This window comes from Mesocricetus auratus, unplaced genomic scaffold (genome assembly GCF_017639785.1).
Source record: "Mesocricetus auratus isolate SY011 unplaced genomic scaffold, BCM_Maur_2.0 Super-Scaffold_100041, whole genome shotgun sequence".
NCBI lineage: Eukaryota > Metazoa > Chordata > Mammalia > Rodentia > Cricetidae > Mesocricetus > Mesocricetus auratus.
In genome coordinates, this window is record NW_024429218.1 from 2,452,482 (window position 1) to 2,524,570 (window position 72,089).

Here is a 72,089-nt window from a genome sequence, read left to right on the forward strand (position 1 = left end):
ATAAAAATATGCAAAAATCTCCCATGCTCATGGATCAGAGGATTAACATAGTAAAAATGGCCTTTTACTAAAAGCAGTCTACATGTTCAGTGCTGTCCCTATCAAGATTCTAATACAATTCTTTATAGACCTAAAAAGAACAATACTAAACTTTGTATGGAAAAACAAAAAACCCAGGATAGTCAAAATAATCCTGTACAATAAAGGAATTTATAGAGGTATCACCATCCCTGACTTCAAGCTCTACGATAGTGCTATAGTGATAAAAACAGTTTGATATTGACATAGAAACAGAGAAGTGGATCAATGGAATTGAATTGAAGACCCAGACATAAATCCTAACACTTATGAAAACCTGATTTTTGACAAAGAAGCCAAAATTACACAATGGAAAAAAAAGCATCTTCAACAAATAGTGCTGGCATAACTGAATTTTGGCATGTAGAAGAATGCAAGTAGTTCCATAGTTACTACCCTGCACAGAATTCAAGTCCAAGTGGATCAAGGATCTCAATATAAACCCAACAACACTGAACCTGATAGAAGATAAAGTGGGAAATAGCCTTGACTGAATTGGCATAGGTGACAACTTCCTGAACAGATAATTAATAAATGGGACCTCATGACACTGAAAAGTTTGTGTAAGGCAAAGAACAGTGTCAATAGGACAAAACGACAACATACAGATTTTTCTTTATTATTTATGTTGTGTACACAAGTGTGCATGTGGGTGCTATCGTACTGTGAGGAGGCCAGAAGACAAATACAGCAATCAGTTCTCTCTTCCCACCAGGTAAATCTCATAGATTGATCTTAGTCTTCAGGTTTGATGGAATGTTCCTTTACCTAATAAGCCATCTTACTGGACTTAAATCTAAGTCATCACTGGATTTTTAGAAAAGCCTTGTAATTTACCTTTTCAAAGTTTGTACTTGGATCATGATATTTCAGACCAATGAGGAACTCAGGAAATGATATTCTGTTTTGATAACATCCCAGGGTAAGTCCAATCATCTCAAAGTTAGTAAAATAAAACTTAAGCTAAAATAAATTTTTGCCTTGAGAGTGTCAAAGATCTATTAAAACCCATGGATCTTTGTGTTGTCAGAAGAATATTTAACTAAACAGTAGCAGAAAATACATTCTAATCTAGTGCACAGGGAGTCTTCTCTAAGATTGAGCATATGTCAGATGAGAAGTCAATTCTCAAATACTTTCAAAAGAGTTAAATTATGCAGAACTTATTCTATGATCACAGCTAAATTAAATGATCAATAAAATAAGAAGTATGTCGGTATCCAGAAGAAAACAACGTACTGTAGAAGATGCCAATCTGTCTAGGAGTCACTCACAAAAACCATGAGCAAATAAAACTGAATGCTAAGGAGAATTTACTACCAAAATCTACAGAATGTAGCCAAAACAGGGCTCAGAGGTCCATTTCCTTTTTTAAATTTATTTTTATTTTTTTGAGACAGGGTTTCTCTATGCAGCCTGGGGTATCCCGGAACTCACTCTGTACACCAGATTGGCCTCAACTCAGAGATCCACCTGCCTCTGCTTCCCATGTGCTGCCATGGCTAGAGCCCATTTACATTTTAAATGGTTATAATAGAAGAGTTCCTTTAAACTTGAGGTTAGGAGTGTAATACATCACCATGATGTGAGTTTATACTAAAAATGTTAATTCTTTCTACACCCAATGGAAGCAAATGAGACATTACAAAACCTGCCAGAGGCAAGTTTATTAGCTTTAAATTGCCTATTGTAAAATATGTATGTGTTTTTGTTAAACATTAGTCTTCATAACATAATTCTTGAAGTTTACTCCTACAAGAAGTTTGATTTATATACATGATGAATTTTCTCTCGTTTGTTTTTTAAAAACCTTCTCATTAGCACTGATATGAAACTCAATTTGAAAAGCAGTTTCATAACATAAGAAAATAGAGTAATGGAAAGAAGTTATTATTTGCTTTTGTGGTCTAGAATAACTTTTCTGGCTAAAGTCACTCTCAGAACCAGTACACGTCTTTTGAAAATCCAAAATATAATTATCTGTTCATAGCATAATATGTAAGTAACGCAAACAAGCAAAAATATGAAATATCGTAATCTAAAATCTCCTGCACATAGAGTGGTAATAAAGCTCTTGATTGACGTTTTGTGCTCTGTAATTTAATAGGAGCTGTGCCAGAGCGAGAGTTCCAGGGCGCTTGTGAGTTAGGCTCTGAGCACCATGATCTCAGCATGCTGACCACGAGAGTGTGACTCCCGACTCCCACTTTCTGTCTGTAGAGAACGTGGGAGCAGGATTAGATCTTCACATGGTTCCTCCAGCTGAGGTTTCTATGACTCCAAGGCAGATAGATCTCTTGATGTCGGATGGTGTGGAGATGAAGTTAAGTCCACTCTGAGCAGAAGGTGGCAGTGTTGCTGAAGAAAATGCCTGGCTTTTAATCCTATTAGAGGCAGGTGGATTGTTATAGATGGTGTTTGTACCTTGATATAATGGTCCTTTATCTTTCCCCGACTCATTAAAAAGCTCCCTTTTTTGGTTTTGCTTTCCTTTGGGTAGTTTGTACCCTTTTAAAAAATACTTCCAGTGGAACATTGGTTCCATCTTTCCATCATACTACCAACTATAAGCTCCTTGTGGAACCCTACATATTTTCTCATGCCTCTTTCTGTTTCCTGTATCATGCTTTTATATATATGTATACATATATATGCACACACAGTAGGAAAACATATACATTAGTTAAAACTTTTAAAATGTTTCTCTTTGTGGATGTTGTTAATGGGTTGTTCTTAGTAATTAAAAAATAATTATTTTTCTCTCATACAATACATGCAGACCATGGCTTTGCCTTCCTCTACTCCTCCTGGTGTCTTTGTCTGTGTCCCCTGTGTTGTGTTCCCCGATTACCCCCAGAAAAGAGGTCATTAAATGAACATGATGCAGCAAGATACTAGAAGGCCTCACCTTCTCATAAAATCTTCAACTCAGGAATTTTAGGGAGGCACAAACATTTAGATCAGCAAACTAGTTTTATGGGGATATACTCTTCTCTTAGAAGTTCTGGGAGTATATGATAACACACACTACATATGATAACACACACACACACACACACACACACACACACACACACGGCATCTAAAATTCCCTTCAGCTGGAGGAGTGAACGTCCCTCTAGTTGACTCCTTTGGATTACTGTGACAGCTATGGCTATTAGCATATAGATATTGACAGCTAGTAACATGTAATGATGTCTGGGTGAGTGGGTGGAACGCACTAAAGGATCAGACTATTATTAGTTAACATATTCTCTACTCAATTAGTTCCTTAGGAAAGAGCTAGAGCTTAGTATCACAGCATACTCCAGGAGGATGTGCAGTCATTAAAAAGTAAACAATACAGAAAAAAGAGGAAGGCTAGATGGGCTTTGAAGGGAGAAAACAAGGAACAGATTTGGAAAGCTGGGTCAGTGACTGCTCAGTACACAGGTGCTTCTGGGCTGATGGATATGAAGCTGGGGGCTGGAGAAAAGATAGGGAGGAGTCATGCTGGGCAGATAGAACCAAGGGGCATTCACGATACTGAATGAAAGGGTAGTTTAGTTCACAGTGCCATCTGTCCTCATCATTTACAGTGGGAAGTCCTCAAGGCTTGGAGTCCAAGCGACCTAGCCGCCCCCTCACTGCCACCGGAGACAGTCATGTAACCCCAGTGCCTCTGTGAGCCAGGCCAGCATGGTGGACAGTTGCTGCAGACACAGAAAATCTGGGTTAAATCTTGGCACTTTTTTTAAAGGAAGCTGTGTACCCTTAGAGAATTTACTTACATTTCCTGAATATTAGTTTCCAAACTGAAGATATCATTATCTCGCACAGATTTAAAGTAGTCAGAAAATACTAATATCTCCATTCATATCCATCCTCCCTTGTATATTACAAATCTGTGAACCGATACAGCTAGCCTAGGTTCATTGGACATCTACCCTATATGCTTCTTTTAAGAACTGATTCTATGAATTCTTGAACTCCTTCCTCCCAATTTCCTGCCACAAAGTTCCCAAGAATCATAAATCAAGACAGCCAGGAAAAATGAGTCAAGCGATTTCCTTCTTTTCCCCAACTTAACATGTATGCGGTTCCCTTTATCATCCCTTTCCTTTCCCTGCACTTTAGTTTAGATGTTGTAAAAAAATCAGTGATACTGATTAAATCACAGTAAGGTAGACTTTATTCAGGACCTCTGGGGGCAGGGACAGGGCCTACATCAGTGGGGTTTTGCAGTAGAGAGATTGGGGTCAACACTGAGCAAACATTATGGAAGTGGGAATTTATAGCCAAGGAGCAGGAAGGGAATTAGTGACTAGAAGGCTACCAGGGGGAAACATCAGGGCTTAAGCAGGGTTTAATAGGACCCTTGTGGAAGATATCTTGGGATGGTAAGGCCAAAGTTGGGGATGCGAGAGCTGGCAGAAGATGAGAAATCCTTGTTTGCACTTCAAGGTTTCTTTCTAAACCAAACTGGCAGGGTATTTTTGTTCAAACTGGATTTCAGGAAAGGTTCAGGAGCCTGACAGATGTTTGGTCAAGCAAGGGATCTTTGTCAATATGCTAAAGGCATACTGCAATTGTGCCTTTCACAATGGATTAAATGACCAGCGACTGACCACGAGTGAAAATAAGATTCCATCACAGAGGATAGCAAGAGAAAAAAAAGCAAATCACATTTCCTTTGGGGATGATAATTCAGAATTCATGTCCTGGGGTGTGTGTATGGGAACTCTTGGTGTCTCTTGAGGAAGAAGTGACTCTTGTGGAAATCTGCACAAATGCAGATGTCAGAGACCTGCTGACCACAGTCATGGGGACACCTGCCAAGAAGAGGTGCTCAGAGATTGCTTGGTACAGTGAGGAAGAAGTTTTCTGCAAAGTTTCTGAGGCCACAACTGACTCTCTTCTCATGCCCAGTTTTGACTCTTGGATCCAGGATATTGAGACAAAGAATGCCCTGGGACCCACAACTGACTCTGATCTTAGGCTTGTTGTGCCTACAAACCTGGGGTTTTGTTATCTTTAGTTTTTGTCTGTATGAATTTGTCTGTATTCTGTCTTTGATGAGTTTCTGCATCTGGGGCTTATTATTATCTTGAGTTTTTCTTGTCCGTAGTCCTTGTCTTCCCTGTTCTTACTTGAATAGAATTATGAGTGTACTAACATACAACTTTGGTCTGTCTCAGAGAAGGCTCTGATAGGAGCACCCTCTCTTGGTAGGAATGGCTCTTCCTTGCTCTTTGCTCTAAGGGTTGGCCATTGGAAGCATTTGGGATCTCCCCTAAAACTCCAGATTGTCCTAATGTGTTTTGGGTGATGTTCATTGGAGATGATAACAAGCTGTGACAAATGAAGTAAGTCAGCCCCCTTTCTTTCCATGTTAATTTGCTGTTTTACTCAGGGAACAGTGCCTTCCAGTTCGTACTAGAGAATCAAAAAGTGAAAGTATCTTTTTACTACAATTTAACAATTCTCTATTTCAGTCAGCCAATAAGAAACTCATCTGAGAAGGCTGACAAATGGGATTTGATGTGATAATTGTATACAGAATGCCTGTAAGGGGAACCACAGACTATACTTCAACACTTCCACAGTCTTGATTTTGGGACCAAGGTTTTAATTGATCAAGAAAAAGTTTTTCTTTACAGAGTGTTCTCCTGTGTAAAGTAGTAAAAAAAAACAACTAACTCTTACAGAAGTTTCAGAAGATAGTCTGTCATTCCTTATTACTAATTTCTTTTTGATTATAATGGCACCTATTGCTATTATGAGATATTTTCATAAATTAGATTATTTCTGAATGCAGAACTGGTATATGTGAATGACCCCAGGGAACAGAAGTGAAGAAGTCATATACTGAGATGGGTTTTATAGAATGAATTAGAAGATCATTAAGGTGAGAGAAGACAGACTGAAGGATTGGTGTAGGTCACTAGTTTGAAATGGAGCTGATAAGTCAGAAATACATGGGGAAGAGGTGTTATGCAGTGACCATAGATTATAATAGGGTAAAGAATTTAACACGCTGTGCTTAAATTAGTCAGCATGCTGACACACAGAGGCTTCAACCATTCAGAGAAGGGATTATGACCTCAGAGAGGATAAATGAGAAGTCCTATGTGATACCAAAACCTTGAGTGTTGAATGATGAAGTATACAGAGCTGACTCTGAAGGTTTTGTATGCCTGTTAGGGGGCTTGAACTTCATCAGAGGACAGCAGAGACAGAATAATACAGGCTTTCATATAGGCAGGGTCAGCCATTGCTTTTGGGATCATGTTTGTAAATCCTTGCGATAAAGTGACAAACTGCTGGCCAGAAGAACAGTAAGAGGTTATTTCATCAATCCATTTGACAGATAAGGAGTGTCTTGGCTCAGGTTGAAGTGATGTTTATGAGGGCGAGACTGGTCCACAACATTTTTGTGATAGAACCCATGAGCTTTGCTGATTCACTGTGGTACGGGTGAGAGAAAGTGAGGACATGAAATATTTTTGGAATTTTATAGTATCAGAGAGAGAGAGAGAGAGAGAGAGAGAGAGAGAGAGAGAGAGAGAGAGAGAGAGAGAGAGAGAGAGAGGCAATGCCGATAGCTAGGTGGTTCTGTGCTTCTGGAAAGAGTGGGGCAGGAGGTGGGTATTTGAAGCTTTTCTGATTAAATAGGTTAGATCACGAAGAGAGAGGAGGTATTGCTATTAGATAAGACGTGCTGTGAAAACATGGGAGCTGGAAGAAGTGGGCATGATAAGTAGACGGAACAGAAAGTGATCAGAGAGATTCAAACAAAATAAACAAGAGGCAGAGTGGGTCTCTGGAAAGCAATGGACATATATATGTACATATATATATATATATATATATATGTATGTATATATGCTTGAGAATTTGCAACAGTAGAAGAAATAAGATTGAAAGGAAATAAGATTGGAAAAATAAGAATAGAAGAGTAAAGAAAGAAAAAAAAGAATGTAGAAAGATAAAGAATGTAGGAAAATTAAGAAGAAAAAGATGTAGAATAATTGCAACAAAAACTAATTGGAACAGAGATTTGTAATTGGAATTACAATTGAGACAGAGAATTGGAGCTAAGACATTATAGACAACTAGGGCAAAAATTAGAATTAAAGCAAAACAATAAAGAGACATGATGGGTACTACAAGCATGTGAGTCTTTCCCCTCAGATGAGAGCTGTCCTAAAATCCCTGTGCTATGCTGAGGCAGCTGACCTGGACCTTGGCAGGAAGTCAGTAGACATGGACGCTGCTGACTCAGGAAAACACACCATAGTTGAAGTCCAGGAAGGGTGAAGAATGAGGAAAGACTGTTCCAGTCAGTTTTAGCTGTCAACTTGCTGCAGCCTAGAGCTCTTTGTGAAAGGAGTCTTCTCGAGGGATTACTTTGATTGATTGTGCATGTCTGGAGGAGATGGCATCGACTGTTAACTGATCTACACAGGCTCAGCTGCATACTCCATGGTTCTTGCTGTGACTCTGGGTTGAGAAGTAAGCTCTGTTTGTTAGAGGCAATGCTATGTGGGAGAGCACGCTGAGTTGCCTTAAGTTCTGACCTCGATTTCCTCAATGACAGGCCATGATTAGAAGTGTAGGCCAAATATATCCTTTCCTCCTCATGTTGCTTTTGGTTATGGTTTTTGTCATAGTAACAGAAAGGATGCTAGAACGGAGAAGTTGGATTTAGCTGTGAGAAGGTGACAAGTTATCTCAGTTACAGCCATTCTTGGAGATTGTTGAGATAATAAACTGAGGAATGTCTTTGTATTAAAGAATGTTAGTTACTTGCCTTATTTCTGGGTCAGAATACCTGGATGAAACAACATAAGGAAGGCAGGGTTATATTGACTCATGGTTCCAGGGTAAGGTCATATATGGCGGTGAAATCATGGAGGCCAGAGCTTGGGCTGCTGGTCACATTACATCGACAGTCAGGAGGGAGAGGCATGAGAGTGCTTGTGCTGACCTTGCTTTCTGTTTTCCAGTTGGTTCAACAGTTTGCTTCTTCCCACTTCAGTTAGACCCTTCACAGATACCCAGAGGGTTGGCCCCTTTGTGAGTCCAGATCCTGTCAAATTGAAACGAAATGCTAACTATTGCATGGAGGAATATTGCAGAGTGAAGATAGAATTTGCATTTGAAGATTTGGTGATAAAATAGGTGCAGATTAATAAAAAAAAAGGTCCTACACTGAAAGTCATTGCTGACTATAAGTGCCTTGGAGGCTGTAACTATGTGACAATCTGGTAAGCACAGTCACAGGGAACCCCTTCTAAGTCCATGTCTTCTTGGGTTTTGTGTAACTCTTCTGACTTAGCAGACACTCATTTGATCCAAATGCTTTTAAGAGGAAGCTATAGTATTATGCCGGTTAGTTTTATGTCAACTTGACACAGCGAAAGTCATCTGAAAGGAGGGAGCCTCGATTGAGACAATGTCTCCATGAGGTCCAGCTCTAAGGTATTTTCTGAATTAGTGGTTAATGGGGGAGGGCACAGCCCACGGTGGGAGGTGCCACCTGTGGGCTAGTGGTCCTGGATTCTATAAGAAAACAGTCTGAACGAGCCACGAGGAGCAAGGCAGTCAGCAGCACTCCTCCATGGCCTCTGCACCCCTCCTGCCTCCATGTTCCTTCCCGGTTTCAGTTCCTGCCTTGACTTCTTTCAGTGATGGACTGTCACCTGCAAGTGTGGGCTGAAAGAAACCCTTTCCTCCCAAATTGCTTTAGTCATGGCATTTCGTCACAGCAACACTAACCCTAGCTAATACAGGTATCTAACAACTCCACTAAACATTTTTGTTTGTTTTGTTTTATTGAGATAGGATCATACTATGTGACTCATGCTGGCCTGGAACTTGCTATGTGGACCAGGCTAGCCTCAAACTCCCAGAGATCCTACTGCCTCTGGTTTCAAAGTGCTGAATTTACAGGTAGGAATCATCATGCCTTTTGCTGGATGTTATTTTAAAGATAATTAAAATTATCCATTTCCCTCATCGACTCTGTGTGTTTGTGTGTGTGCATGTGTATGCGTGCAAACCATACACTCATGAACATGTGGTCATGTGTGTGGAGGCTACAGCTTGATGTTAGATGTCTTCCTTGTCATTTTCTACCTCATTTTTTGAGGTGGGTCTCTTACACTCATTGACTAGCCTGAATGGTTAGCAAGCTCTGGGGGGTCCTTCTTCCTCTGCCTTCCCAGCACTGGGTTGCAGACATGTCGTCACTGTACCTGTTTTTTTAGCAGGTTCTGGAGAATTACAACACAGACAGTGTTTTACCAACTGAGCCATCTCTCCTGCACCAAACCTTTTCTTTTTTAAGTGCAGAGTTGATCTATGATGACAACTCATGTCCTGCGTCAGGTGCAGGTTGTGACACTCCCTCTTCTAGTCAGCTGTTGCCAAGTCTTCTCTATTTGCTCGATACTTATGGTAGTTTGAATGTAATTGGTCCCAAAAATCTCATAGGGAGTGACACCATTGGGAAGTGTGGTTTTGTTGGAGGAACTGTGTTACTGTGGGGACAGGCTTTGAAGTTTACTATGCTCAGAGTACCAACCAGTGCCTCAGTTGACTTTCTGTTGCCTGCATGATGTAGGACTCTCAGCTTCCTCTCCAGTACCATGTCTGCCTTCATGCTGCCAAGCGCCTCACCATGACGATAATGGACTGAACCTCTGAAACTGTGAGAAAATCCTCCAATTAAGTGCTTCCTTTATAAGAGTTTCATGGTCATGGTGTCTCTTCACAGCAATAAAAACCCTAACTAAGACAATACTCAAGTCATGGGAGTGTGTAGTTCTATTTGTGAGAGTCAGATGTACTTAGTCCCTTTGATTGTTCATTGATTTGAGTAACAGACAGACCCACAGCCTTCTGTGGAATTACTTTCCTAATTTCTTCAATAAGTGATATGTTAACAATGAAGAATATTTTTAAGCTATTGTTTTAATAGACCTTTATGCTCAGGCTCAAATAAATCATGACTTCATCACACAGGTCAGAAGACAGATTTAGACTTAATGGGAGATCGCAACTAAATCAAGTGCAATACTTGGAAAATTTACCTCCCTTTAATGTCATATTTCTTTCTAAATGATGAGTGGCTTTTATAGAAGGCTTGTGGAAGCAGTAGAGTATTAAAAAAAGTTAAGATTTTATGACAGGTTTCAAAAATATCTGAAAGTAAGTATATATGTTCAAGCTTAATAGTTCCATATCATAATACCTACAATAGATTTCAAAACCCTTTCTTGGCAATTAAAAAATTAACTAATGCTAAAGAGAGATCAAAAGAACTTAAAAACCAAATGAAATGTGTCAAGATTATGAAGTAGACGTTGAAGATGAGAATGTGGGCTGAAGAATAAGGGCAGACTCTTTATTTAAAGCTATCTAGAATTTAGACAATGTGAAATTATTGAAGAGGCTGCTTCCCTCCTTCTGCAACCAGGTAAAATAGCTCTGCTTACAGTGGTTAGGGATCAGCCTCCTTCTACTGTGGCAAGGTGACCTCCAAAACCAGGGGAGGTGGGGGTAAAGCTGGATGAAGTATGGATCAAGGAAACTTGTTTTCAGTGCTTGCAGACCCTTCTTCCTGGCCCTCTCTCAAGTGTTCGCTTGCATTTCTTTACTGGCTATTTAACCTGCCCACTCCTCAGAAAATGATTGCATGTGGGCAATTCTCAGCTTACATGAATTATACGTCTTTTAAAAAGGGATTTATGTTTGGAACTTTGTTTCTAATTATTGTGTGATACTAAGGCTTTGTTTCATGTTAGATTCCCCAGCATTGATCAATGGAAAGACATTTGCGGGAAGATAGAGTTTCCAAACACCTATGATACATCATGTGGATAGCAGCTACCTTAGTACCAGCATGGTGGTGTTTCTTATTTCAGTCAGGGAGACTGAGGCCAGAGTCTTGAACAAGCCAGGCAAATCTCATTTTCCTACCTAAGACCGTTATTCATGAAACCTAGTGTGCTAGTCAGCTTTCTGTCACCAAAATGCCTGAGCTTTGGAGCCCTCAGCTCATAGTCAGTTGGTGCCATTTTATGAGGTCTCTGGCTATACAACACATCCTGATAGGCCGTGTGGTGGAGGAAATTCCTTACCCCATGGCAGTTCAATACAGAACGGCAGGAAGAGACATGATGTCCAAACACTCATAAAAGATCATACCCTCCCATGACCTTAGACCCTCTACTAGACCTCTCCTCTTAAAGGCTCTGTCACCTCCCACTAGCACTATATACTGGGGACCAAGCTTTAACACAGGCATTTTGGGAGATTTCCAGGCGCAAGCGATAATAAGGTTCTTCCTCACAACCCTCAAACTCACCCATGACTTGTTAGTTGTTAAGGTCAGCAATTAATTATTTTCCTTGCTTTCTCCTGTCCTTGTAGGACCATTTGGCAAACATGGCCCGGGCACTTCCTGACTTTGAGCCTCTCCTTAGGAGACGACGTTGTAGGCTCACTTGTCAGGCATCCTTCCTTCGGGTCTCCTCTTCTCAAAGTCATTTTCCATTGGACAAACTCATTCGTGTATGTGTGGGTTAGGTTTTTTATTTTTGTCAACTTCACACAAGGTAGGATCATCTGAGAGGAGAGAACCTTAATTCAGAAATGCCTACATTAGACTGGCCTATAGGCAAGGCTGTGGGATATTTTCTTGATCAATGATTTATATGGGAGGGTCCAGCCCACTGTGAGTGGTTCTGTCTATGGGTCGACGGTCCTGGGTTCTATAAAAAAAGCAAGCGGAGTGGGTCAGTACCAGCAGTTCTCCACAATCTGCTTCAGTTCATGTCCCCAGGTTCCTGCCTTGACTTGCCTTTCGTGAGGAACTGTAAATGGTGAGGTAAACAAACCCTGTCCTCTGTAAGCTGCTTTTGGTTGTGGCATTTATTACAGCAATAGAAACCAATTCAATTACATTGCTGTATCTGCCCCTTCCACATCTCACCATCTCCTACTTATGTCAAGGGCTTTCTCCTTTGACTCACGATGGAAACTATGGCATTACTGGTGACTCCTACCTCTTCCTCATACTTCCATCCACCTGACTATCAGATTCTCTAGATTCACATGAAATGTACACTTCTCTGCCCCCGCAACCCCACTTGCTGGGAATGTTGCTTCATGTCTGTCACTCACCATTTCTAGCCTGTAGTCATGCCTCTCTCCTTTATCCTGACTTGGCCCAGCACCAGAGTGAGAGTGACCTTTCCAAACCTGAAACTAATCTGGTCTTTGACACATTTCACTGGGTGCCGATATATACCCCAGATCAATTCTGAGACACGACTGATCCTATCAACCACTTTCTCTTTTCCATCTACTCTTGAAACTCCAGATTTGGTTCACACCCAGAAATACTAATCTTTTGGCAGCATACCAAATAAGATACTCCTTCATGCCTCCAGGTTTAGATTGAAATGTTCTAATGTTCTAATGGTCCTTTATCTTTCCCCGACTCATTAAAAAGCTCCCTTTTTTGGTTTTGCTTTCCTTTGGGTAGTTTGTACCCTTTTAAAAAATACTTCCAGTGGAACATTGGTTTATGGAACCATCTTTCCATCATACTACCAACAATAAGCTCCTTATGGAATCCTACATATTTTCTCATGCCTCTTTCTGTTTCTTGTATCATGCTTATATATGTATACATATATATGCACACACAGTAGGAAAACATATACATTAGTTAAAACTTTTAAAATATGTTTCTCTTTTTTCTAATGTATTTCCCTTTGTGGATGTTGTTAATGGATTGTTCTTAGTAATTTAAAAAATATTTATTTTTCTCTCATACAATACGTCCAGACCATGGCTTTGCCTCCCTCTACTCCTCCTGGCGTCTTTGTCTGTGTCTCCTGTGTTGTGCTCCCCAGTTACCCCCAGAAAAGAGTAAGCCTTCCAGAGGTCATCAAATGAACATGATGCAGCAAGATACAAGATCAGACACAAACACTCACATCAAGGCTGGATGAGGCAACCCAGTAGTAGGAAAAGGGTCCCAAGAGCAGGGAAAAAAGTCAGAGACACACCCCACTCCCACTGTTAGGAATTCCACAAGAACACCAAGCTACTCAGCCATAATATATATGCAGAGGATCTAGCTCAGACTCCTGTAGGCTCCCGGATCTCTGTGGGACCCCATGAGACCCAGTCAGTTGGTTCAGTGCCACATTCTCATGGCATCCCTCTGGTTCCTCTGAGATCCTTTTTCCTCCTTCTCCACAGAACTCCCAGAGCTCCACCTAATGTTTGGCTGTGGGACTCTGCATCTGCTCTCATCAGTTGCTGGATGAAGTCTCTCAGGTCTCTTTGATGAGGATTCTGCTAGGCTGTGGTCTCAGATCACTCTGTAGTCAGAACAAACTGTAGGTCAAAGCTTTTGTAGTTGAGTTGTTGTCCCAATCCATCCACTTAAGGCCTTGCCTGGGTACAGAAGATGACAAGTTCATGTTCCATGTCCCCTATTACTAGGAGTCTTTTCTAGAGTCACCTTATAAATTCCATGGAGTTGTCATTGCACTAGGTTTCTATATCACCCTGAAATACCCCATAATTCCAACTGTTTCTCCCAGTATTTTTTCCTTCCCTCTCCACCCTGACCTGATCCCTTCTGTTCCAAACCCCACTTACCCTCAGTCCACCATTGAAATCTGTTCTATTTCCTCCTCCCAGGGAGATCCCTTTGTCTCCCTTATGCCCTCCTTGCTACCTAGCCTCTCTGGGGCTGGGGATTGCAGTATGATTATCCTTTAATTAACAGCAGATACCAAGTTATAAATGAGTACATATCATGTTTGTTTTTCTGTATATAGGTTACCTTACTCAGGATGATTTTTTCTAGTTCTATCCATTTACCTTCAAATTTCATGATGCCCTTGCTTTTAACAAATGAGTAATACTCAATTGTGTATATGTATCACATTTTCTTTATTCATTCTTAGATTGAGGGACATCTAGGTTATTTCCAGGTTCTGGCTATTACAAATAAAACTGCTATGAACATAGTTGAGCAAGCGTCCTTGTGATAGGATGGAATGTCCTTTGGGTGTATGCTCAAGACTAGTATAGCTGGCCTGTGGTAGGTTGAGTCCCAATTTTATGAGAAACTGCCATATTGATTTCCATAGTGACTGTACAAGTCTGCACTCATACCCTCAGTGGAGGAGTGCTCCCCTTGCTTCACATCTCCATCAGTGTGAGCTGCCACTTTTGTGGTTTTGATCTTAACCATTCTGACAGGTGTAAGATTTTTATTTACATTTCCCTGATGGTTAAGGATCTTTAACATCTCCTTAAGTGTTTCTTTGACATTTGAGATTCTTCTGCTGAGAATTCTCTATTTAGATGTGCACCCCATTTTTAAATTGGATGATTTGGTCTGCTTCTTGAATTCTTTATATATTTTGAAAATCGCCCCTCTGTTGGATACTGGGTTGCTTAAGATCTTTTCCCATTCTGTAGGCTGCCATTTCGTCCTATTGCCAGTGTCTTTTGCCTTACAGAAACTTTTCAATTTCATGACTTCCCATTTATTAATTGTCACTCTTAGTACCCATGTTATTGGTATTTTGTTCAGGAATTTGTCTACTGTGCTCACGGCTATTTCCCATTTTCTCTTCTGTCAGGTTCAGTGTATCTAGATTTATGTTGAGGCTTTTTGTCCACTTAGATTTGAGTTTTGTGCAGGGGCAGGGTGATAGACATGAATTGATTTGCATTCTTCTGTATGCTGGCACTCAGTTAGACCAGCACCATTTCTTGAAGATGATTTCTTTTTCCATTGTATAATGTTGGGTTCTTTGTCAGAAATCAGGTGTCCTCAGGTGTGTGGGTTTACATCTGGGTCTTTGATTTATTCCACTGACCCACCAGTCTGTTTTTATGTGTTTGTCATGTGTTTGTTGTTGTTGTTACTATAGCTTTGTAGAACAGCTTAAAATCAGGGATGGTGATGCCTCTGGAAGTTCTTTTATTTCACAGCATTGTTTTCACTACGCTGGATTTTTTCCCATATGAAATTGAGTATTATTCTTTCAAGGTCTCTTAAGAACTGTATTGTGGTCTTAGTGGGGATTTCATTGTATTGCTTTTGGTATGATGGCCATTTTTACTATGTTAATTCTACCAATCTATAAGTATGGGAGATCTTTCCATCTTATGATTTCTCCAATTCTTTCTTCAAAGACTTGATGTTCTTGTCATACATGTATCCCATTTTAAATTGGATTATTTAGTTCGTTGATGTCTAATTTTTTGAGTTCTTTACATATTTTGTATATTAGCCTTATATCAGGCATAGAGTTAGTGAAATTTTTTTCTTATTCTATGGGCTTCTGTTCTGTCCTTTTGGTGGTATTCTTTGCTTTACAGAGATTTTCAGTTTCCTGAGGTCCTATTTATTGATGGTCTGTATTAGTGCCTGTGTTATTGGTGTTCAGAAAGTTGTCTCCTGTGCTAATGTGCTCAAGGCTGTCTTCCACTTTCTCTTCTCCCAGGTTCAAAGTAATGGGATTTATGTTGAGGTCTTTAATCAATTTGTACTTGAAACTCTGATTCTAAATAAGTACCCCCCAGAGGCTAGGTGAGGGTGGGAACTAAATTCCAGCATAGGCACAAATCTCTTCTACTGAACAGCTTTGGAGTAGTTGGATCTTTTCTTCAAACAGGTTGTACTTACACCCCAGTTTCAACCCATTTCCTCAGTGATTTTAGGACCCCAGCTCTTGGGATGTGGGTAATGGTAGCCTTGGAGATCTCTTTATACCTAGTGAAGCAAATTCCTTCCTACTGGTCAAAAGAATCCAGTCTGTCTTTGGCCCTAGGTGGAGACATAACATTGTAATCTACTAGAAAAATTACAACAATCTCTACTATTGTCTTCTCCTTAAGAGAACCTCACTGGGTCTGAAAATCACCTACTAGGAGACTACTTCTTTTTTTTAATTTAAAATAGAAACAAGCTTGCTTCACATGTCAATCCCAGCTCCCTTACCCTCCCCTCCTCCCCTGTCTCCCCAACTCCCCAGCCCCCCCAACCAGTCCCCACTCCGCTCCCCAGGGAGAGTGAGGCCCTCCATGGGGGAATCTTCAAAGTCTGTCATATCATCCAGGGCAGGGCCTAGGCCCTCCCCCATGTGTCTAGACTGAGAGAGTATCCCTTGATGTGTAATGGGCTCTCAAAATCCATTTGTATGCCAGGGATAAATACACAAGGCCCAATAGATTGCTGAGACCTTCTCACTGACACCCAAATTTAGAGGGTCTGGATCAGTCCCATGATGGTCTCTCAACCATCAGTCTGGGGTCCCTGAGCTCCCCCTTGTTCAGGTCAACAGTTTCGGTGAGTTTCACCAGCTTGGCATTGACCCTTTAATTCATCACTGGGTTACAGGAGCTCAGTTCAGTGTTTAGCTGTGGGTGCCTGCCTCTGTTTACATCAGCCACTGGATGAAGTTTCTAGGATGGCATACAAGGTAGTCATCAGTTATCTGGGAAGGGCATTTAAGGTAGCCTCTCCACTATTGGTTAGATTGCCAGTTGGTGTCATCCTTGTAGATCTCTAGAAATCTCACTAGTGCCAGATCTCTCCTAAAATCTATAATGACATCATCTATTATGGTATCTCTCAACCTGCTCTTCTCTATTCTTCCCCAACTCCACCTTTCTCCTCCCCCATGACCTCCTTTCCTCTTCTCTTCTCCCCCTGTCTTTTTCTCAGCTCCCTCTCCCCTCCCTCCATGTTCCTGAACTGCTCAGGAGATCCTGTCCCATTCCCCTTCTTTGGGGAACCATGCATATCTCTCTTAGGATCCTCCCTGTTTCCTAGACTCACTGACAGTGAGATTGTAGGCTGGCATACTCCTGCTCCCTGTCTAAAATCCATGTATGAGTGAGTATATACCATGCTTGTCTTTTTGTGACTGAGTTACTTCACTCAGGATGGTTTCTTCTAGTGACATCCATTTGCCTGCGAATTTCAAGATTCCATTGTTATTTTTTCCACTGAGTAGTACTTCATTGTGTAGATGTACCACATTTTCTCTATCCACTCTTCAGTTGAGGGGCATCTAGTCTGCTTCCAGGTTCTGACTGTTACAAATAATGCTATGAACCTAGAGGAACAGATGTCCTTGTTGTATGAATATGTATATTTTGGGTATATGCCTAAGAGTAGAATTGGCAGATCTTGTGGTAGACTGACTCCCATTTTCCTGAGGAATCTCCATACTGATTTCCAAAGTGACTGTATGAGTTAGCACCCCCAACCATCAATGGAGAAGTGTTCCCCTTTCTCCATATTCTCTCCAGTATAAACTGTCATTGGTGTCTTTGATTTTAGCCATTCTGACAGGAGTAAGGTGGTATCTCAGAGTTGTTTTGATTTGCATTTCCCTAATGGCTAAGGATGTTGGAACACTTTCTTAAGTGTCTCTCAGCCATTTTAGACTCCTCTATTAAGAATTCTCTATTTAGTTCTGCACCCCAGTTTTTAGTTGTATTTTTTTGGTGTTTTGGAGACTTGCTTCTTGAATTCTTTGTAAATTCTGGAAATCAGCCCTCAGTTAGATATGGGGTTAGTGAATATCTTTTCCCATCCTGTGTTGACTGTGTCCTTTGTCTTAGAGAAGCTTCTCAATTTCAGGAGGTCCCATTTATTAATTGTCGATCTCAGTGTCTGTGCTACTGGCATTGTGTTCAGGAAGCAGTCTCCTGTACACATTTGTTCAAGGGTACTTCCCATTTTTTTTTATCTAAGAGGTTCAACATGGCTGAAGTTCCCTTTCTTAGTTGTGTCATTGTGAGACTCGGGTATCAAGGTTATTGAAGGCCTGTAAAGAGTTTGGCAATGACCCTCTGCTTCTATTGCATGGAATACTGAGAAGAATTAGTATTAGCTGTTCTTTGAATTTCTGCTAGAATTCTGCACTGAGACCATCAGGCCCTGGGCTTTTTTTGGTTGGGAGACCTTTGATGAGTACTTTTATTTTATTAGTGGTTATAAGTCTATTTAAATTGTTTATCTGTTCTTGATTTAATTTTGGTAAGTGATATCTATCCAGAAAATTGTCCATTCCCTTTAAATTTTCGAATTTTATGGAGTACAGGTTTTCAAAGTATGACCTGATAATTCTCTGGATTTCCTCAGTGTCTGCTGTTATGTCCCCCTTTTCATTTCTGATTTTGTTAATTTGCATGTTCACACTCTGCTGTTTTGTAAGTTTGGATAAAGGTTTGTCTATCTTGGTCTATCTTGTTGATTTTCTCAAAGAACCAACTCTTTGTTACATTGATTCTTTGTATTGTTTTCTTTGTTTGACTTTATTGACTTTAGCCCTCAATTTGATTATTTCCTGGCATCTACTCCTCCAGGGTGAGTTTGCTTCTTTCAGTTCTAGAGATTTCAATTGTGTTGCTAATTCTCTAGTGTGACTATTTTCCATTTTTTTTTCATGTGGGCACTTAGTGCTATGAACTTTCCTCTTAACACTGCTTTCAAAGTGTTCCATAAGTTTAGGTATGTTGTGTCTTCATTCTCATTGAATTCTAGGAAGTCTTTAATTTCTTTTTTTATTTCTTCTTTGACCCAGGAGTGATGCAATTGCACATTATTCAATTTATATGAGTTTGTAGGGTTTCTGCAGTGTGTGTTGTTGTTGAATTCTGACTTTAAAGCATGGCCGTCTGATAAGATACATAGTGTTATTCCATTTTTTGTACCTGCTGAGGTTTGCTGTGTTGCCGATTTTTGAGAGGGTTCCATGTGGCCCTGAGAAGGTATATTCTTTTGTGCTTGGATGGAATGTTCTATAGATACCCGTTAAATCCAATTGGGTGATAACTTCTATTAGACCCTTTGCTTCTTTGTTGAGTTTCTGTCTGGTATTCCTGTCTAGTGGTGAGAGTGGGGTGTTGACATCTCTCACTATAAGTGTGTGAGGTTTTATGTGTGGTTTGAGTTTTAGTAATGTTTCCTTTACAAACATGGACGCCTTTGTATTTGGGTCATAGATGTCCAGAATTGAGACTTCATCTTGGTGGATTTCTTCTGTGAAGAGTATGAAATGACTCCCATCATCTCTTTTTTGATTTTAGTTCAAAGTCTAATTTGTTAGATATTAGGATTGCTAGCCCTGCTTGTTTCTTGGGTCCATTTGATTGAAAATCTTTTCCCAACCCTTAACTCTGAAGTAATGTCTGTCTTTGAGGCTGAGGTGTGTTTCTTGAATGCAGCAGAAGGATGGATTCTGTTTTGAAATGCACTCTGTTAGTTTGTGTCTTTTTGTGGGCGTTAAGACTATTAATATTGAGGGATATTAATGACCATTCATTGCTCATTCTTGTTTGTTTTGGAATGGTTGTTGTTGGAATTATGTGTGGATTTCCAACCCTTTTTTCTTTTGCCTGTTGGTAAAGTGGGCTTATCTATTGCTTATGTTTTTCTGGTTGTAGTTCCTTGGGTTGGAGTTTTCCTTCCAGAACTTTCTGTAGGGTTGGATTAGTGGATAAATATTGTTTAAATCTGGTTTTTTCACAGAATATCTTGTTTTCTCAATCTATAGTGATTGAAAGCTTTTCTGGGTATAGTAGTCTAGACTGGCATCTGTGGTCTCTTAGTGTTGGTAGAATGCCTATCCAGGATCTTCTGGCTTTCAGAGTTTCCCTGGAAAAGTCAGGTGTGATTCTGATAGGTTTGCCTTTATATGTTACTTGGCCTTTTTCATTAGCTGCTCTTAATATTCTTTCTTTATTCTGTATGCTTGGGGTCTTGATTATTATGTGGTGAGGGGACTTTTTTTGGTCCTCTATTTAAAGTTCTGTAAGCTTCTTGTACTTTCATTGGGAAAGTTTTCTTCTGCAATTTTGTTGAATATGTGTTATGCCCCTTTTAGGTGTGTTTCTTCACCTTTTTCACCATTTTAATAGGATTATTTGGCTTTCAGATGTATAGTTTATTAAGTTCTTTATATATTTTAGATATCATCCCTGTGTTGGACATGGGGATGGTGAAGCCCTTTTCCCATTCTGTAGGCTGCTGTTTTGTCTTATTGACTGTGTCCTTTGCCTTACAGAGGCTTCTCAGTTTCATGAGGTCTGATTTATTGTTCATCTTAGTGCCTGTGATGTTAGTATTCTTTCTGTTCAGGACGTTGTACTCTATGCCAGTGCATTTAAGGCTATTTCCCAATTTCCTTGCTGTCAGGTTCATTGTATCTGGTTTTAATGTGAAGTCTTTAATCCACTTGGATTTGAGCTTTGGTCAGGGTAATAAGTATGGATTTTTTGCATTCTTCTACACACTGATCCAGTTAGATCAGCATGATATGCTGAAAATGAGAAAGTAGCATTTTCTTCCTCCCTTCCTTCTTTCCTTCCTTCCTTCCTTCCTTCCTTCCTTCCTTCCTTCCTTCCTTCCCTTCACATCCTGACGGCAGCCTCCTCTCCATCCTCTCCTCTCACTCCTTCCCTCCTCCTACCCTGTACCTTTCATCAACTATTAGTCCTCCATAATTGCTTAGGGAAGGGCAGTCCTCACATGGGCTTCAGCAAAGCATGGCATATCAAGCTTCCATAGGACCAAGCACATCCCCCTGTGTTCAGACTGGGCAAGGTAATCTAGGTAATCTAGCATGAGGAATAGGTTCCCAAGAGTTAGTTAAAGCACCATGGATAGCCCCTGCTCTCATTGATGGTTGTCCCAAATATAGACTAAGTTAGACAACTGTTACGTATATACAGAGGGTGCCATACAGGCTCCCTGGTTGTTGGTTCAGATTCTGTGAGTTCCCATGAGACAGGTCAGTGGTTTCTGTAGGTGTTCTGTGATGTTTCTGAGCCCCTGTTTCCTATAATCCCTTCTCCATATTCTCAGCAGGATTCTCTGAGTGCAGCTCAATGTTTGACCATGAGTCTTTGAATCTGCCTCTATCAGTCACTGCATGAAGATGCTTCAGTGACAACTGGGGTAGTCGTCAATCTGATTGCAGAGGATAGCCAGTTCAGGCTATGCATCACTGCTGCCAGGAGCCTTAGCTGGGAGAATCCTTGTAGATGAATGCAAGTTTCCCTTGAAACAGGCTTCTCTATGAAGGCCTCCTTCTCAGTTGTCTCTCTCAGCAACGTCATCCTTTACCCAGTCCCAAACCTGATCCCTCAAGTTCCCATGCCCTCCCACCATCAGTGCAACCTAGAGATCACCTCTACTTCCCCTTGCCAGGGAGATTCATGTGTCCCCCTTTTGGCCCTCCTTGTTATCTAGCCTCTCTGGGGCTGTGGATTGTAGCATGGCTATCATTTATTTTATAGTTAATATCCACTTGTAAGTGAGTGCATATCATGTTTGCCTTTCTGGGTCTGGTATTTCTAGTTCCATGCATTGCCTTCAAATTTCCTGGTGTCATTGTTCTTAACATCTGAGTAATACTGCATTGAATAAATGTAACACATTTTATTCTATCCAATATTCAGTTACAGTTATCCCATTACATTTAATCTGAGAGAAGAGAAAGGAGGAAACAGCTTTGAGCCCATTGGCATAGAAGACAACTTCTTGAATAGAACACCAATGGCCCAGGCACTTAGATGGACAATTAATAAATAATAAATGGTATCTCATGAAACTGAAAAGCTCCTGTAAGGCAAAGGACACTGTCAATAAGACAAAACAGCAGCCTACAGAATTAGAAAATATCTTCACCAGTCCCACATATGACAGAGCACTTATCTCCAAAATATATAGAGAACCAAAGAAACTAGACCAAAAAACCAAAAATCCAAATAAGCAAATTAAAAAATGGAATGCAGAGCTAAACAGAGAATTCTCAACACCAGAATCTCAAATAGCCAAGAGACCATTTTGTTCAAAATCCTTAGCCATCAGGGAAATGCAAATCAAAATTACTCTGAGATTCCATCTTACACCCATCAGAATAGCTAAGATCAAAAACACAAATGACAGTTTATGATAAAGAGGATGTGAAATAAGGGGAACACTGCTCCATTGCTGGTGGGAGTGAAAACTTGTACAGCCCTTTGGAAATCAATATGGCAGTTTCTCAGAAAATCGGGGATAGATCTACCTCATGATCCAGCTATACCAGTCTTGGGCATATACCCAAAGATACTCAGTCATATCACAAGGCACTCACTCAACTATGTTCATAGTAGTGTTATTTGTAATAGCCAGAACATGGAAACAACCTAGATGCTCCTTAATCAAGGAATGGGTAAAGAAAAAGTGTTACATTTACACAGTGAAGTATTACTCAGCTGTAAAGACAATGATTTTTTTAAATAAGAAATTTGCAGACAAATGGATAGAAGTAAAAAAAATCATCCTGAGTGAGGCAACCCAGACCAAGAAAGACAAACATTTTATGTACTCACTCATAAGTGGATATTAGCTGTAAAGTAAGGCCTAATCATGCTACAATCCACAGCTGCAGAGAGGCTAGGTAAAAAGGTGGGGGACGCAAAGTGGGATGCATAAATTTCTCTGGGAAGAAGAAATAGAAGAGATCTCCTGGTTGTACTGGGGTTCAGTGGGGATGAGAACATGAAGGATTGGGTTAGGGGATGGATGGAGGGGAGAGTAATGAAAGAGATGTCTTAATTGGGTGTATTTTGGGGTCAGGCAGAAATATGATGCCCACAAATCTACAAGGATGACTTCAGCTAAGACTTCTAGCAATAGTGGATAGGTAACCTGAACCAGCCATCTCCTGTAATCAGATTGGTAACTACTCCAGTTGTCATCAGAGAGCCTTCATCTAGTGACTGATACAAACAGATGCAGAGATCCACAGCCAAGCACTGGACTGAATTCCTGAAAGATTGTATGAGCTGGGGGGGGGAGTCAAAGTCATCACAGAGGAACCCCCCAGAAACAACTAACCTGGGCTTATAAGAACTCACACACCATCAACCAACAGCTAGGGAGCACGCATGGGATGGTCCTCGGTCTCTACATATGTGTGGCATTGTGTAGCTTGATCTATTCATGGCACACCTAGTGTTGGAAGCTGGGTCTGTCCCTAATGCATTGGCTGGCTTCCAGGAGCCTATTCCTCACACTGGGTTTCTTGCCCCATCTTAATACAAGGGGAGTGTCCTAGTCCCACCTCAACTTGACATACTGTGCTTTGACACCTATGGGAGGTCTGCCCTTTTCTGAACAGAAAAAGAGGAGAAGTGAATCAGGTAAGACAGAGGAGAGGTGGGGTGAGAGGATGGGAGGAGCAGAAGGAGGGGAAACTGCGGTTGGGATGTAAGATAAATGAATAAATTTAATTAATAATAATTTTAAAAAATCAGAGTTTCTCCTAATAGAATCACTTTTTGCCCTTTGGCCAGACAGGACATTTCCTGCTTGGAGTGAAAGACAATGATTCTTTTTCAGGTTCCCTGCCCCTAAATCTGTGTAACTTCTATCTCCTGTCCTCATCACTTTGACATATGGAAAGTCCAAGGCCCACGGAGAGGTAACCGTGGAGTGCAAAGGATCCACGTCACCCATGTAGTTTCAGGAAACACACGGGCACCATCCAGTTGCTTCAGTGTTTGGAACTGGTGGCAGACCGTTAGAAGAGGGGCCTTCTCATAGCCAATGCCAGCTGCTCATGACAGAAGCATTGTTTAGGGAATTCTCCTTAGTTTAGAGTGATTAAAAAAAAGCCCAAAATACAATTCAAACACCCTTGAACTGGGCATTCTTAGCCAGTGGGTCTCTTTGATCATCCATTTCAGGAATACATAACAAAGCAGAAAATTTTCAAGAATGGCAAAATTACAAAAAGACACAGACATTTATAAGATTATTTCTGAGATTGATTTTTGTAATTTTTGAAATTTTACTTTGATTCAAGGCTATTCCAGTTTTTCCTTATTTCTAATGCAAGAGCTAAGACTCCTAAGTCCCTGGCCTCGTTCTGAGAAGCAGCCTGCCCATATGGGTGACACGTGTTAAGTTGCTATAGTTCTGGCTTGGAAGTCTCCTGGAGAAAGCCATTGCACTGTTTTCTGTGTGGATTACAGAAATAATTGTCACTGGTTTTGTATCTTTAAATTAGAAGTTCTTTGTGGTGGTTGCTATTCTCTTAGCAGCATGTTTCTACTTACAGAACAGCATTGCTGAACACAATATACCCACTTTGCTATGTAAATAAAGGCATTATTGTTGGAATAATGCAGTGCAGGGGATGCCTCTTCTGGAAGGCTTATCTGTCAATTTATGTTTAGTTGGCTTTTCAACCCACCCATTGTAATTACTGCTTTTCAGTCTTGTAGAATAGGGATCTGGGAAGGGGATTTGCTACAACTGGGTTTTTTTAAATGGAATTTTCCAAGTATGCAGTATCTCCTCCTCAGACCACAAGTTTACTCCCCCATTCTTTCCTGCTTGCTTTAGAAGCTGTTGGCAGGCTATCATTATGAACTGAAGGGCAGGTTTCAAGCACCCTCTGTTTATGAAATGGTGAGGGCCATCAGTAAGCTGCATGCATTTCAGATTGTTGCTCTTTGTTCTAATTTTGCTTTGAATTGTGCTAAATGTAAGAGTGTGAATTATTTTGCAATATAAGTTGGCAAATGCTGACTATCAGGTCTGTTACTTGTCATCTGGCCTTTTTAAAACCTGGGTTTGCATGGACACTATTTGATATAGATAATTTGATGGATGTCCTATGAAAAGATTTTTTAAACATGTCATAGAGACTGTTTTGAAGTTCTAAGGATGTAACCAAGGACCTTGTGTCTGCTAGGCAATCATACTTTACTGAGTCACACCGATGGCCTCATTTTACTCTTTAAAATATATCAAAAATATTAAATGTGAAGGAAAGCATTATCACAAAAGGTGGTATACCTGTAACATTTGTGATCTTCTGTTAGAAGGTACATATTTTTGTAATAACCTTTCCCCTGCCCGCAGAGTTTTGGCTCAGATAAAGATATTTAGGGTCTACAAGTGAGGGCCTGTGTCACACCAGTGCAGATTTCTCTGTAGTTTTCTACTTTTGGGAAATGGCAACGTCTCATATTTTGACAAATGTGAAAGGAAACAGAATCACGGGGCACAGCTTTTACTGCCTTGTCAATGGTTTCCTCCCATTTCTTTGAAATGTTGCAGACTTTGCATGGTTCCTAATCCAGTCAGGAATTCATTTTTATCAAGTGTGTTCCCTCCCAGAAGCTTCCTACCCAGTCACTTACCTGTAATTCCCACCTCTTGCCTGTGTTGGAAGCTTCTGGTTGGCTCCAACTCTGAATTTAGAAAGACACTGTTGAGGTCACCAATGACACTGGGGAGCATTTCCTGAACTCATACCTTTTAAATGTTACACCATTTTATTTTGTTGACCTTTCCCCCAGCTTTATACTTCTTTGTGGGAAGTACAACATCAATAATTATCAACAAAATTATACAATTGTAAATTATGGAATATACTGTTAGCATTATTATTATCATTTTAACTTTCAGTGCTGGAATTGCTAGCTGTCTTTTTATTTTAAGGTCAATTTTCTCAATCATTTTTTAAAAAAATCATTTTACCTACCAACCACAGTTTCCGCTCCGTCCCCTCTTCCTTATCCTACCCCACCTTCCCCAAACCTACCCCCAGCCACTCCTCAGAAAGGGTAAGGCTTCCCATGGGAAGTCAACAAAGACTGACACGTTCAGTTGATGCAGGACCAAGCCTCTTCCCCTTCATAGATGCTGAGCAAGGCATCCTAAAATAGGGAATGGTCAAGGGATAGATCCTGGTCCTACTGCCAGGGGTCCCACAAACAGACCAGACTAGAAAACTGTTGCCCACATGCAGAGGGTCTAGTTTTATTCCATGCAGGCTCCCCAGCTGTCAGTCTAGAGTCCATGAGCTCCCACGAGTTTGGGGGCAGTGGTCTCTGTGGATGGCAACCATGATCTTAACCCCTACCCCATTGCTTATATAATTCCTCCTCTCTCTGACTGGACTCCTGGAGCTCAGCCTGATTCTTGGGTATAGATCCCTGCATCTGTTTCCATCAGTTACTGGATAAAGGTTCTATGATGACAGTATAGTCTTCAATCTTATTACAGGAGAAGGCCAGTTCAGGCCCCCTCTCCTCTGCAGCATGAATGTTTCTTGCCTGGCAGCTTCCATAGCCATTGAGCCCCAAATAAACACACAGACACTATATTAATTATGAAACTGTTGGCTGATGGCTTGAGCTTCTTATTAGCTAGCTCTATCTTAATTGTTAACCCATTTCTATTAATCCATGTATTTCCATATGGTCTTGGCTTAGCAAGGAATGCTGGTTCTGCAACTCCTTTGCCTGCTACATGATGACTGCTCAGTGTCTCCACAGAGAAGACAGCAATTTCCTGTTTGTCCCTGCTTATATCCTGATTCTGCCCAGCTATGTCCCTTCCTGTCTGGCCAATCAGCCAACCAGTGTTTTATTCATTAACCAATAAGAGAAACATATACACAGAAGAGCATCCCCCACAACTCCACTATTGCTAGGAGTCTTAGCTGGGGTCATCCTTGTAGATTCTTTGGAATTGCCCTAGCATCAGGTTTCTTCCTAACCCCACAGTGGCTCCCTCTATTGGGATACCTCTTTCATTGATCTCTTACTCCATCCCTCCCCCAGCTTAACCATCCCACTCTCTTATGTTCTCATCTCCAATCCCCTCCCCTTTACCACTCCCTGCCCCCAGTTTACCCCACAGACTCATCTATTTCTCCTTCCCAGGCCAATCCATGTGCCCATCTTAGGGCCCTCCTTGTTACCTAGCTTCTTCGGAGCTGTGGGTGTGGTCTGGTTATCCTTTTCTTTGCATCTAGTATCAACTTATGAATGAGTACATACTGTGTTTGCCTTCCTGGGTTTGGGTTACCTCACTAGGATGACTTTTTTTTCTAGTTCCATCTATTTGCCTGAAAATTTTATGTCGTGATTTTTTTTTACAGCTGAGTATTACTGCATTGTATAAATGTACCACATTTTCTTTATCCATTCTTCTGTTGACGGGCATCTAGGTTGTTTCCAAGTTTTGGCTATTACAAATAACATTTTTATGAACATAGTTGAGCAAGAGTCCTCAACTCTTTAGCATCCTTTGGGTATATGCTGGGTCTTGAGGTAGATCTATTCCCAATTTTCTGAGAAAATCTCATACCAATTTCCAAGTGGCTGCACAAGTTTGCACTCACACCAGCAGCGGAGGAGTGATCCTTTTACTCCACATTTTCCCCAGCATTGGATGTCATCGGTGTTTTTAATCTTAGCCACTTTGACAGGTAGAAGATGGTATCTCAGAGTTATTTTGATTTGCATTTCTCTGACGGCTAATGTTGAACAATTCTTTAAAAGTTTTTAGGCTGTCTGAGATTCTTGCATTGAGAGTTCTCTGTTTAGATCCATACCCCATTTTAAAAACTGGATTATTTGGTATTTTGATGTCTAGTTTCTTGAGTAGCCCTTCTATATACAAGGAATCAGAGAAACATCACCTTTTACAATAGTTATAAATAATATAAAGTATCTTGGAGTAACTCTAACAAAACAAGTGAAAGATTTATATGACAAGAACTTTAAGTCTTTGACGAAAAGAAATTGGGGAAGAGATCAGAAAATAGAAAGATCTCCCATGATCTTGGATATACAGAATTAACATAATAAATATGACAATCTTACCAGTCTACAGATTCAATACAATCTCCATAAAAATCCCAACACAATTCTTCACAGACCTCAAAAGAACAATACTCAACTTCACAATAAAGGAACTTCTGGAGACATCACCATCCCTGACTTCAATCTCTACTATAGAGCTATAGTCATAAAAACACCTTGGCATTGGCGTAAAACAGACACACAGGACAGTGGAATCAAATTGAAGGCTGTAGATAGAAGTGTCTGTCCCACCTGGTCCTGCAGCCATTTAGTCCCAAATAAACACATAGAGAATTATCTTAATTATAAACTGTTTGGTCTGTTTCTCAGGCTTCTTATTGGCTTGTTCTCTCTTAGTTATTGAGCCATTTCTACTAATCTGTATTTCTCCATGTGGTTTTGTCTTCCCAGTGATGTCCAGGTCTCTTGCTTTCTTAGCAGCCACATACCACCTTTCTCTGTCTCTGTTTGGATTTTCTGCCTGGCAAATCCTGCCTGTCCATTGGCTAAAACAGCTTTATTCATCATCCAATAAGAGAAACATATGTTCACAGCACACAGAATGTCATCCCCTGTCATCTCCTCTTTTCTGTCTAAATGACAAGGAAGGTTTTAACTTTAACATAGTAAAATTATATATAACAAAGCAGTTATCAAGCAAGAACTATAGTTAACTATATTTAGTACATTAGCATTTGGCAAAATTTAAATAAAATATTCTATCATCTATCCCATCTTTGTGAGTCTAAATTTTTATATGTATTTTTTCTTTTTTTAAATTTAGCATATATATATATATATATGTATATTACTCTCAGATCCCTTTCCTTCCCCTCCTCCCCCGGCCTCCCAGTCCTCCCAAACCCCCATCCCACTCCATCTCCCTTCCCCTACTCAGGGTGGGTAAGGCCTTCCACCAGGGATTTTCAGAGTCTGTCGTATAATCCCCGGCAGGGCCTAGGTCCTCTCCCATGTGTCCAGGCTGAGATAGCATCCCTTCATGTGGAATGGGCTCCCAGAGTCCATTTGTATGTCAGGAATAAAAACTGATTTACTCTCCAAGCTTATATAAGTTGCTGAGGCCTCTTCTCTGACTTCCAGATTTGGGGTGGGTGTCTGCATCAGTTCCATGATGGTCTCTCATTCATCAGTTGGGGGTCCATGCGTTCCCCCTTGTCAGCTGCCTCTGTGGGTTTTGCCATTCTGGTCTTGATTCCTTGATTTCTGGATTCCAGGAGTTCAGTTTGGTTTTTAGCTGTGGGTGTCTGCCTCTGCTTCCGTCAGTGACTGGATGAGGGTTCAAGGATGGCATATAAGGTAGTCATGAATCTCATTATCAGGGGAGGGCATTTAAGATAGCCTTAATGCCAGTTGGTGTAATTTTTGTAGATCTGTGAAGACCTCATTAGTGCCAGATCTCTCCTCAATTTATAATGGCTCCCTCTATTACAGTATCTCTCATTCTTCTCTCCTCTATTCTTGACCTGGCTCAATCTTCCTGCTCTCCCATGTCCTCTTCTCCCTTCTTCTTCTCCCCCTCTCTTTCTCTCATCTCCCCCCTGCCCCCAATCCAATTAGGAGATCTCATCCCATAACCCTTCTCCGGGTTACCATGCATATCTCTCTTAGGGTTCTCCCTGCACCCCAGACTTTCTGGCTGGGGATTGTAGGCTAGCAATCCCTGCTCCATGTCTAAAATCCATATATGAGTGAGTACATACCATGTTTGTCTTTTTGTGACTGGGTTACCTCACTCAGGATTGTTTTATTTCTAGTGCCATCCATTTACCTGCGAATCTCAAGATTCCATTTTTTTCTGCTGAGTAGTATTCCATTTCATAAATGTACCATATCTTCTCTATCCACACTTCAGTTGAGGGGCATCTAGGTTGCTTCCAGGTTCTGGCTCTTACAAATAATTCTGCTATGAACATAGTTGAGCAGATGTCCTTATTGTATAAATATACATCATTTGGTATATGCCTAAGAGTGGAATTGCTGGATCTTGTGGTAGGCTTGTTTCCATTTTCCTGAGGAATCTCCATACTGATCTCCACAGTGGCTGTACAAGTTGGCATTCCCACCAGCAGTGGAGGAGTGTTCCCATTTTTCCACATCCTCTTCAGCATAAAATGCCATTAGTGGTTTTTATTTTAGCCATTCTGACAGGAGTAAGATGGTATATCAGAGTTGTTTTGATTTGCATTTCCTTGGTAGCTAAAGATGTTGAGCACTTTCTCAAGTGCCTCTCAGCCATTTTAGACTCCTCTATTGAGAATTCTCTATTTAGTTCTGTAGCCCACTTTTTAATAGGATCCTTTGGTGTTTTGGAGACTTGCTTCTTGAGTTCTTTGCAAATTTTGGAGATCAGCCCTCTGTCAGATGTGGGGTTAGTGAATATATTTTCCCATTCTGTGGGCTGCCTTTTTGTCTTGCTGACTGTGTCCTTTGCCTTACAGAAGCTTCTCAGTTTCAATAGGTCCCATTTATTAATTGTTGATCTCACTGTTTGTGCTACTGGTGTTATGTTCAGGAAGATGTTCATACATGTATGGGTTAATATCAGGGTGTTCAATTCGATTCCATTGGTCTACCTGTCTATTTTTGTGCCAATACCAATATTGAAAAGGTATGGAGAGAGTGGATAGCCTTGTCTTGTTCCTGATTTTAGCAGAATTGCTTTGAGTTTCTGTCCATTTAGTTTGATGTTGGCTGTTGGTTTGCTGTATATAGCTTTTAATATGTTTAGGTATGTTCCTGTTGTCCCAGATCTCTCCAAGACCTTTATCATGAAGGGGTGTTGGATTTTGTCAAAGGCTTTTTCAGCATCTAGTGAGATGATCATGTGATTTTTTCAGCTTGTTTATATGGTGGATTACATTGATGGATTTTCATATGTTGAACCATCCCTGTATCCCTGGGATGAAACCTACTTGATCGTGGTGAATGATTGTTTTGTTGTGTTCTTGGATCCGATTTGCCAGTATTTTATTGACTATTTTTTGCATCAATGTTCACGAGGGATATTGGTCTGAAGTTCTCTTTCTTAGTTGTATCTTTGTGTGGCTTGGGGATCAAGGTTATTGAAGCCTGGTAGAAAGAGTTTGGCAAAGATCCTTCTGCTTCTATTGTGTGGAACACTTTGAAAAGAATTGGTATAAGCTGTTCTTTGAATTTCTGGTAGAATTCTGCACTGAGGCCATCTGGATCTGGGCTTTTTTTGGTTGGGAGACTTTTGATGACTGCTTCTATTTCCATTGGGGTTATAGGTGTATTTAAATTGCTTATCTGTTTTTGATTCAATTTTGCAAGTGATAGCTATCCAGGAAGTCATGCATTTCCTTTAAATTTTATATTTTGTGGAGTACAGGTTTTCAAAGTATGACCTGATGATTCTTTGAATTTCCTCAGAGTCCGTTGTTGTGTCTCCCCTTTCTTTTCTCATTTTGTTAATTTGCATGTTCACACTCTGTTGTTTGGTATGTTTGGACAGCGATTTGTCTATTTTGTTGATTTTCTCAAAGAACCAACTCTTTGTTGCATTGATTCTTTGTATTGTTTTCCTAGTTTCTACTTTATTGATTTCAGCCCTCAATTTGATTATTTCCTGGCGTCTACTCCTCCTGGGGGAGTTTGCTTCTTTGTGTTCTAGAGCTCTCAGCTGTGCTGTTAATTCTCTAGTATAACCATTCTCTAGTTTCTTCATGTGGGCTCTTAGTGCTATGAACTTCCCACGTAGCACTGCTTTCAAAGTGTCCCATAGGTTTGGGTATGTTGTGTCTTCATTCTCACTGAATTCTAGGAAGTCTTTAATTTCTTTTTTTAGTTTGATGTTAGCTGTTGGTTTACTGTATATTGCTTTTATTATATTCAGGTATGTTCCTGTTATCCCTGATCTCTCTAGGACCTTTATCATGAAGGGGTGCTGGATTTTGTCAAAGGCTTTTTCAGCATCTAGTGAGATGATCATGTGGCTTTTCTTTCGCAGTTTGTTTATATGGTGGATTGCATTGATAGATTTTCTAATGTTGAACCATCCCTGCATTCCTGAGATGAAGCCTACTTGATCATGGTGGATGATTTTTCTGATGTGTTCTTGAATCCAGTTTGCGAGTATTTTATTGACGATTTTTGCATCGATGTTCATGAGGGAAATTGTTCTATAGTTCTCTTTCTTAGCTGTGTCTTTGTGTGGCTTGGGTATCAAGGTAATTGTATCCTTGTAAAAAGAGTTTGGCAGTGAGCCTCCTGCTTCTATTGTATGGAATACTTTGAGGAGTATTGGAATTAGCTCTTCTTTGAATTTCTGGTAGAATTCTGCACTGAAGCCATCTGGACTTGGCTTTTTTTGTTTGGGAGACTTTTGATGACTGCTTCTATTTCATTAGGAGTTATAGGTCTGCTTAGATTGTTTATCTGCTCTTGATTTAGTTTTGGCAAGTGATATCTATCCAGGAAATTGTCCATTTCCTTTAAATTTTTGAATTTTGTGGAGGACAGATTTTCCAAGTATGCCCTGATGATTCTCTGGATTTCCTCAGAGTCTGTTGTTATGTCCCCTTTTTCATTTCTGATTTTGTTAATTAGCATACTCTCTCACTGTCTTTTGGTTAGTTTGGACAGAGGTTTGCCTATTTTGTTGATTTTTTCAAAGAAACAACTCTTTGTTTCATTGATTCTTCTCAGTGTTTTCCTGGTTTCTGCTTGATTGATTTCAGACCTCAATTTGATTATTTCCTGGCATCTGCTCCTCCTGGGGGAGTTTGCTTCTTTTTGTTCTAGAACATTCAGCTGTGCTATTAATTCTCTAGTATGACTGATCTCCAGTTTCTTCATGTGGACACTTAGTGCTATGAACTTTCCTCTCAGCACTGCTTTCAAAGTGTCCCATAAGTTTGCTTATGTTGTGTCTTCATTGTCACTGAATTCCAGGAAGTCTTTAATTTCTATTTTTTATTTCTTCCTTTACCCAGGAATGGTGCAATTGTGCATTGTCCAATTTCCATGAGTTTGTAGGGTTTCTGTGATTTGTGTTATTGTTGAATTCTAATTTTAATGCATGGTTGTCTGATAAGATACAGGGGGTTATTCCAATTTTTTTGTATCTGTGGAGATTTGCTATGTTTTCTATTATGTGGTCAATTTTAGAGAAGGTTCCATGTGGCACCGAGAAGAAGGTATATCCCTTTGTGTTTGGGTGGAATGTTCTATAGATGTCTGTTAAACCCAGTTGGGTCATCACTTTTATTAGTTCTTTTGTTTCTTTGTTAAGTTTCTGTCTGGAGGTCCTGTCTAGTGGTGAGAGCGGAGTGTTGAAGTCTCCTCCTATTAGTGTGTGAGATTTTATGTGTAATTTGAGCTTTAGTAATGTTTCTTTCACGAATGTAGGTGCCTTTGTATTTGGGGCATAGATGTTTAAAGTTGAGACTTCATCTTGATGGACTTTTCCTTTGATGAGTGTGAAGTGTCCTTCTTCATCTCTTTTGATCGATTTTAATTTGAAGTCTAGTTTGTTAGATATTAGGATTGCTATACCTGCTTGTTTCTTGGGACCGTTTGATTGGAAGATCTTTTCCCAACCCTTTTCTCTGAGATAACATCTGTCTTTGATGTTGAGATGTGTTTCTTGTATGCAGCAGAAGGAAGGGTTCTGTCTTCATATCCATTCTGCTAGTCTGTGTCTTTTTATAGGCAAGTTGAGGCCGTTGACATTGAGGGTTATTAATGACCATTGATTGATGGTCCTTGTTTGTGCTTGATTTATTGTTAGTGAAGTTATTTTATGTAGTTCCTCCTCCCTTTTTCTTTTGGTGTTTTGTTAAGTGGGATTATATATTGCCTGTGTCTTTGTGAGTGTAGTTATTTTCCTTGGATCTAGGTTTTCCTTCTAGCACTTTCTGTTGAGCTGGATTCATGGATACATATTGTTTGAATCTGGCTTTGTCATGGAAAATTTTGTTTTCTCCATCTATGGTAATTGAGAGCTTTGCTGGATATAGTAGTCTGGGCTGGCATCCTTGTTCCCTTAGTGTTTGTAGGGCATCTATCCAGGATCTTCTGGCTTTCATCGTTTCCATTGAGAAGTCAGGTGTAATTCGGATAGGTCTGCCTTTGTATGTTACTTGGCCTTTTTCTTTAGCTGCTCTTAATATTTTCTCTTTATTCTGTAGGTTTGATGTTTTGATTATTATATGGTGAGGTGACTTCTTTTTCTGGTCCTGCCTATTTGGTGTTCTGTAAGATTCTTGTATTTTCATACGCATATCTTTCTTTAGGTTAGGGAAGTTTTCTTCGATGATTTTGTCGAATATGTTTTCTGTACCTTTGAGTTGTATTTCTTCACCTTCTTCTATATCTATTATTCTCAGGTTTGGCTTCTTCACGGTGTCCCATATTTCCTGGATATTTTGTGTTAAGGATTTGTTGGTTTTGAGGTTTTCTTTGGTTGACGACTGTATATCCTCCGATGAGTCTTCAACACCTGAGATTCTCTCTTCTATCTCTTGTATTCTATTGGTGATACTTGCATCTGTAGTTCCTGATCATTAACCCAGCTTTTCTATTTCCAGCATCCCCTTGTTCTGTGTTTTCTTTATCGTTTCTATTTCAGCTTTCAATCCTTCAACTGTTTGAGTTGTTTCCTTCATTTGGTTGGTTGTTTTTTCCTGGTGCTCTTTAGATTCTTTGAGAGATTTGTTTATTTCTTGAAGTTTTTCCCCCATTTCATGGATTTTGTTTGTTTGTTTTTTCTTCTATTTCTTTAAGGGATTTCCTCGTATCTTCTTTGAGGGTCTCTATCATCTTCATAAAATAATTTTTAAGGTCTGTTTCCTCTGCTTCGTCTATGTAGTGCTTTTCAGGTCTTGGTGGTGTTGGTTCCCTAGATTCTGGCGGAGTCATGTTGGTCTTTCTTTATTGCTGAGTGAGCTCTTATTCTGTCTTCTTCCCATCTCTTCTTCCAGTGGGTGCTGGTGGGGTCTTTCTGTCTCCACTGGTCTCCTTCCTTCCTGAAGCTGAACCTGGGGATGCTGACACTGAAGCTTAGGCTGAAGCTGGGTTTGCCGGAGTTTGGGGCCTGGAAGGGCTGATGTCTTTCCTGCGTGGGCAGGTCTTCTGGATGCCAGGAGCGGCCCCTGGAAGCTCGAGGGGATGGGTGTTGGGCAGGGGATGGGGAGTGTCCCCCCCACTCCCAGAGACCCAATCTCACCTGAAGCTGGGCTCATCGGAGTTTGGGGCCTGGAAGGGCTGATGTCTTTCCTGTGTCCCTTTCTTTCTTTCTTTCTTTCTTTCTTTCTTTCTTTCTTCCTTTCCTGATATCTTATTTTCACTGCTTCTTGTGTTTGGCTGGCAGATGCCTAGCTTCTGGCCCCCGTTATCTCCCTCATTCTTTCCTCTTTATTTTTTTCTTGTTCCTCTTCTCAGTCCTAGATTTCTCCTCCTATTTTTTTCTCTGCCTTGCCTATCCTTTCTCTGCCTAGCTATTGTCTGTTCAGCTCTTTATTAGACCAATCAGGTGCCTTAGGCAGGCAAAGTGAAACAAATGCAACACATCTTTTCATCAATAAAGAAATGTAGTCTCAACAAATGTAACACATTTTATACAGTTAAAGCAATATTCTGCAGCATAAACAAATGTAACACATCTTTCCATAGTTAAAATAGTATTTCTTAGCATTCTAACTTTTTTCTTATTGCTACTGAAGAAAAAATAAAGCAAAACAAAAAACTAAAAGTAAGAACTCTTCAGTGATGAATGAGACCCTTGAGGGGGTTACAACGCTGTGTAGGTCCTAGAAATAGACAAACAGTACAGTTGCATCGTCTAGCAGGCCCATGTAATTGGAACAAACATGTGAACTATTGTGCTGAGTTGATAAACGACATAATCAAGTTTGCTTTAAAGAATTTTGGACTGTAGAGACTTAATAACCAAAACTGGCAGTGTCAGAAAGAGTCTGACCTGGAATACGACCCTTAAGCTGAAATCTAGAACCAAAGTAGAAGAAAGATCATTCCAAGCAGAGGAACCATGTACGCCTGTGAGAGATCATGGCACAGTCTGGACACTGGTAGATATCCAAAGGTAGACCTAAATGCAGATGAGATAAAAAGACAGGTATGTAGATGGCCGAACTTTGATAGGAAGGCTTCAGAATATTTACATAAGAAGTAAAAGAGTTTTATTTGAAATTTACTTCATTCTCACCCCACCCCTGTGTGTGTGTGTGTGTGTGTGTGTGTGTGTGTATCAGACAAAGTCTCATATAGCTCAGGCTGGCCTTAAGTTATGTAGCCATAATTGGACTTCTGCTCCTCTTGCCTCTACCTCCTAAATGCTAGAATTACTGGCATTCACCATCATGCCTGTTTTACATGGTGCTGGGGATTGAACTGAAAGCCTTGTGTATACTAAGCAAGTGCTGTCAGCTGAGCTACTCCCCAGACCTTCATTTGTAACTTAGAAAATGCTGCTCTGGCTCGTGTTTTCAGGAGGTCAACAGGATCCCATGGCAGAGGCCATGAGAAAACAGAGAGGCAGTTAGGATTCATAGGACCAGATGGCTCATTGGGTCCTAGGGATAATGGCGATGAAGGACTTGAAACAGGCATCTTGACAAGATTATGTGAGAGACAGTAAAGAGTACAGGAGAACATGAGCTCACCCAGGAGAGGGAGCGCTGAGGATGGAATTCTAATCCTGAAGAAAGGGTATCTTTTTCTTCTATTGTCATCAATCAAAGCCCCCGATTCTAACACACCCAGATTTGACAATGTACTATGCAGATGTAAAAACAGAGCTGCTCAGGAGGCGCTTAGCCACAGACACTGTAGCTTAATCCTTTGTGGTGAGGCTCAGAGTCAGGAATTACCGCAGGGGAAGCACAGTAAGGCCTAGGACAGGGAAGTGTAAAGTTAGGTAGAGTATGGAAGGAAATTGTAGTCACCCAGCACTTCTTTCAGTACCAGGCACCAACTAGTCTACGTACCTCTTATGATGATTCAGGATTATGACTAAGAGTCTTTAGGAAGACAGTTGGAAGAAATAATATGCAAAATTACTGCCAAGTGAATCTTTCCAAAGAGCTCCCCTAATTTTTTCATTATATTTGAAACAGGCCTCTGTAACTGTCAAATCACCAACAAATAGGCAGAACTGGTATGTAGAGAGCTGCGAAATGCCGCACCCTTAAGATGGTGCTGGCTTCCGCCTCTGCTAGCCCGATAGCAAGTGCTCTCTGTGATAAACAACTCCTTATTTGGTCAAGGCTTGCTTCCTCGTATGTGGACCTATCTGCTGTTGCCACATGGCTTACCGGGGTTGGCCGCCCAAGGGCCTTTTTAAGCTGTGGGCGGGCACTCCCTGGGGTCAGAAGATTTGTTCAAGGTCCTGAATAAACTGCTTGTGAGAAGGATTCCTGAGTCACGTCTTCCTTGCTGGTCGAGGTGGTCGTGACAATTGGTGGCCCGTACGGGGACGCTCGTACGAAGAAAGGAATTCAGAACTCACAGCGGTCAGGGGGTGCACCGGTAAGTCCCCAGGTAAGGCGGGGATCCGCGAAAAGAGCGGGATTATTGTTCTCACCCGTAGAGAAGGGGAGAACGGTCAGCAGAGCCGCGTCAAAGCGGACGGGAAAGCAAAGCAGCAGAGCCGCGTCAAAGCGGACGGGACAAAAAGGAAAGTAGTAGAGCCGCGTCAAAGCGGACGGAGTAAAAGTGAAACAAAGGGTATTATTATTTTTTTCTTGGCCCTTTGGGTGGTATTCAATTTTATTTTTTGGGTTTTCTTTTCACTGTTTGTTATTAAAACATGGGTAATTCCACATCCTGCCCAATTTTTCTGGCACTCAACGAGTTGCTGCGATCAAAAAATCTTAGACTAAAAAAGGGACCACGACAAGAGCGGGGCAAAAAAAGGACTGGGACAAGTGCAGTTGGTTTACTCCTCTCTGTAGGTAAAGAGAGAGCAGGACAAATGGTTCGTGGAGCAGCGAACCAAAAGTTAAAAACATTGTTAGCTTGGCTAGCAGGGAACCCAAAGTAAAAGCTAAAAAGAAACATTAGAAGCTTAAAAGAAACATTGTTAGTTTGGCTAGCAGCAACCGGAAAGTAAAAACATTGTTAGTTTGGCTATGGGCGCTTCTCAGTTGCACCCAATTTTTTGGCTCTGAATGAGCTGCTTCGTTCTAAGAATTTAAGATTTTTGAAAGTTAGGGAGAGATCTTGATTTTACATGGGACTGAGGAACAATATGGAAAATACACAAAAATTCTGGATACTGTATACTATTGTGTTTTTCAATTTTTTTGATTGTTCACGAAGGAACAACTGCTAAAGTACACTTGATGATAAATGCTGCTGAATTATTTCAAACGCTCAGAGGTGGTGTTCGGAGACTAGTAAAAAGTTCCCTTGAGGATCAGAAATGTAGTGAAGCAGTTAAAAAGGGGAGAAATGCTTTAGAACAATTACAAGAGGAGAGATCAGAGCAGACAAACGGTGAAAAGGGAGGAAAACAGAAAAGAAAGATGTACTCAGCTCTAGAAGACTCAGAGTCTATGGACTCCGAGGAGGACGAGGAGAATGAGGAGGAACTCCAAACTATTGTCATGATCCCCATGGTATGAACAGTGCCCCTTTCCAGCAATGAAAAGGTAGATTTGCAAACATGCAGACAGGATATCCAGGACAGGTGTTTGAACAGGTGGATCAGATAGCCATTAAGGCTTGGAAAATCACTGCCAAATTAAGGAGAAGTGAGTGGCAATCTTGGCACCTGGAGGCTGCGAGTGGAAAATGCAAGGATTATATGTGTTCCTGTTCAGTATGCCAATTTTACAAAAGCTACAAATTTGTCCAAGTATTTGTCCAGTTTTCTTTTACAGAATTGGTCACTTAAATTTGAAGATACTTTGAAGGAGTTGAGGCTGGCAGTGGTCCATGTGAATTCCACCAGAGTGGACCTTTCCTTTGCATCGGGATTATCGTTCTGGCTGACTTCTACAATGAACCATCTTAAGGAGTGGGCGGGTATAGGAGCATTAACAGGTCTCTTGGTGTTGGTCTCCCTGGTTTGCTTGTGGTTTCTATGTAAGATTAGAGTCACACAAAAAGACACAATGCAGCCATGATCATTCAGGCCTTTACCACTATTGAAGCAGGACAGTCCCCCACAGGCATGGTTAGCCACCTTCAAAACTAATTAAATACGCTCAGGATGCAAGGCAGAGCACTGCACTCTGAGTCAGCTAATAATGACCCAGAGAAGAGCATGTCTGATTGCATGCGGGTTGGTACCCAAGAGTGCCGCCTCTGGAAAAAAGGGTATCGGACGGGTCTGATGTTTGTTGGGTGGATGACACCAAACAAAAATCAGTACAATGTCCCTGTCTATGTCAGACATCAGACCTCTACTCTTGCCTGTTGCATTTTAAACAAAAAAGGGGGAACTGTAGAGAGCTGCGAAATGCCGCACCCTTAAGATGGTGCTGGCTTCCGCCTCTGCTAGCCCGATAGCAAGTGCTCTCTGTGATAAACAACTCCTTATTTGGTCAAGGCTTGCTTCCTCGTATGTGGACCTATCTGCTGTTGCCACATGGCTTACCGGGGTTGGCCGCCCAAGGGCCTTTTTAAGCTGTGGGCGGGCACTCCCTGGGGTCAGAAGATTTGTTCAAGGTCCTGAATAAACTGCTTGTGAGAAGGATTCCTGAGTCACGTCTTCCTTGCTGGTCGAGGTGGTCGTGACACTGGTAAATCAAATACCTGTGTTTGACCCCAGAAATGCACACATACTTTTCAAAGAATATTTCCTGAAAATACAGGTGTTCTAGGTAACTGTTAGTAGTTATGCTGATGAGGAACTATTTTGCTGGGTTATTTTATCACATCTGACAAATTTATTCTGAGGACTTTTTATTTTTATGGGCTATAAATGACACAGCATAAATGACTCTGAAATTTGTGTTGTGTTTACTTTTCAAAAACTTTCTTCACTAACATCACTAAAATATTCTGAGAACTAAAAAATGACAGAAAGTTCTGTTTGGCAGCTTGCAGCAAGTAGGCTACTAATCATCTTGATCTATATTGAAAAGATTTTTCTTGGCTTGTGGTAGTGTGAGCAAATGCAAGTCTGTACTATGCTCACAATAATGCTGTAGCCATCCTAGCTCTGCGCTGGTCGGCTTTGTCAGAACATAACAGCTCTTTTAAAGCAAAGCTTCCCAAGGAATTGACTCCATGTACATTAAGTTTTAAATGAATTATGATTCTGAGTCTACAGTTTAAATGTATTAGTTTGCTTCATGTTTCGTCTCTCAGTTGTGAATATGTGATTAGATTCTTATGGATTTTCTCATGAAAACTATGTTTATGATTTTTATTAAAATAATACATCGTGTCTCTGTAAGATCTTATGATATGTTGAGTCATGAACAGAGCTTTTTTGCACACATACTTAATGACCAGAGATTTCAATATACACAAATTGATAGGTATACTTAAAAGATTTGGTTTTGTTTCTTAACTAACATTTTAAAAAACATGTCTTTTAGATCTTTTTATCAGGAGAAATGCCTTTTTACCTGATAAGCAATGAAACTTTTAAAATAAATCTTTCATGTGGAATTTTAATTATTTACATTTTGATGAGTTGCTTTTGGAAATAAATATTTTATAGTAAAGAAACACAGGTCTGAAGATATTTAATTGCACAGCCAGGGGCCTAAGAATTTTTTTTCTGGTGAAATATTTAATGCATTGCTATTGTTCTCTTCACTATTGGATTTACTGTGACCCAAATAAGGAAGTCTTTTGTGCTTTTACCCTTTAACTTAATTAGTTAATGATTTTGTAGCCAGGGGTTCCCCAGAGATAGCACATTTATTGATACTGTAAATCAACCTCTGGATGTAACTTCATGCTGTTAGTTTCATTGTGGGTGGATACAGAGAACATTTAGAGTATGGACAAATGCTAATGCTGCCAAAAAGAAAAAATTACTGACTTAGGTCTAGTTTGAATGAAATAGCAAGAGTATTGGGATAAAGAGTTGTGATAGTTAATTTTGGTTGCCAGCTTGACTGGGCTGAGAATTGCCTTGTTAGTGAGGTGCATTTCTTGGTGTGTCCACTGGTGCCTAGAATACAAGGATTTGGGTTTTCCGTGGATCCACACTTGATGGGATGGTTAGTATAGCTCTACTGTCAGGTGGTTAAAGTGGTTGGTGGGTCCTTCGGAAGGATAAAGTCACTGAAGCCGTGTGGATGGTTGTGGTCTGCCCTGGCACTTTCCCGTGTCCCCTCCTTTTTTCTGGTCTGTCATGTTGTGAACTATGTCATTCCATCATGGAATGACACCTCTGCAGCAAGAGATAAACTAAATCTTTCTTCCCGTAAGGTTTTCCTGTCTGGCTTTTGGTCATAGTGATGAGGAAAAGCAACCGATACAGAGGTCAACAGGAGGAAGTTCTGTAGAGAACCAAGGATATTCTCATAATTTCTGTTTTTTTTTCATTTTAGAAACAATCTTATTTTACATATTAACCCCCCCATTCCCTCACCCTCCCATTCTCCCATGCCCCCCACCAACTCCCCAACTCACCCCTACCCACTCCCTAAGGATAGTGAGGTCTTCCACAGGGGATCACCAAAGTCTGTCACATCATTTGGGGGAGGGCCTAGACCTTCTTCCATGTAACTGGGCTGCAATAGTATCCCTCCATAGGGAATGGGCTCCCAAAGTCCATTTGGCACTAGGGATAAGCACTGGCTCCACTGTTTAAGGTCCAATAGAGTGCCCAGGCCTCCTAGCTGGCACAGGCGATTAATACACTACATTTTATATAATTCTGTGATGATATGGGGGTGGCCCAAACTGGCACTAACTTAATCCTCTAACTCAAGAAACAGAGCTAGGAATATCTTTATCTGAAAGATAATGAGCTGCTGTAATCTTCCATTTAGCGTTTACATTTAGTTTCTTGACCATGAGGCAAACTCTTAAACTCTAACTCAGACTTTGCTCCTTTGCATCTTTGAAAATATTTTAGGTTTTAACAATACTACTAGTATTTCTGCCGAAAGTGTTTTCAAACCTTTTTTCCCTATCATAACCTTCATTAAAAATTTCAAAAAACATTAAACAATCAAAATTGTATTTTGCTGGAACATACATTTTCTTTCTTTCTTCTTGTCCTTTTACTTTTTTATGCCACGTTGAAGATCAAAACCTTGTGAATGGTAGGCACAAACCCTTGAGCTAAACCATTAATTAATCCCAGAATACATGACTTTTAATTCAAACTTCATGAATATCAACAAAAGAATTCAGAGAGAATGAGGCTAATTATACGACAAAATTTAAAATTGGACTTTACAAATAAAAGTTATTGCTTATATGAAATCAACAAATTTCTGTGTTTTTAATACAGAGTAAGGAGAAAATGATACACAGACAAAAGCAGTCACGAAGAATAAACTGGTGATTATGTTTTTTTTCTCTTCTTTAAATTTTCCCTCACTACTTCTTAGTGTCCTTTAACTAAGGACAGCTGAAAACCCAATGGAATGGATTAACAAGATAAATATGAAACAGTGGCTTTCTGATAGTGGACCCAAGGAAGCGTGCAACACTCACTCCTTGGAGACAGTGAAAAGAACATTCTGGTTACCAAGTTTTCTGTGTAGAGAGACTTCCTAGGCTCTGGGAGAGGGCGTCCAGGATCCTCTCTATGCTGAGAGTCAGAGACGACTGAAAAGGTTAGAGTTAGAAACCGGAGTGAACTGAACAGCAACCCAGAGTCAGAAGTGTGCCATGGCTTCCTCCCTTTAAACTGAGTTCCAACAGAACACGGGTGTGAGGAGTAGCCAAGGTCAGGAAAAGGCTATTTAAAAGGCTCAAAGAAAACCAACTGAGCAGGGCACAGACAGCCTTGCAGTTCTTCAGGGGCACTGAGTAAACACCAGGGCCTTTCCTTGATCACGGGGAGATGTCCTGAGTCAAGGACAACAAGCTTTCTGCTCAAAGGTCCAGGTGATAAACGTTTTAGACTTTCATATGTGACTATATATGGCTTTGGCTGTTTCTCTTCATCTTCCTCCCCAACCCCCCTCTCCACCTGCCAATGCATAGGCCCCTCCTAAAAAGTAAAAGCCATACTTAGTTCTTGGGCAATATGAGTAAATAGTTTGTGATCTGTGTGTGGCCCATGGTTACAGTTCTACATTTCTATAGATGTAGAAATGTAAAAGATAAAATGACTGACTCTTGACTGAGATGAGAGATTGTTCTGGTCTTGCCTAAAAAGGTAAAACCAAGTATAAAAGTAGCATGTAATTTCCTAGCAATTCTACTTCATCTAGAACAATGTTATACTTATTTAAAGGAAAACAAAAACATAAAACATCCAAGACAAAAAATTATGTTTTTCATCCATAAATACATCTAGGCATACACAGAAACAGGAAATTTCAGTTTTAGTGTGAGCAAAGTCAGTTATTGACTCAGAAAGCCGAGCACAGTGGTGCAAGCTTGTAGTCCAGGAGCCCAAGGGAAGGAGGCAGGGACATGTCAAGTTCATAACAGCTTGTACTATAAGGCAAGACTCTGTCTCAAAACAACAAAAACAAAAAAACACAAAACAAGAAAGCCCAGAATTAAAGCAAAAACAAACAAACAAACAAACAAAAGCAAGTCAGAAATTACCCAGATTATAGAATTAGGAGACAGGGTTGTTAAAATATTATGACCATGTTGAGCACAACTAAGGAGTTACATAAAATGGTGCTAGCAATGTAGAAATTTAAAAGATAAAATGACTTAAATTTGTATATAAGAAAAATAAAATGTCTAAGAGAAAAAATACTATGTGGGATCAACAGATAATAATCTGTAGAAAGAAAAACGGGTGAATTTGAAGACATAGTAATAGACACTAGCCAAGATACAGAAAGAAAAATAGACTAACCCTTCTCACTCTCAATGTCCATTATCAAAGACGGAAAAATAGAAGAAATGGAGTCAACATTATGAATAGACGGTGAAGTAGAAAGTGTAGAAGGCAGGGGTGAAGGCTGAGTCAGTAAAGCTGTGCAATAATGCGTATTTCCTGCTTTATAGTGTGCACTTGTGCTCTCAGCTGGGAGCCAGAGCCAGGAAGATCCCAAGGTCTTGCGTGTCACAGACTCCATCCAATTGGAGAACTCAAGTTTCATTAGGAGACTCTGTGAAAAATAAGATACAGAAGCACAGAGGAAGACACGTGACATTGACCTCAGGCTTCAGAAGGTGCATGAATAGGTCCATTCACAAGTGTACTCACCACACAAACACACTTTTTGTCATAAATGGATATGTTTAATATTTTAAATGATCATTCATTATAAGTGACCACGTTCATAGGACAAAATAGAAACTACAAGCCTATCTTCATAGAAATGGAAAATTGTATAAAACCTAACACCCATAATGGATACAAATTCCCAGAAAACAAGAAATGGAGCTCCTCAAATTGACAAGGGCATTTATAAAATACCACAGATTGTAACATAGTTATTGGTAGAAACTGAGTGTTTCTCTTTTTTTCAGGAACCTAACAAAGATATGTGTGTTCATGACATCATCGTTTTCTGGCTGTGCTATTGAATGGGCAGAGCTAACATCTCACCTTAAGCTTCAAGAGCAGTAAGCAACAAACAATTATGCACCTTAGTACTAACAAACAACTGAAAACTTAAATGGAAATATTTCAGGAGACATCCATAAAGCATCAGGTGGGGAATGGGAAGAACCATTATAAAAATGGAGAGCCATGCTCATGGATGAAAAGATTCAAATGGATTTAACATAATCTTATTGAAAGTTTCACTTGTTTCTTTTCATAAATTGGCAAAGGAATAAAAAAATTCAAAACAGCTTATCAAACGTTCACAGACCAATAATAAATCCACAGTAATAAAGACAGTGGGATAATGGTGTGGACACACACACATACAAACCAATCTTTACAAAAATATCAAGAAATAAACCCTCACATATGTGGCTGTTATAGTTTGAGTCTGGAATGTTCCCCAAAGGCATAGGGTTACAGGCTTGGTATTAAGGTTAGTACTGTTGTTAGAAAAACTTAGTGAGTGGGACATTATGACAGATTTTAGATCATCAAGAGCATGACCTCAAAAGGGGTTGTGGTACTTTGGTCTCTCTTTTTTTTTTCAGCCAGCATAAATTGAATAACTGTCACTGTTTGTGATGACTCAAGTTGGAATAACCAAAAGCCAAAGAGGTGAGTTAATAAGCAAATTAGCATATTCATATAATGAAGGATTTGCCAGCAATGAAATACCTTCAAAAATGCAGAGCCTTACTTTGTAGTTCAAGCTGGCTTCAAACTCACTCATTATATAGTTCAGGTTGGCCTACAACTCATGAAAACCTCATGTCTCAGCCTCTTAAAGCCTACATAGAAAGTATGATTCCCCATGCCCATCCTCAGCAATAAATACTGATTATTTCAACATGGTTGGGTTCTTAAAATAAGCATATATTATGCAGATATTTGAATACAAGGGTAGCACATGATTTCATTAGCATAAAACTCTAGGAAATACGAATTAATCTCTAGTGACAAAAATCAATCAATCATTGGCTTACTACTATAAGAAGACACAGAGGAGGGTTACCCAGTGCGGAGAAGAGAATTTTAGATAACAAACATGTTCATCATTTTGCTTATAGTACATATATACATCATTAAGTATCTATAGCTATAAACATTTACCTAATTTCAAACTTGAGAATATATGTTGTTTACACCCAATAAAGGAAATGACTACAAATATTTTGAAACTGATTCAGTAGTACTATGAAGAAATAATCTAACATAAATATAAAAGGTAAAAGTAACCAAATTGTATAACCAATGATCAAATGGCCTCAATAAAATCCTATTACTGTCCTCCTTCTTCTTTCTTTTCTTCTTCTTTTAATTTAGCTTAGAAACAATCTTATTTTACACATCAATCCCAGTTCCCTCTCCCACTTATCCTCCCATGCCCCCACTGACACCCCTGCTCCCCTCCATGGGGAATGGACTCCCAAAGTACATTTGTGCACCTGGGATAAATACCAGTTCCACTGCCAGAGGTCCCATAGACTGCCCAGGCCTCCTAACTGACACCCATATTAGAAAACATGGTTTGGTCCAACGCTGGGTCCCCAGCTTTTTGACTGAGGTCCTTGTGCTCCTACTCGGTCAGGTCAGCTGTTTCTGTGGGTTTCCCCAGCATGATCTTGATCCCTTTGCTCATCTCTCCTGCCTCTCTACAACTGGATTCCCAGAGTTCGGCTCAGTGCTTAGCTGTGGGTATCTGTTTCTGCTTCCATCAGCTACTGGATGAAGGCTCTAGGATGACATTTAAGGCAGGCATCCTTCTCATTGTAGGGGAAGAACATTTAAGGTAGCTTCTACACTATTTCTCAGATTCTTAGTTGGGGTCATCCATGTGGCTCTCTGGACATTTCTCAGTGCCAGATTTCTTTTTAGCCTATAATGGCTCCCTCTATTAAAGTGTCTCTTTTCTTGCTTTCTTCTATTCTTACCCTGTCTCAGTCTTCCTGATCCCTCATGTTCTCCTCCCCTTCATCTTTTTCCTTCTCTTTCTCCTAACTCTCACTCCCCTCCTCTCCCCTCATGCTCCCAATTTGCCCAGGAGATCTTGTCCCTCTTCCCTTCTTCAGGGGACCATGTATGTCTCTCTTACCATCCTCCTTGTTTCCTAGCTTCTCTGGAGGTGTGGATTGAAGACTGGTGATCCTTTGCCCTATGTCTAATATCCATATATGAGTGAGTACATACCATGCTTGTCTTTTTGTGACTGGGTTACCTCACTCAGGATGGTTTCTTCTAGTTCCATCCATTTGCCTGTGAATTTTTTCCACTGAGCAGTAGTACTCAATTGTGTAAATGTTCTACAATGTACATTTTCAGTTGAGGGACATCTAAGTTGCTTCCAGGTTCTGGATATTACAAATAATGCTCCTATGAACATAGTTGAACAGATGTCCTTGTTGTATGAATGCGTACCCTTTGGACATATGCCTAAGAGGAATGATTCCCATTTCCGTGAGAAACCACCATACTGATTTTCAAAGTGGCTGTACAAGTTTGCACCCCCACCAGCAGTGGAGGAGTATTCCCCTTTCTCCATATCCTTTCCAGCATAAACTGTTGGTGTTTTTGATTTTAGCTGTCACGTCTGCTGCGCGGCCTGTGTCCGAGAACGTGCGGAGGGTGTCGGGTATTGAAAACACAGAGACTCGTTCAATGATATAAAGAAAACTTTAAACAGGCTCCAAAAAGGTTCACGAAAAACTTCCTAAGAAAAGCTCCCACCAGAGAAGCTTCTGCTCTCTCCTCTACCCTGGCTGGTTCTGCTCTGACCCAGAGGTGGATGTGTGTGGGTTTTTGAAGGTGCGGTTAGTCTTTGGACAAGGTCGAGGTCAGGGCGGTTTCCGTGGGAAGGCCTTTCCCAGGAACTTATTGTATCGTTTTTAGTAAACATGTTTTTACTAAACATTGTCTTACAGCTGCCTACTCCCAGGCAGAAGGGGAAGTGGGTCTCTGCTCAAGGTCTGGTGTTCCCACAATTCACCCCTTTTTATTTTCAAATGAGGCACTCCTGGCTTAGGTCAAGTAGGGTCACCCTCCCTTTCCCGTCTTTGGGGGACCTTGAACCCCTGTTTTAGGTGGGAGGGGTCTTCCCCACAGGTTGCCCGTCATCGGAGATACCCCAACCTTAAATCATCTGTAACCAACCTTCATGGCTATCGGGATTGCCATGGGCTAAGCTAAGCAATACTTGGTTACGGATCTCTTGTCTCTGGAACAAGGCATGTTTGAGCTCGGCATAAAGCCAGAATGCCTACTGCCACTGCCACCATTTCCAGGACCCCCACTGACATAGCGCCTCTCCATCACCATACCCATCACCAGATCTGGGCCATAACATTCTACCAGCCTTCGTTTGTTGCAAGGGTAACCTGCATGTGATTTACATTTACAATTTGATAAAGTTTACAATCATTCCAAGATCTGCTCAGGAAAGCATTTAGAAAGTGCACTTGCACAGATACATTAGGTACAATCATTGATGTTACACATGTAGCATTACGAAAAATATGAACAATAGTTGTCGCATTAGGACAAGTTGCATTTCTCCAGAAAAATACACTGGCCTAGTCGTGATTCCAGAAACAGGAACCATCAAGTCTGATATTTCAAGTGACCATGTCCTGTTCAAATACTGAAAAGAGGCTTTTGCCACTCATAGTCCATACCAATGTCCAAATATTTCAAATGGGTCCTTTTTTCCCCTAAAGGGAAAACTGGCAAAATGAATTCTGTTGTTTCAAGGTGTGTCAAGGGCAGACAGTTAGTCTTTCCAGTTCTCTGTTGGCTTCGGGATGAAAACTCACGGGTCCGGAAGGTTAATGCAGCAGGTCTGTTGAGAAACTGGAAATCTCGAACCGACTGTTTTCTTTCTTTCTTGGGCTCTAGATTCGATGACATCAAGGGTCAAGAACACTGATTTAGGAAATCTCACTCAAACTGGCTTCGGTAGGCTCCCATGGTCTCAGGTCCAGTTTTTCTCTGCTCCATGCATCTCACTAATTGGTCTGACAGCTGCCGAAGCTTTATTCTTTTCTTTCCTACAAGAAAACACAAACATGCCCTCGACCCCAAATTAGGGTCTTCTCCACTGTCTAGTGCATGGATGTCTCCATTTGACCTGAGCAATGGTTGCTCAAGTTCCATCATGCCAGAATCTGTCTGAAGCTCACTGGCATTCACATTATAAAATTTTTAAATGAGGAGTGTATTATTTGATGAGTCATGTGGGGACTGGGGGCATTATTCCCCCTTTTTTATTTTCTAAAAATTTTTTTTCTTTTTTGAACTGTTGAAGCTGGACCATAACAGTAGAAGGATTTGTCTACCCTCCTTGGTTAATTATCTAGGTAAATTGGGATTACTACTTAGATTATTTGTAGATGCCCATTAAAAAGGACATATCCATTAAATATTTCCCAAAAACTTCTGAAAATCACTCAAAGATTGTAAACTATACTGTGTCCAAATAACTTTTGAAAATTATTTGAAGTCTGTGAGCAGTCTTTCCTAATCTAACCTGCAGAGCTCTCACTAGCTGACAAGGCCTCATTTGCATCTTAAATTTTTCTGTTAAAACATTAACAGACTGACTGGATGTTCCTTTTGGCTATATTTAAAGCAATCTAGGTAGCTTCTTAACTATTTTTGAAGGGATTTAAGTATCCTTTTAATCATATAAGCAGTTCACACTCACGCATTCACAATCACATTTCATACATACCGGTGTGGCCACACCATACATTCAGAACATATATGCATCTTTTAGTCATCCTTTTTCCCTAGGTCATGATTAGTCTGTTGCAATGAAGCTCCCTTAATTGAAATCTATGTAAAAGAACAACTCCAGCCAATCCTTGAGCTAAAAGGGTTAAAAGTCCTGTATGTTCTTTATCATTCCTCCATTTGAGCTATAGTCATGGGGTACAGCCGTACATACTCCTTGTAATTCTGTAGATGCAAGGTGGAGAGGCCAGGCTTTTAGCCAAAAGATTTTAGAGATGACTCACAAAATAGAACTTAAATGTAAACAAAATTTTTCATTCCATATACCTTTGTCTTTTTCTTTTTCTTTTTTTTTTTTTTAATTAATACCAGTACCTCTTTACTGTTACCAATTTTTTTTTTTGAGTCAGGGTTTCTCTGTATTGTTTGGAGGCTGTCCTGGGACTTGCATAAAGGTGTGTTGGGATTAAAGGCATATGCTGCTGGGAATCTCTTGGATTCCCCTACTTCCTGACCCTGGTATCAGGCTTAGGAGGGGGAAACTCAGAATGTCTAGTTTCTGACTTTTTAATCTCATTGGCAGCAGCCGCTTCCAATGTATTATTGGTGTTATAAAAATTGATGAACAGGGAGCTGAAATGACTAACTGGCATTAACGTGGGGGGGAATCCTCACCAACGCCCATATTTCCCTTACCTGAGTGTTCAGCAATGGTTGGATCATCTTTATCATGGTGAGCATTACTAGTATCCGGAGTAGTATTGGGGTCGACATGCCTGATGCACCGTTCGGGGACCCAAATGGGCTTCTCACTTCCTGGAGGGAAAACACAAACAGCCCCTCGGACCCTAGCTAATAGGGGGGTGGGTGGCTGCCATTTTCCTGTAATCAAATCCTTCCATCTGACCCATCCCAAGGACTGGGAGGGTTTGTTCCAACGTCTCTCCATAACAGACAAATTATTACGGTCTATGGTATGAAGGGGTTGCTCTGGGGGAGAAAATGAGTCCTGCCACTGCCCGGAGCAGGGGTCATTGCCCCGTAAACATTGGTTTTGGGGCCCTGGGGCAGGGCCCTCCTCCCGTTTCCCTGATTATTATTAGCATGGAGGAAATTTCCCCCCCCTGTCAGTTTTAGAGTAGCAGTTATTGGCCCAATGATATCCCCTTCGACAACGGGGGCATAAACCAGGTCTCTTGAGACCCGTAGTACTATTTTGAGGGCGCTCTCTATGGAAGTGTCCCTCTCTACCACAGCTGAAACATGTTTTTCTCCCTCCCAGGGTAGGTCTTTCTTTCCCCACTTGGGGCCGAATAGCAGCAGCTAACACTTGGCCCTGGATGAAGTTCCCATCAATGTCCCTACAGATCCGGATATAGTCATTTAGACTTTTATTGCGATAGGGGCGAAGGGCTTCCTTACAATATTTATTTGCATTTTCAAATGCCATCTGCTTTATGACTGGCATCGCAGACCCAATGCCCCCAAATATTCTTTCTGCTACCTGACTGAGACGGTCTATGAAGTCTTGAAAAGGTTCAGAAGGTCCTTGAAGGATTTTGGACAGATGATCCCCTCCTTCCTTGGAAGGCAATGCTTTCCAAGCCCCTTGGGCTGCTGCTGCCACTTGGGCATAGACTGCGATGTCATATTGCATTTGTTGCTGAATGGTGGCGTATTGACCACTCCCGGTAAGCATCTCCACATTTCTCTGGGGCTGTCCGGCCTGTGCATTCCTTTGGGCTGTCTGGCTGCATCTTTCCTGAAACTCACCTCTCCAAATCAAATAATCTCCCCCCGACAGAGCTGCTCTGCAAAGCTGCTGCCAATCGCCAGGTGTCAAATTAAGAGCCGCAAAAGATTCCATTAAGGAAAGTGTAAAGGGAGCCTGTGCTCCATAATTTAAAGTTGCCTCTTTAAGTTGTTTTATATCCTTAAAATTTAAAGGGTTATGATGCCGAATGACCTGTCCAGAATTGTTCGGATCTGTAACTTCCATTACTGGGGCCACCACCAGGCAGCATTGGACCCCTCCTCTGGGTCTTCCCTCCAGGTCTGAGAAGGACTGGGTTATCTCATAGGAGGAGTCCCTTTTTTCAGAGTATGGGGAAGGGTTTCTCTCCCTGTCCTGTCTTTCCTTAATTAGAATCTTTTTTAGTTCTTTTTTAAGGGCCGCGATCTCAGCAAGTAACCGTTCCTTTTCAGACTGTGACGAGTCTGAGTCTGTGAGCTACTTCCATTTTCTAGGTCTGATAGAGAAGGATATAACCGATTCTGACCGGAGTCCTTCTTTTTGGGTCACGCCCGGAGATGTCTACCCGTTTTTTTGTTGTTACTAAGAGACTCCTCCTCATCCTCACTAACAATGGAGCCTCTAGTTTCAGTCACGGTCTCTTCATCATCACTCTCTGCCCCTGAACTCAAGGAGGCTTGAGTCTCAGTCTCTTGTAACTCTAAAAAAGCCTCTTTTGTGTCCTGAACTACCTGGCGGTGACGAACCTTATCTGTCAAAAGTGCTCCCCTCACTAATCTCCATAAGGAGAATGTCGTAGGGGGCAAGGACTCAGATCCCTCTTTTCGTAAAAGTCTATGAAGATCACGGCGAACCTCCTCCCAATCTGGAATATTTAAGCTTCCCCCAGTAATGAACCATGGACTGGCTCGTTCGATTGATTTTAGAAAGCCTTCTAGGGTTTTAGACTTGACTGCAGTTCCATGTTCTTTAAGTAACTTTTTTAGTTGATACTGCAATGATTCTAGCTTCCCGGAACTATTCCCCATAGTTTCTTAACCCCGTCCACTTACCTCGCTTTCACGATCTCAGTGGGACCTCCAATTGTCACGTCTGCTGCGCGGCCTGTGTCTGAGAACGTGCGGAGGGTGTCGGGTATTGAAAACACAGAGACTTGTTAAACGATATAAAGAAAACTTTAAACAGGCTCCAAAAAGGTTCACGAAAAACTTCCTAAGAAAAGCTCCCACCAGAGAAGCTTCTGCTCTCTCCTCTACCCTGGCTGGTTCTGCTCTGACCCAGAGGTGGATGTGTGTGGGTTTTTGAAGGTGCGGTTAGTCTTTGGACAAGGTCGAGGTCAGGGCGGTTTCCGTGGGAAGGCCTTTCCCAGGAACTTATTGTATCGTTTTTAGTAAACATGTTTTTACTAAACATTGTCTTACAGCTGCCTACTCCCAGGCAGAAGGGGAAGTGGCCAGGAACTTATTGTATTGTTTTTAGTAAACATGTTTTTACTAAACATTGTCTTACAGCTGCCTACTCCCAGGCAGAAGGGGAAGTGGGTCTCTGCTCAAGATCTGGTGTTCCCACATTTAGCCATTCTGATAGGTACAAGATGGTATCTCAGAGTTGCTTTGATTTGCATTTCACTGATAGCTAAGAATATTGAGCACTTTCTTAAGTGTCTAGCAGCCATTTTAGATTCCTCTATTGAGGATTCTGTATTTAGTTCTGAACCCCACTTTTTAAACTTGGTGTTTTGGTGACTAGTTTATTGACTTCTTTGTATATTTTGGACATCAGCCCTCTGTCAGATGTGGACTTGGTGAATATATTTTTCCATTCTGAGAGCTGCCATTTTGTCTTCTTGACTGTGTCCTTTGCCTCCTCAATTTCAGGAGGTCCCATGTATTAATTGTTGATCAGTATCTGTGCTACTGATGTTATGTTCAGGAAGTGGTCTCCTGTACCAATTCATTAAAGGGTACCTTCCACTTTCTCTTCTAAGTTTCTGAATTTATGTTGATGTCTTTGGTCCATTTGGATTTAAGTTTTGTGCATGGCAATAGATAAGGATCTATCTGCAGTCTTCTTCATGCCAGCATCCAGTTATGCCAGCACCATTTGTTTAAGATGCTTTCTATTTTCCTTTGTATAATTTTAGCTTCTTTGTCAAAAATCAGGTGTTTGTTAGGTGTGTGGGTTTTCAATTCGATTCCGTTGGTCCACATGTCTTTTTGTTGTACCAAATACCAAGTTGTTTTACTCTAGTAGAGCTTGAAGTCAGGGATGGTGATGCCTCCAGAAGTTTTGGCTGTCCTGGCTTTTTGTTTTTCCATACAAAGTTGAGTATTTTTCTTTGAAGGTCTGTGAAGAATTGTGCTGGGATTTTGATGGGGATTGCATTTAATCTGTAGATTACTTTTGGCAAGATTGCTTTTTTTTTTTTTACTATGTTGATCCTACCTATCCAACAGCAGGGAGATCTTTCCATTTTCTGGTATCTTCTTTAATTTCTTTCTTTATAGACTCAAAGTTTTGCTACACAGGTCTTTCACTTGTTTGGTTAGCATTACTCCAAGATATTTTATGTTGTTTGTGGCTATTGTAAAGGATGATGTTTCTCTGATTTCTTTCTCAGCCCGTTTATCATCTGTGTATATTAGGGATACTGATTTTTTGAGCTTATATTGTATCCTGCCACTTTGCTGAAGGTGTTTATCAGCTATAGAAGTTTTCTGGTAGAATTTTTTGGGTCACTTATGTAAAATGTCATATCATCTACAAATAGTGAAAGTTTGACTTCTTCCTTTCCAATTAGTATCCCCTTGATGTCCATTTGTTTTTGTATTACTCTAGCTAGGACTTCCAAGTACAATATTGAAGAGATATGGAGAAAGTGGACAGTCTTGTCTTGTTCCTGATTTTAGACGAATTGCATTGAGTTTCTCTCCATTTAATTTGATGTTGGCTGTTGGTTTGTCGTATATTGCCTTTATCATATTTAGGTATTTTCCTGTTATCTGTGATCTCTCCAATACTTTTTATAATGAAGGGGTGTTGGATTTTGTTGAAGGCTTTTTCAACATCTAGTGATATGGTCATATAGTTTTTCTTTTTTAGTTTGTTTATATGGTATATTACATTGATGGATTTTCATATGTTGAACCATCTCTGCATCCTTGGGATGAATCCTACTTGGTCATGGTGTATTATTTTTCTGATGTGTTCTTGAATTCTGTTTGCCAGTGTATTTTTCTCTATTTTTTAATTTAAATTAGAATCAAGCTGTTTTACATGCCAATCCCAGTTTCCTTCCCCTTTTCTCCTTCCCTAACCTCCACTAGCCCCTGATCCCATTCCCTTCTTGCTCCCCAGGGAGGGTGAGGTTTTTCATGGGGGAATCTTCAAAGTCTGTCATATCCTTTGAAGCAGGGCCTAGGATCTCCCCTGTGCATCGAGGCTGAGAGAGTATCCCTCTATGTGGAATGGACTTCCAAAATCCATTTGTATGCTAGGGATAAATGCTGATCTAGTACTCATAGATTGCTGAGGCCTCTTCACTGACACCCACGTTCAGGCGGTCTGATCAGTCTTATGCTGGTTTCAGAGCTGGGGCCCAGTCTGGGGTCATGAGCAACCTCCTTATCCTGGTGACCGGTTTCTGTGGGTTTCACCAGCCTGGTCTTGACTGATGCACTCATCACTCCTCCCTCTCCTGTTTGCCAGTATTTTATTGAGTATTTTTGAATCAATGTTCATGAGAGAGATTGGTCTGTAGTTTTGTTCTTAGTTGTGTCTTTGTGTGGTTTGGGTACCAAGGTAATTGTAGCCTTGTAAAAAGAGTTTGACAATGACTCTTCTGCTTCTATTGTGTGAAACATTTTGAAGAATATTGGCATTAGCTCTTCCTTGAATTTCTGGTAGAATTCTGCACTGAAACCATCTGGCCCTGGGCTTTTTTTTTTTGGTTTGGGAGATTTTGATGACTGCTTCTATTTCATTAGGGGTTATAGGTCTATTTAAATTGCTTGTGTATTCTCGATTTAATTTTGCTAAGAGGTATTTGTCTAGAAATTTGTCCATTTCCTTTAAATTTTCCAATTTTGTGGAGTACAGGTTTTCAAAGCATGACCTGATGATTCTCTGGATTTCTCCAGTGTCCGTTCTTATGTCTCCCTTTTCATTTCTGATTGTGTTAATTTGCATGTTCTTTCTCTGCCTTTTGGTTAGTTTGGATAAAGGTTTGTCTATCTTGTTGATTTTTTGAAGAACTGATTCTTTGTTACTTACATTGATGCTTTGTATTGTTTTCTTTGTTTCTACTTTATTGATTTCAGTCCTCAATTTGATTATTTCCTGGTGTCTGCTCCTCAGGGGTGAGTTTGCTTCTTCTTGTTCTAGAGCTTTCATTTGTGCTGTTAATTCTCTAGTGTGACTATTCTACAGTTTCTTAACGTAGGCACTTAGTGCTATGAACCCTTAGAACTGCTTTCAAAGTGTCTCATTGAATTCTAGGAAGTTTTCATTTCTTTCTTTATTTTTTCCTTGACCCAGGAGTAATGTAATTGCACTTTGTTCAATTTCCATGAGTTTGTGGGGTTTCTTCATTTTGTGTTGTTGAATTCTAACCTCAAAGCATGGTGGTCTAATAAGATATAGGGGGTTATTACATTTTTTGTTGTTGTTGAGGTTTGCTATGTTGCTGAATATGTGGACAATTTTAGAGAAGGTTCCATGTGGTGCTGAGAAGAAGGTATATTATTTGTGTTTGGATGGAACGTTCTATAGATGCCTGTTAAAAACTATTGGGCCATAACTTCTGTTAGTTCTTTTGTTTCTCTGTTAAGTTTCTGTCTGGTAGTCCTATCCAGTGGTGAGAGTGAGGTGTTGAAGTCTCCCCATTATGTGTGTGAGGTTTTATGTGATTTGAGTTTTAGTATGAATATGGATGCCTTTTCAGAACTGAGACTTCATCCTGATTGATGTCTCCTGTGGTGAATATGAAATGACCTTCTTCATCACTTTTGATTAATTTTAATTTTCAGTCTAATTTATCAGATATTAGAATAGCTATGCCTGCTCATTTCTTAGGTCCATTTGATTGGAAATTTTTTCCCAACCCTTTACTTTGAGGAAATGCCTGTCTTTTTAGTTGAGGTATGTTTCTTGTATGCAGCAGAAGGGTGGATTCTGTCTTTGTATTTATTCTGTTAACCTGTGTCTTTTTATATGTGGGTTAAGATCATTAATATTGAGGAAATTCAGGGCCATTCATTGAGGATTCTGGGAAATGTAGTCAAGACTAGGGAGTTGCCATATGATCCCAGGAGGAGAGAATGCAAGTCTGGCCTTCTCGGTAAGATAAGACCTTATAAAAATATATACATATGCATATATGTGTCCAGGATGAGAGAGCATCCCTCTATGTGGAATGGGCTCCCAAAGTTCATTTGTATGCCATGGTGAACACTGATCTACTACCCAAGGCCCCAATGATTTCTGAGGCCTCCTCACTGAAACTACATTCATGGAGTCTGGATCAGTCCCCGGTTAGTCTCTCAGCCATCAGTCTGGAGCTCAATAGCTCCCCCTTATCCAGTCAGCTGTCTTTGTGGGTTTCATCAGCACGGTCTTGACCCCTTTGCTTATCACTCTTCCATCTCTGTCACTGGGTTCCAGAGTTCAGTTCAGTGTTTAGCTGTGGGTATCTGTCTCTGCTTCTATCAGTCACTGGATGAAGGCTCTAGGATGGCATATAAGGTAGTCATCAACCTTATCATCAAGGAGGGGTTATTAATGTAGTCTCTCCACTATTGTTTAGTTTGCCAGTTGGTGTTATCCTTGTAGATCTCTGGAGATCTCACTAGTGTTAGCTTTCTCCTCAACCCTGTAATGACTCAATCTATTATGGTATCTCTCATCCTGCTCTCCTCTATTCTTACCTCGACTCAATCTTCCTGTTCCCCCATGCCTTCTTCTCCCCTCCTCTTCTCCCCCTCTCTTTTTCCCAGTTCCCTCTCTCCTCCCCTGATGTTCCCAATCTGCTCAGGAGATGTTATCTCATTCCCTGTTTCCCAGACTCACTGGCACTGGGATTGTAGGCTGACACTCCCCTGATCCACATTTAAAATCCATACATGAGTTAGTACATACCATGTTTGTCTTTTTATGACCGGGTTACCTCACTCAGGATGGTTTCTTCTAGTGCCATCCATTTGCTGGCAAATTTCAAGATTCTGTTGGTTTTCTTCCGCTGAGTAGTATTCCATTGTGTAAATGTACCACATTTTCTCTATCCACTCTTCAGTTGAGGGGCATCTAGGATGCTTCAATGATCTAGCTATTACATATAATGCTGCTATTAACATAGTGGAACAGGCATCCCTATTGTGTGAATGGGCATCTTTTGGGTATATGCCTAAGAGTGGAATTGCTGGGTCTTGTGGTAGACTGAGTCCCATTTTCCTGAGGAATCTCCATATTGATTTCCAAAGTGGCTGTATGAGTGGGCACTCCTACCAGCACTCCCCTTTCTCCACATCCTCTGCAGCATAAACTGTCATTGGTATTTTTGATTTTAGCCATTCTGACAGGAGTAAGATGGTATCTAAGAGTTGTTTTGATTTGCATTTCCCTGATGGCTAAGAATGTTGAGCACTTTCTTAAATGTCTCTCAGCCATTTAGACTCCTCTATTGAGAATTCTCTATTTAGTTCAGTCCCCCACTGTTTAATTGGATCCTTTGGTGTTTTGAAGACTTGCTTCTTGAGTTCTTTGTAAATTTTGGAGATCAGCTCTCTGTCAGATGTGGGGTTAGTGAATATCTTTTCCCAATCTGTGGGGTGTCTTTTTGTCTTGCTGACTGTGTCCTTTGCTTTACAGAAGCTTCTCAGTTTCAGGAGGTCTAATTTATTAATTGTCAATCTCAATGCCTGTGCTAGTGGTGTTATGTTCAGGAAGCAGTCTCCTGTATCAATTCATTCAAGGTTACCTCCCACTTTCTCTTCTAACAGGTTCAGTGTGGCTGTTTTTATGTTGAGGTCTTTGATCCATTTGGACTTGTGTTTTGTGCATAACAATAGACATGGATTTATCTGTAGTCTTCTACATGCCAATTCTCAGTTATGCCAGCACCATTTGTTGAAGATGCTATCTTTTTTCCATTGTATAATTTTAGCTTCTTTGTCAAAAATCAGGTGTTCATAGGTTTGTGGATTAATCTCAGGTTTTTCAATTTGATTCCATTGGTCTATCTGTTTATTTATGTGCCAATACCAAACTGTTTTCAGGACTATAGCTCTATAATAGATCTTGAAGTCAGGGATGGTGATGCCTCCAGAGGTTGCTTTGTTGAGCAGGGTTGTCTTGGCTATCCTGGGTTTTTTGTTTTTCCATATAAAGTTGAGAATTATTCTTCCAAGGTCGGTGAAGAATTGTGCTGGGATTTTGATGGGGATTGCATTGAGTCTGTAGATTGCTTTTGGCAAGAGTGCCATTTTCACTACATTGATCCTACCTACCCAAGAGCATGATTGATCTTTCCATTTTCTGGTGTCTTCTTTAATTTCTTTCTTTAAAGACTCAAAGTTCTTGCTATACAGGTCTTTCACTTGTTTGGAAGCTCACTCAGCATTCATTGTGTTTAGTTCTTCATCTAGGGGCGGGGCCTCATGGAATTCCCTCATCCACATTTAAAAAATATTCTTCTCTCACACAATACATCCCAACCACAGTTTCCACTCCCTGTACTCTTCCCTGTCCCTTTGTCACCCACCTTCCATTATGTCCTCCTCTGTTTCCCTTCAGAAATGAGCAGGCCTGTCACGGATTGTCAGTTGAACATTGCATAACACATTGCGGTAAGACTAGGATAAACTCTCATATCAAGGCTGTGATGATATAAACCAGTAGGAAGAGCAGGCAAAAAGTTCAGAATCACTTCCCCACTCCTACAGGAGACTTACAAGACCACCAATCTATACAACCATACATATGTGCAGAGGACCTGGCACAGACTGATGCAGGTTCTGTGATTGTTGCTTCAGTCTCTATGAATGTCTAAGAACATTGTTTAGTTGATTTTGTGAACTGTGTTCTCCTACGGTTCTTAACCCCTCTGGCTCCTATAATTCTTCTTCTCCCTCTTCTGCAAGGTTCCCTGAGCTCTGCCTAATGTTTGGCTGTAGGTCTTTGCATCTGTTCCCATCAGTCACTGGAGGAAGCATCTCTGATGACAATTGGGTTAGGCACTGATCTATGTGTATAGCAGAATACCATTAGGAATAATTTCATTGACTTTTTTGTCCATTTGAGTTTAGTTTTTTTTTTTTTTTTTGGTTTTCGAGACAGGGCTTCTCTGTATTGTTTTGGAGGCCATACTGGAACTTGCTCTGTAGACCAGGCTGGCCTCAAACTCACAGAGATCCACCTGTCTCTGCCTCCGGAGTTCTGGGATTAAAGACGTGCACCACCAACTCCCGGCTTTGTGTTTAGTTTTACACTAGGTCTTTGAGTTATCTAGTCACAGGTTCCTAGCCATCCAGGCACTGTCAGGCATGGGCCCTCTTGAGATGTGGACCTCAAGTTAGACCTCATTGGTTGGCCACTCCCACAATTTCAGTGACACTGTTACCCTAGAACATACTTCATGGGGGACAAATTATATGCCTAAGGTCTTCTAGCTAGGTTAGTATTACATTTCTGTTTTGGTATTCTGCAGAGTACCTTGCTATGTCAAAGACACTAGAACACAGGTGTGAAAACTCCATCTCACCTTCTCATGTTCAGTGAGTGATGTGGGTGTTGTTCTCTGTAAGCATGAGTTTTCTGGCCCATATGGTCCTGTGGCCCTTGCCCCAAATGAACACGCAGACACTATATTAATTATGAACTGTTGAAGCAGCTGTTCCTCCAGCCGCATCAGGTAAACAGGCCGGCTTCCTGGCCTGTGTTCAGTGCCTGCAGATTGCCTGGGAACTGCACAGAGCTCCCAATCCTGATGGGAGCCAAGCACCCCAGACTCCAGATCTTCTCTCCCACCAATGAGACCAGGAAACCAGAGGAGGCTGGGAGTCCAGGGAAGCAGCTGTTCCTGCAGCAGCATCAGGTAAAAAGGCCGGCTTCCAGGCCTGTGTTCCAGTGCCTGCAGATTGCCTGGGAACTGCACAGAGCTCCTAATCCCGGCGGGAGCCAAGCACCCCAGACTCCAGGTCTTCTCTCCTGCCAATGAGACCAGGAAACCAGAGGAGCCAGGGAGACCAGGGGAGTAGCGGTTCCGGATCAGGTACAACAGGATGCAGCATAGGGTCCAGGGGACCAGGTAGGAGGCTAAGTGCCCCAGATTCCTGTTCTTCTTCTCCACCCACGGGACCAGCACTTGGACAAGGAATAGAAGAACCACCAGATTATTGGACTTGCTAGCACCCACCAAAAGGGAACTCTGGTCCCCAGACCAGTAAGGCGCTCTTTCTGTACCCACTAGAAGAAGAGATGGGAAAGAGACAATACAAAAACACACTCAGCAACAGAAAAACAAATATGACACCGCCAGATTCTAGAGACTCCACATCAGCAAGACCCCAACATTCCAATGCGAATGAAGCAGAAGAGAATGACCTTAAAAGCACTTTCATGAACATGATAGAGGCTCTAAAAGAGGATATAGGAAAATCCCTCAAAGAAATGGAAGAAAAAACAAACCAAAAAATGCAAGAATTGGGAGAAAAAACAAACCAAAAAAGGCAGGAAATGCAAGAAGAAATGAAGCAAAAAATGCAAGAAATGGAAGAAAAAACAAAGCAAAAAATGCAAGAATCATACCAAAAAAGGCAGGAAATGGAAGAAGAAACAAAGCAAAAAATGCAAGAAATGGTAGAAAAAACAAAGCAAAAAATGAAAAAAATGGAAGAAGAAACAAACCAAAAAAGGCAGGAAATGGAAGAAGAAACAAAGCACAAAATGTGAGAAATGGAACAAAAAGCAAACCAAAAAATGCAAGAAATGGAAGAAAGAACAAACCAAAAAATTCATGAAAGGCAACAAATGGATGAAAAGATAAACAGAAAATTGCAAGAAGCAATGCAAACGCTGCAAGGGTTGAAAACTGAAATAGAGACATTAAAAAAAACACAATCTGAAGAAAGGCAGAAAATAGAAAAGCTGGACAAACAGTCAGGCACTACTGATACAAGCATTACCAACAGAATAGAAGAGATGGAAGAGAGAATCTCAAGTGTTGAAGATACACTAGGAGAAATGGATTTATCAACCAAAGAAAACCTTAAATCCAACAAATCCTTAACACAAAACATCCAGGAAATATGGGGCACCATGAAAAGACCAAACCTAAGAATAATAGGTATAGAAGAAGGAGAAGAAATCCACCTCAAAGGGGCAGAAGGCATATTCAACAAAATCATAGAAGAAAACTTTCCCAGCCTTAAGAAAGACATGCCAATGAACGTACAAGAAGCCTACAGAACACCAAATAGAGTGGACCACAAAAAAAATCCCCTCGCCACATAATAATCAAGACCCCAAACATACAGAATAAAGAAAGAATACTAAGAGCAGCTAAGGAAAAAGGTCAAGTAACATATAAAGGCAGACCTATCAGAATTACACCTGATTTCTCCATGGAAACTCTGAAAGCCAGAAGGTCCTGGATAGATATTCTGCCTACACTAAGAGAACATGGATGCCAGCCCAGACTACTATACCCGGCAAAGCTCTCTATCACTATAGATGGAGAAAACAAGATATTCCATGACAAAACTAGATTCAAGCAATATGTGTCCACTAACCCAGCCTTACAGAAAATTTTGGAAGGAAAACTCCAACCCAAGGAAGCGAACTACAACCAGAAAAACATAGGCATTAGAGAATCCTTCTCTACCAACAGCCAAAAGAACAAAGGGGTGAAATTCCACACATAATGCCACCAACAACAACCATTGCAAATCGAAGAAGGATGAGCAATCAATGGTCATTAATATCCCTCAATATTAATGGCCTTAACTCACCCATAAAAAGACACAGACTAGCAGAATGGATTCAAAGACAGAACCCTTCCTTCTGCTGCATACAAGAAACACACCTCACCCTCAAAGACAGACATTACCTGAGAGTAAAAGGTTGGGAAAAATTTTTTCAATCAAATGAACCCAAGAAACAAGCAGGGGTAGCAATCCTAATATCTAACAAACCAGACTTTAAAATAAAATCAATCAAAAGAGATGAAGGAGGTCATTACATACTCATCACACATGAAACCCACCAAGATGAAGTGTCTATCCTGAACATCTATGCCCCAAATACAAAGGCATCCACATTCGTTAAAGAAACATTATTAGAACTTAAATCTCATCTAAAGCCCCACACAGTTATAGTGGGAGATTTCAACACACCACTCTCACCACTAGACAGGAATACCAGACAGAAACTCAACAAAGAAGCAAAGGGTCTAATAGAAGTAATGACCCAACTGGGATTAACAGATATCTATAGAACATTTCATCCACATAAAAAAGAATATACCTTCTTCTCACCACCACATGGAACCTTCTCAAAAATCGACCACATACTTGGCAACATATCAAACCTCAGCAGCTACAAAAAAATTGAGATAACTCCATGCATCTTGTCAGACCACCATGCTTTAAAACTTAGAATTCAACAACAACACAAATTGCAGAAAACCTACAAACTCATGGAAATTGAATAATGCTCAACTGCACCATCCCTGGGTCAAAGAGGAAATAAAAAAAAAGAACTTAAAGATTTCCTCGAATTCAATGAGAATGAAGACAAAACATACCCAAACCTATGGGACACTTTGAAAGCAGTGCTACGGGGGGAAGTTCATAGCACTAAGTGCTCACATGAAGAAACAGGAGAACAGTTATACCAGAGAATTAACATCACAGCTGAAAGCTCTAGAACACAAAGAAGCAAACTCCCCCAGGAGGAGTAGACGCCAGGAAATAATCAAATTGAGGGCTGAAATCAATAAAGTAGAAACCAGGAAAACAATACAAAGAATCAATGCAACAAAGAGTTGGTTCTTTGAGAAAATCAACAAGATAGACAAACCTTTGTCCAAACTTACCAAACAGCAGAGAGTGAACACGCAAATTAACAAAATCAGAAATGAAAAGGGGGACATAACAACAGACTCTGAGGAAATCCAGAGAATCATTAGGTCATACTTTGAAAACCTGTACTCCACAAAATTCGAAAATTTAAAGGAAATGGATGACTTCCTGGATAGCTATCACTTGCCAAAACTAAATCAAGAACAGATAAGCAATTTAAATAGACCTATAACCCCTATGGAAATAGAAGCAGTCATCAAAAGTCTCCCAACCAAAGAAAGTCCAGGTCCAGATGGCCTCAGTGCAGAATTCTACCAGAAATTCAAAGAACAGCTTATACCAATTCTTCTCAAAGTGTTCCACACAATAGAAGCAGAAGGGCCTTTGCCAAACTCTTTCTATGAGGCTTCAATAACCTTGATCCCCAAGCCACACAAAGACACAACTAAGAAAGAGAACTTCAGACCAATATCCCTCATGAACATTGATGCAAAAATACTCAATAAAATACTGGCAAATTGGATCCAAGAACACATCAAAACAATCATTCACCATGATCAAGTAGGTTTCATCCCAGGGATGCAGGGATGGTTCAACATACGAAAATCCATCAACGTAATCCACCATACAAACAAGCTGAAAAACAAAAATCACATGATCATCTCAGTAGATGCTGAAAAAGCCTTTGACAAAATCCAACACCCCTTCATGATAAAGGTCTTGGAGAGATCTGGGATAACAGGGACATACTTAAACATAATAAAAGCTATATACAGTAAACCAACAGCCAACATCAAACTAAATGGACAGAAACTCAACGCAATTCCTCTAAAATCAGGAACAAAACAAGGCTGTCCACTCTCACCATACCTTTTCAACATAGTACTTGAAGTTCTAGCTATTGCCATACGACAACAAAGGGGGATCAAGGGGATACAAATTGGGAAGGAAGAGGTCAAACTTTCACTGTTTGCAGACGATATGATAGTTTACATCAATGACCCAAAGAACTCTACCAGAGAACTCTTACAGTTGATTAACACCTTCAGCAAATTGGCAGGCTACAAGATCAACTCAAGAAAATCAGTAGCCCTACTATATACAGATGATAAAAGGGTTTGAAAAAGAAATCAGAGAAACATCACCCTTTACAATTGCCACAAACAACATAAAATAACTTGGGGTAACTCTAACCAAACAAGTGAAAAACCTCTATCATAAGAACTTTGAATCTTTAAAGAAAGAAATTAAAGAAGCCCTCAGAAAATGGAAAGATCTCCCATGCTCTTGGATAGGTAGGATCAATGTAGTAAAAATGGCAATCCTGCCAAAAGCAGTCTACAGATTCAATGCAATCCCCATTAAAATCCCAGCACAATTCTTCACAGACCTTGAAAGAACAATGATCAATTTTGTATGGAAAAAAAAAGACCCAGGATAGCCAAAACAACCCTGTTCAACAAGGCAACATCCGGAGGCATCACCATCCCTGAACTCAAGCTCTATTATAGAGCTATAGTCCTGAAAACAGCTTGGTATTGGCACAAAAATAGACAGGTAGACCAATGGAATCGAATTGAAAACCCGGGTATTAACCCACACACGTATGAACATCTGATCTTTGACAGAGAAGCTAAAAATATACAATGGAATAAAGAAAGCATCTTCAACAAATGGTGCTGGCATAACTGGAGACTGGCATGTAGAAGAATGCGGATCGATCCATGTTTATTGCCATGCACAAAACTTAAGTCCAAATGGATCAAAGACCTCAACATAAATCCAGCCACACTGAACCTCTTAGAAGAGAAAGTGGGTGGTACCCTTGAACGAATTGGTACAGGAGACAGCTTCCTGAACATAACACCCGTAGCACAGACAGTGAGATCAACAATTAATAAATGGGACCTACTGAAACTGAGAAGCTTCTGTAAGGCAAAGGACACAGTCAGCAAGACAAAAAGGCAGCCCACAGAATGGGAAAAATATTCACTAATCCCACATCTGACAGAGGGTTGATCTCCAAAATTTACAAAGAACTCAAGAAGCAAGTCTCCAAAACATCAAAGGACCCAATTAAAAAGTGGGCTGCAGAACTAAATAGAGAGTTTTCAATAGAGGAGTCTAAAATGGCTGAGAGGCACTTGAGAAAGTGCTCAACATCCTTAGCCATCCGGGAAATGCAAATGAAAACAACTCTGAGATACCATCTCACTCCTGTCAGAATGGCTAAAATCAAAAACACCAATGACAATTTATGCTGGAGAGGATGTGGTGAAAGGGGGACACTCCTCCATTGCTGGTGGGAGTGCCAACTGGTTCAGCCACTTTGGAAATCAGTATGGAGATTCCTCAGAAAAGTGGGAATAAACCTACCACAAGACTCAGCAACTCCACTCTTAGGCATATATCCAGAAGATGCCCCTTCATACAACAAAGATGTCTGTTCCACTATGTTCATAGCAGCTTTATTTGTAATAGCCAGAACTTGGAAGCAACGTAGATGTCCCTCAACCGAAGAGTGGATAGAGAAAATGTGGTACATTTACACAATGGAGTACTATTCAGTAGAAAAAAACAATTCAATCCTGAGATTCGCTGGCAAGTGGATGACACTAGAAGAAACCATCCTGAGTGAGGTAACCCAGTCACAAAAAGAGAAACATGGCATGTACTCTCTCATATATGGATTTTAGATATAGATCTGGGGAGTGCCAGCCTACAATCGTATGGCCAGAGGGTCTGGGAAACAGAAACTTCATTTAGTGGCTGATCGAAGAAGAGGCAAACTCCCTCAGTTAAGTACTGAGCTGAACTCAAGAAAGCCAGTAACAGAGAGGGAGGACTGATGATCAAAGGGATTAAGACTGGGCTGGTTTAACCCCCAGAAACACCTGACCAGACAAAGGTTAACTCTTGAATCCCAGGCGTCAGCCTGGGAATCCAGCATGGGACTGATCAAGACCCCCTGAATGTGGGTGTCAGTGAGGAGGCCTAGGTAATCTATTGAGCCTTGGGCAGCAGATCAGTACCCATCCCAAGTATACACACGGAGTTTGGATTCCCATAAAACAATGTGAGGCGCACTCTCACCCTGAGTCTAGGCCCTGCCCTATATGAAATGACAGACTATGGACACCCCCATGGAGGGCCTCACCCTCCCTGGGGGAATGAGGGGATAACGGGGGGCGGTTGGGGGAGGGCATAGGAAGAGGGGAGGGAAAGGGAGAGGGACCTGGAACTGACTTGTGAAGCAACCTTGTTTCTTATCTAAATTTAAACTGGAAAATAAAAAAAAAATATGAACTGTTAATTGGTGCTTGGGAGTCTTATTGGCTAACTCTGTCTTAAATATTAGCCCATAACTACCAATCTATGTATTTCTACATGGTTTTATCTTACCAGAGAACTCCTGACTCATAGCAGTCACCATGTGAATTGCCAAAGGAGTAAGAGGTCCAGACCCTTCTCTGGTAAGAGAAGACCACGTGGAAAAACTTAGATTACTAGAAATTGCTGTCCAGGCTTAGAAAGGCTAGAATGCTGAACAAAGCTGGGAAGGGAAAGAAGAGTGAATACTGGGGCATATCTGTTTTGCTAACTGTCCAGGTTCTATGGGACCATCCAGGGCCAGTGAAGTGCAGGCTGATTTGTAGCTATTTGAGATGTATTTAAGAAACACTGGGGCTGGCCATTGCAGGCAATTTTGGAGTAGTCTTCACTTGATTGGATACAAACTGGGCACAGAAGATAAAGTTAAAGAAAAAAGTTTTGGGTGTACATTTGAAACTTCCAGGCCCATGATCCTAGAAGTTTGGGGAGGGGAGTTCCAAGACCAGGGGAGAGGAAGAAAGAGACAGAGAGAGATCCCACCCCCAGGAATAGGCAGGTGGGGAAACTTAGGAGTACTTATGTGTGAGAGGTGGATCCAAGTCAATTCCCTGAAGCTTACAAGAAGTGTTATAAGTTTTCAAAAAAAGATAAAATTTTAGATATATTAGCATTACTACTGTTTGTAGTCTGTGCTGAAATTTATGTTGTTGAAGAAGCAGTAGACTCCAACCTTTGAGTTACAATAGAAGCTTGGGAATCCTAAAATGATTCAGGGTTAAAAGCACTAACACTCTTTTCAGAGGACCAGCTATATAGGATGGAGAAAGATGTTTCTAGCATGATTGAGATACATTTTTAAGTCTATACTTAGAAGATAACCAATGGAAATTAAAAGTTTGAGCTTGTATTATCAGAACTCCATTGATTAATGTTAAGACTCTGAACTTTTGAAGTCTTAGTATAACAATAACAGAGAGGGAAAGAAATATGAAGCATTTTAAAACCTGTTTATGAATCCATTTCTTTCAAAATTAAGTCTGTCAGCAAGGTAAACTGTGTCTGCCTGTCTCAGCAAGATACCTAGTAGCTTTAGAATCCAAGTTACATATAAGTTATGATATACACAAGAGTTGAATCTAATTTACATATAATATATTTTAAACAAGAGTTGAATAATATGCATATGTCTTTGTAGAATATTAAGATTACTTATGTAAAGTGACCCTAAAAACTCTACCAGAGAACTCCTATAGCCGATAGATACCTTCAGTAATATGGCAGGATGCAAGATAGAAAAAAAGCCAGTAGCCCTCCTATATACAAATGATAAGTGGGCTGAGAAAGAAATCAGAGAGCCGGGCAGTGGTGGTGCATGCCTTTAATCCCAGCACTCGGGAGGCAGAGGCAGGCGGATCTCTGTGAGTTCGAGGCTGGGCTGGACCGACAGCCTCCAAAACAATACAGAGAAACCCTGTCTTGTAAAAACCAAAAAAAGAAAAAAAAAAGAAAAAAAGAAATCAGAGAAACATCACCCTTTACAATAACCACAAACAACATAAAATATCCTGGGGGTAACTCTAACCAAACAAGTGAAAGACCTGTATGACAAGAACTTCAAGTCTTTAAAGAAAGAAATTGAAGAAGATATCAGAAAATGGAAAGATCTCCCATGCTCTTGGAAAGATAGGATCAACAGAGTAAAAATGGCTGGCCATCTTACCTCAAGCAATCTATAGATTCAATGCAATCTCCATCAAAACCCCAGCATAATTCTTCACAGACCTCAAAGGACAACACTCAAATTCATATGGAAAAACAAAAAGGACAGATGAAATAATCCTGTACAATAAAGAAACTTCCAGAGTCATCACCATTCCTGACTTGAAGCTCTACTATAGAGCTATAGTAACAAAAACAGCTTGGTATTGGCATAAAAACAGACAGGTGGACCAATGGAATTGAATTGAAGACCCTGTTACTAATCCACATACGAACACCTGATTTTTGACAAAGAAGCCAAAATTGTACAATGGAAAAAAGAAAGCATCTTCAACATACAGTGTTGACATAATTGGATGTCAATATGTAGAAGAATGCAAATAGATCCATATATATACCAATGCACGAAACTCAAGTTCAAATAGATCAAAGACCTCAACATAAATCCAATTAAACTGATAGAAGATAAAGCAGGAAGTAGCTTTGAATGCATTGGCACAGGAGACCATTTCCCAAATGTAACACTACTAGCACAGACACTAAGAGCAACAATCAATAGTTTGGATTTAAAATTAAGAAGTTTCTGTAAGGCAAAGGATATGGTCAATAAAACAAAATAGCAGCCTACAGAATGGTAAAGGATCTCACATCTAACAGAGGGCTGATCTCCAAAATATATGAAGAACTCAAGAAACTAGACATTAGCAAACCAAATAATCCAATTTAAAAATGTTGTACAGAGATAAAGAGAGAATTCTCAACAGTAGAAACTCATCTACTGAAAGAATCTAAGGAATTGTTCAATATCTTTATTCATCAGGGAAATGCAAATCAAAACAACTCTGAGATTCCATTTTTCACTTGTCAAAATGGCTAAGATCAAAAACTCTGATGACGGCTTATGCTGGAGAGGATGTGGAGTAATGGGAACACTCCATTGCTGGTACAAGTGAAAACTTGTACAGCCACTTTGGAAATCAGCATGGCATTTTCTCAGAAAATTGAGAATCAATCTACCTCAAGACCCAGCGATACCACTCTTCGGCATATAGCCAAAGAATGCACAATCATACCACAAAGACATTTGCTCAGCTATGTTCATAGCAGCATTATTTGTAATAGCCAGAATCTGAAAACAACCTAGATGTCCCTCAACAGAAGAATGGATAAGAAAATATAGTACATTTATACAATAGAGTACTGCTCAGTGGTAAAACAATGACATCTTGAAATTTGCAGGCAAATTGCTGGGACTAGAAAAAAAGACCACCCTGATTGAGGTAACCCAGAGCCAGAAAGACAAGCATGGTATTACTCACTCATTAAGTGGATAGTAGACATAAAGCGAAGGATAACCAATCTATAATCCAAAACCCCAGAGAAGCTGTGTAAAAAGGAATACCCTATGAGGGTACCACATGGAGGACCCCAGGAAAGGGAAATAGCTAAGATCTTTTGGGTAAACTGGAAAGGGGAGTAGAAGGGAGAATATGGGGGATGGGAACGTGAGGGCTTGAGATGGCTGAGTTGGAGGAGAGACAGAGAAGAGGAGCAATGAAAGAGATCTCTTGATAGAGGGAACCATTATGGTGTTATGGAGAAACCAGGTGCTAGGGAAATTTCCAGGAATCCACAAGGATGACCCCAGCTAAGACTCTTAGCAATAGGGGTGCCTGAACTGACCTTATCCTATCAGATTAATGACTAATGTACTTGTCATCATAGAATGTTCTTCCAGTAAGTGATGAAAGCAGATGCAGTGACCCACAGCCAAGCACTGGGCTGAGCTCCTACAGTTCAATTGAAGAGAGGGAAAAGGGATCATATGAGTGTGGGGGGTCAATGTCATGATTTGGAAAACCACATAGATCGTTGACCCAAACTAGTGGGAACTCATGGACTGTGGACTGACAGTTGAGGATCCTGCATGGGACCAAACTAAGCCCTTTGGATATGGGTGACATTTATGTGGCTTGATCATTTGTATGTGTGTGGAGGGGCTTGTAGGGCATCCAAGTCTTATCCTGGGTACATGAGTGTGCTTTTTGGAGCCCATTCTCTATTGTGGCATACCTTGCTCAGCCTTGATACATGGGGGAGGGGCTTGGTCCTCTCTCAACTTGATATACCAGATTTTGTTGACTCCACAAGAGAGGCCTTACTCCCTCAGAGGAGTTGCTGGGAGTTGGTATGGGGAAGATGGGGTCAGGAGAAGGGGAGGGAGGGTTACTGGGGCTAGTATGTAAAATGAAAAAAACTTTTAAAATAAGGAAATTTAAAAAGGATTACTAATATATAGATTTTAACTATATAAGCCTTTTGCTATAAGTTTTAAGGCAAATTTTGTTATATAGATTCTTTAACCATACCCTGTGAATATACAAGTCCTGAGATAAAGACTATTTACACAATAGTCTTAAAAGATTTCTTGAGAGAAGAGTATAGAACAATTATGCAGATAAAAGATTTTCAAAAGTGGAAAGTTGAAAACCTTAGAAATAAGAGACTTTGGGATCATTTACTTGTGCAGTAGCAGAAGAATTTGGAACTCGAGTGTGCCATCTTTGGCCATAGAGCTCTTAGGAGACCAAGCCATTTTCAGTAAGACAGCAAGTCTTCAATGAAATCTGAGTCTGTGGAGGAAATTGAGTCTGAGGAGAAAAGGGGAAAAGGCCCGGAAAGGAAGTCCACCATAGGAGGGCTTCAGTGAGCTCCAAGAGGGAGCTGAGAGACGTAAAGCAGTGTAGCCATGAGGGGCAAGGAGGTACAGACAAAAAATCACCTGAAGGAGGGAGAGGAGTATGTGTCTTAGTGAATAGAGACTTGCCCATATGATGGGGGCTCTGAAGGGTGTAGCAGGATCCAGGATCTAGAGAGAGGACACATATGCGTGAGGAGAGACAGGTGGCTAGAGCAGGTTGAGGAAAGAAGCACACGCAGAGGTGGACTTCTGAATTTGGAGCCAAATTTGGTGGATTGTGGAAGCCAGCAGAAACAAATGACCTGTACATACTTCAGAGTCCAATCAGCAGCTTGGTTCAGAGAGGCCAAGTCCCTTGGGAGGGAGCTCATTCATGCTACTCCCTTTTGGTACCAGATGAATGAAAGAAATAAATAAAAGGAGGACATGACTACTCTCAGATATGGAGAAGATTTTTATTGTATATATAAAAGGAAGAAAGACACAGGAAATAGTCCAGGGCAGACTAAATCAGACCATGAGAGGAGAAAGAGGGAGAACAAGAGAGGAGCCTCCAACCAAGAGTAGTGACCTAGGCCAAGGGACTGGCATAGCCAAAATGGCATAGTTATATAGGTATTAGACTTGGGTAAATGAAGCAGAAGACCAGCCCTTAGGGTACAGGATAGAGCTAGAAGTACTGAGTGAGACTTGTGCTGTGTTTGAGACCTGACAAGTCCCAGTACTGGAAACCTCACTGGATGACAAGAGATGTCAGGTTGGTCCTCCATCTTCCCATTGTTAAGAGGCTTATTAGGATCATCTTCATACATTTTAGGAAGTTTCCACTGTGCTATTTCTATACCATCTCTCAAATGCCCCTAAATTCTAGCTGTGTTTTCCTGAATTTCTCCCCCAACACTATCTCCCCCTCCACCTGATCCTCCCATTCCTGTTCCCACACACCATCAGTCCACCCAAAAATATATTCTATTTCTCCCTTCTAGGAAGATATATGTCCCCCCAACCCTTCCTTTATACCTAACATCTCTGGGTTTTTGAATTGTATGGTGGTTATCATTTATTTAATGGCTAATGCCCTATGTAAGTGAATACATACAATATTTATCTTTCTGGGTTATCTCACTCAGGATAACTTTTTTCTAGCTCCAGCAATTTGCTTGCAAATTTGATGATGTCATTTTTGTTTTTTTAATAATCAAGTAATACTCTATTGTGTAAATATACCACATTCTCTTTATCCATTCTTCTGATGAGGGGCACCTAGGTTGTTTCCAGGTTTGGCTTTTATGAACTGATCAGCAATGAGCATAGGTGAACAAGTGTTCTTGTGATAGGATGGAA